Genomic DNA, 72,089 nt, shown 5'->3' on the forward strand with positions numbered 1-72,089 from the left:
TCTAGCCCGGAAAATAATTTTGGGGCTCCTAGATGCGCAAGACACATGAGTGCCTTCTTGCTGCAATACCTGCAACATGACCTTCAGATTGTCAGAATTCGAAGTAATCCTGACTACTGGGTTGCCACACTCTTAGATCCCCCACACTCTTCGATCAACCTTTTCATTTTAATAAAGAACAAACAAATGGTCATTTTTGAAATTATAAGCATTAGCAGGTTATTAGAAACTGAAATCAAACAGTTTTCTACTCAAAACTGTATTCTAGGTGATGTTACATTTGCACATAGGACCCCTTGTTCGAAAGGAGCTTCTGAACTCTCTCGTCCATTGAATTTGTCAGGTTTTGGATGGTTTCTGCTTCAATTGTTTTGCATGAGGACAGAATACCCTCCCAGAGCTGTTGCTTAGATGTGAACTGCCACCCGCCATCATAGACACTCCTTTTGATGATGCTCCAGAGGTTCTGAATGGGGTTGAGGTCAGGGGAGCATGGGGGTAACACCATAAGTTTGTCCCCTTTTATGCCCATATCAGCCAGAGATGCAGATGTGTTATGTGCAGCATGAGACGGTGCATTATCATGCATGAAAATGATCTTGCTGTGGAATACACGGTTCTTCATCTTGAACCATGGCAGGAAGTGCTGCTTGAGAAACTCCACATACATTATGGAGTTCATCTATACCCCTTCAGGGATCCTAAAGGGGCCGACAATCTCTCTCCCCATGATTCCAGCCCAAAACATTACTCCACCTCCTCCTTGTTGGCGCTGTAGCCGTGTTTGCGTGGGGTATCCATCAACCAGCCATCCTCCACTCCATCCATCTGTACCTTCGAGTGTTGCACGGCACTCATCCGTGAACAAAACAGTTTTGAAGTCAGTCTTCATGTATTGTTTGGCCCACTGGGGCCGTTTCTGCTTGTGTGCAGTGGATAGAGGAGGTATACAGGATGGCTTACGCACAGCTGCAAACCTCTGAAGGACCCTGCATCTTGTTGTTTGGGGGACTTTGGAGGCACCAGCATTTTCAAAAACTTGTCTGCTGCTATGACAAGGCTTTTTTGCCGCTGCTCTTTTAACCTGACGTAATTGCCTGTAGGAAAGAGTCCTCAATTTGCCCTTATCAGCACGCACACGTGTGTACTGTGAATCAGCTACATACTTCTTGATTGCCAAGACACTTCATCCTGATCATCGCACAATGTTGATTGTAGTCATGCCTTGACCTAAACACTACACAATTTGTTGCTTCTCAGCAGCCGACACATCCTTTTTCTTTCCCATTTTGGCAGAAAATGTAGGCTGCTTAATAATGTGGGACAGCCTTCTTAAGTAGTCTTGTCTTTCATTGGACACACCTGCCAAACTAATTAGCACAGGTGTCTGCAATTGCTTACAGTGATATAAAGAGCCCTGACACACATCACCATCAATGAGTTTAACTGACAAACAAACAAATTCTTCCCTTATCACTCCTAAACACTTTTTGCATAATAATTTGGAACACAGTGTACATGTGCTTTTCCACAAAACACCAGTGGTTCACGTAGTGTATCTTACAGTTCTAACTTGCCAACCGTGGTCTGTATGGAGTTGTTCAATAAAGGGCCCAAAATTAAGATAACATAGATGGGAGAGGTCTCTATGAATAGGAATTCCTAAGTATTTGATACCCTGTGAGGGCCAGGCAAAGGGAAAGTTGGACTGGATGGAATCCTGTATGGATTTGGGGAGGGAGACATCGAGGGCCTCAGACTTCGCTGCATTGATTTTAAAATTTGACCATGTAACAAAGTGATCTATTTCAGCCATAACAGCAGGGATGGATATATGTGATTGAGTGATATATACTAGGACATCATCAGCAAATGCAGAGCACTTGTACTCGGTGCCTCCCACCTCAATCCACCTAATATTGGGGTTATGGCGAATTGATGAGAGCAGGTGCTCCGTCACTAGGATGTATAAGAGAGGGGACAGAGGACATCCCTGCCTTGTTCCATTGGTGATTATGAAAGGTGATGAAAATGTTCTGACGCACCCCCTGGGCCTTGGGACACCCGGATTTATGTGGTTTTGATGTTTAAATGTACGACTACGCCACCCGTAGATTGCGGTCAGAGTGAACCGCCGCTGCAGGGCAGACCGCTGATGCTGGTGTTGTGGGTGCAGCAGAGCGTAGTATAACTCCCCACGGGTGGAGTATAGCCTCAGGGCAGTCTATGCGGAGGATGGGGGTGATGGTGCACGGCAGCAGCAGTAACGACACGGAGTCAGTGATGCAGTCCAGGGCCTTTACTCACAGTTCTTATTATCCAAACCACTTCTGCAGATAACGGCTGCCCACTTCGTACTGTGCTCACCAGGTGAGGGGCTCAGACAACTCCCAGATAACTTTGGAGCGCTTCACAGGACCCCCTTTGTGTGTCCTTTGTCTGGCCTTTCTTACCAATGCTTCTGTCCAGCTGCCTCGGGCCTCCTCTTTGTAAACTTGGCGCCAGTTTCCCTGACTCTATGTGGTGCCTTCCTAGCGGGTGTAGCGAGGGGCTGCGCCACATAAAATGTCACAGCATCCAGTTTCTAGCTGAGGGTCGTTTCCCGCCTCCACCACTTTCGGGTACCGGTCTCCCCCTTTGGCCTGACCCCTCCACGCAGGTGGATTCGGGCGTGCGGTGGCGACTCGCCCGTCCGCACCACTGGGATCCCTTCGCTCCTCGTTCCTGGAGCCTTCTCCGCTCCTCTTCCTTCCTTCTCCCTCTTCCAGGCCTGGGCCTCTGTTACTAGGCCCGCCTCCGGAGCAGAGCTCATGCAGAGCCCCTGCTCCATGTCACTTCTGCTCAGACTTCTCTGCACTGAACTAAGATGGTGCCCACCTTTTATACTCCCTTCTCAATGCACCCAGGAACTGCTTCCTCCCTGCTCCTGCACTACAGGGTTCCTCTTCCTCGGTGTTCCCTCCCCCCACTCCAGCCAGGGACAGGGACTGTCGTGCCCATCTCAGGGATATATTGGTTGCCCTGCCCCACGGCAATGTGGTGTAATGCATGCATGTGTCGGGGTCCTGATCCACACTCCATCCTTACCTGAGAGTGAGATATCACACCTCTGGGTGAGGTGTAATACCTCTGTAGCAACTGAGCCCTCGGGGTGCTACAGTTCCATTTATCTTCAGCCTAGGTGACGTATTGCGATACAGGGCCGTGATTTTGGCTATAAAAGGGTCCCCTAGACCCCTACCCTAAGCTTTTTAAGAGAATAATATATGGCGTGCCAGGAGACTCTATGGAATGCTTTCTCAGCATTCAACGAGAGTATCTAATTACAAATTTTTAACTGCATCTAGCCCAGGAAATACTTTGTGCCTATTAGCAGTGTCTGCTAGTCAGCGGATTATCCCATATGTTAAGCAAGCTACACCACCTGTAGTTTGGACAGTTAATTTTTTCAAAGGAAATGCTTCGGGACCCCGGGATACTCAGTGAAGAGCATCGCATCAGGAGGCACCCCAAGGCATAGGGGCTGGGACTGGCGGTAGGACGCCTTGCGGTGGACCGCCGAGCTCGATCCTTATAAAAGCTTTTTAACTGCAGCAGCTTTAGTGGACGTTAGTGGAGCTGGAATTACGCGGCTGCTGGTATGAGACTTGCCCTCCAATAGATCCTTGGTAAAGGATTTAAAGTGTATTCATTCAAATTAGAGAGACAATTTAAATTAAAAAGCTTAGAGCTGCTTCCACCACAGGGGGGCTCGCTCGACCCACCAGCGGACAGGCACCAGTATTGGGAGAGGGGGGCTGGCCGTCAGGGTCCACCGCGGCTCTGGCACAAACCCGGCGACACGGAGGTGGCACGGGCAGGAACGGACTGGCCGTGTCGGCTTCTCACTTTCTGGATTTTAGAAGGGCATGACATGCCTATATCTGTGTCTCCCCCTCCTTTTACTCCTCCACCTCTTTTCTTTTCGCATGACTATATGTACTTGTCACTTTTCCATGTGTTAGTCATGTCTTCTGAGCAGTTTGTCAGCTTTTGGACACATTTGAAGGTGTTTTCTATGTGTTTCTATGTGTTTTTGTTTGCCTGCCATTGGTTTTAACGGTGTTCGAAGGTGTTCGACGAACAGTTCGACGAACAGTTCGGCGAACACAAGGGTGTTCGACGTACCGAACCGAACTCGAACACTACGAGGGTGGCTCAACACTATTCAGCAAAATATGATGTGGTACTGAGGTAGGAAAAACATGTAAGTGATGTTATATAATTTTATGTCAAAAAGGCAAAAGTAAGAGAGAAGTAATAGCTTTACTGACTGATCAGAAAAAATACCATTTCAAGCTTTCTGAGGCCGGAGGATCTTTTATCATGCATTATGACAAACCTGCCAGAAGAATGGTCCTCTATCCTCGAAAAGATTGCATATATGATTTTCATAGTAAGCTAATAAAGGTATATCTCCAGTAATACTTTTACCTTTTGGTCAAAAATGCATTAAAGAGGTTTTCCATGCTCAGGACAGAGGTTTATAGTCACTCTAAGTGACTGCAGATTGTCGAACTATGACAGGGTGCGGTGTGGACACCGTCACTATTCCCCAGGGTTGGATTATACTATTCTCTTCCATTTTTCGGATGAGAATTTCCCATTCACATCGTCAACCTTATTATATTCATTTTTTACAGATATTTAATTTTCATACACTTGTCTAAAACTGGTCTTACTGTAAAAAAATAATAGAGATATATAAAGGTGCCAAGATTACATTTTGTGGGTAATCAGTGTCTACTAGGAGTAGGGGTATGTGCACATGAATCTGTAAAGTTTTTTTAAGCAGAAGATGCTTCAGGAAGCACAGTGTTCTGTTTTTTCCAACGGTATTGGCTGCCGTTTGACTTTTTTTATGGTTTTCTTAAGGATTTTGGGACTTTTTTTACTGCTGTTTTAGGTCTTTTTTTTGACGCCATTGAATAAAGAAGAAGCCACGAACGTTTTTATTCAGAAGCAATGGAAAAATGCTTCAATAGATGTTTGGGCGCTTTCTGGGTGTCCTTTGAGCTTTCCAATTAACTTATTGACTCGTATTGTAAAGTAAAGAGCGTCTTCCAAGTGAAAAACGCCCGTAGTATTGTCGGATCACTTCTTATAGCTGCTTGGCGTCTTTGGAAACCTGAACCAGTTAAAATAAGTTCTAAAGCCTGAACATATGAACAGAGAGTCGTTCTTACACAGTAATGCATATGTTCATTATTTTGAGCATTTTCTGATTCACAGTGAATCCACCTGAAAAAGACGTTTTGTGCACATACCCTAATTTAAGTAGGATAAGTAGGAGTGCTATTATACGATACTTATGAGTAGAGTTTTTCATTTCTGTTCTTTTTATTGTTTTATGACTGAAGGTAATATTAAAAAGTCTTTGTTATGTAAATTTCGTATTTTTTTTAACTAAAAAAAATATATAAATAAATAGCAGTTATTATGATTTTTATTCGACTAGGTTTCAGAAAATGTTGTGCCTAGACGTAGAGAAAAGATGTGGGCATTCATAGGATATTTACATAGGGCCTGATTCATCATTGTCTATGCAATTTTTTTCTGGAGTGAATTTGGTTCTATGCACCACTCCAGCTTTTTTTTTATTTCAGTGCTAGAATGGTGCCACTAATCTTAACTTCCCTGACCCTAGTCTTACACTTAGCAGCTGCCATCTTGCATGTACAACAGAGTATGGAAAACAACACCCAATGAATGAATAAAAATATAATTTTCTGTTGCACATCCATCCAGAAGATAGAAAAGTTTAATAAAGAATTGATTATCCATCTGCCTTCCCAGTGCATGTGGAGAAAGAGATAAGTAGTCGCCAGACGCCTCTTATCTCCATGCTGCATAAACGACCAGCAATGATAAACATCCGATAAGTCAATCCTTGATCTAATGTTGACCAGAGCATATTTTTTCATAAAGAAAATAAATTTCACGCATATTTTTAATCCTTTCAGCTACTTCTACGATATCGTATGAGAGCAGAGGTCTGCCTACTGCTATTAAAAGTTTGTTTTGCAACAGCTGAAGAGCTACAGGGTATTAAATAGCACTATAGTCCCCTATCTGCTCTTTTATTAAAGTAAATTGTATTAACGGAGCAAAGAACCCTCACCGGAGTAAAACTGCAAGAAGCAATGGTGCTATACTTATACCGTGCTGTAAATACATCACTGAACTTCCAAGAAACTTAGACAGCCCTGATTAGGTCATGTAAGGCTCTGTGCAGTGAGATCACGTCACTATCTTGCTTCATCTGCAATATTTTATTAATTATTTTGCACTTGGATATTGTACAACGTGAAGACCATGAAAGGAGTGTGATCCAGCCCTTCTCATTCTGATATAAGATTATTGACCAAAGCATCATTTAAATTCCAAGTGGAGTATAAATCACTAGTGATGAGCAAACGTGCTCGCCACCACTCGGTACTCGCCCGAGCATCACGGTGATCGACAACTCGACGCTCGACGAGTATTTCCGGGTTGCTGGGGCGGGAACTTGGGTCTCCTCCCTTCATGTTTGGCACTCTTTAGAGAGCCAATGAACATGCAGGGACTGCTTGCCACACACTGTAATGTCGTAGCCATGTTAGTTGTGGGCATTACAGTGATTGGCAGGCCGCACAGCGTCATCAGGTCTATATAAGACCAGGTGACGCTAGGCTCGTCACAGTCTACCCCAGAAACAGGCAGAGTACGGAGAGCTGCTGCTGAGTCAGGGAGAGATTTGCTTGTTTATAGTTAGTATAGGAATTCCACAACATATATACTGTATGTATCCATCTCAACTAACAGTCCTTCTGAGGACTAATCCAGCAGCATATTTTCAGTGGTGAAGGTAATAGCAGGAGTTAGGCAGGCAAGCAGGGTATGTGACAGACTGCAGTGTATAATACAGCACAAGAGGGTCCATTGCACGTTCAACTTCGGACTGATCCTGCTGTAACAAATACTTGTAGACATAACCCCAGATATCAGGGGCCAGGGTTAATTTTTTTTTTTTATCTTAATCCTGATTATTTGCTTAAAAAGCAATCCAGAGTACACAAATTTTCTGCTCCAGTGCTTGTTAGCAATGCAGAATACAGCCAGATCTGTTCCATATTTCAGCGATATAAATCCAGAAATTTGAACTGAACGTGGAAAATATTGGCTTCCATTTTCATTTTGTTGCAGTGTGTCGGTCAAGCTAGTCACACTAAGTCTCTGAGAAAAATAGAATTAGTAAACTACAGGCCTGCTATTTAAGACCGTGGTTCTCTCTCAGACGTATCACATATAACGGCATTCCAAAATCAGCCATTTCTGGCTTCCATTTTCATTTTGTTGCAGTGTGTTGGTCAAGCTATTTACACTAGGCCTCTGAGAAGAATAGTATTAGTAAACTACAGGCCTGCTTTTTAAAACAGTGATTCTCTGTCAAAGGTATTACATATAACTGCGTTCCAAAATCAGCCTTTTCTAGTGAATGTGGAACATATTATCCTCCATTTAAAATGGGCAAGGTGCGTGGCAAGGGAAGGGGAAGTGGACGTAGTGGTGATGGTGCATGCAGAGGCCGAGGCCGTGGGCAACATGAAATTGTGCCACAACAAACACCCACATCTTGTCGTTCCACCTTCCTGTCCCAATTGCTAGGGGCCCGCAGCACACCACTAATGAACCCAGAGCAATGTCAGAAGGTTGGTGGCTGGATAGCGGATAATGCTTTCAGTCACTCCGCCACCACAACTACCACCCTGTCTTTCACACAGTCACGTCTCAGTAGCCATGAGTCTGGAACGCATATTCCATCAGCCACGGTCACATGAAGGCAATGGTGGAAAATTACAATTACTGTCGCAAGAGGTGGATGATGATGATATACAATTGCCAGAAAGTCAGGAGGAGGACCAGGGTGCAGAAGTGGAAGACGAGGTGGTGGATGATATAGTAACTGCCCAACCTTGCAAGGAGATATGCAGAGCGAGGACAGTAGCACACAGGGGGAGGGAGGCATAGCACCACAACAGGCAGGAAGAAGCAGTGTGGTGGCCGCAGACACAAAGCGGGAAAGCGTTTACCGAAACGCTAGCATGACGGAAGTTCCAGTACAACTGTTAGGTCTTCCCGAGTCTGGTTGTTTTTTAAAGACCCCAAAAAGGCCATTTGCACCACCTGCCAGGCCAGCATCAGCAGGGGTAGCAAACTAGCAGCCTGACCACCACCAGCATGATCAGGCTCATGGCAGCAAAGCACCCAACTAAGTGGGCCAAACCACAGGGCCCAGAAACAGTGTCTGCGGGTGACACCACTGCTTATTCTGATGTGCGTGCATGCCAATACACTGTCCATGGCGCATGCAAAGATGCCTCCCTCCCTGCACCTGACATTGCACACTCTCAACTAGCACCATCAGCAAGCACGTCCGTGTCTTTGTTCCAGTGCAGCATTCAGTTGTCCCTACCCCAGTCCTTAGAATGCAAGTGAAAATGCGCAGCCAATGCCCCACAGGCCACACTACTAAATTCACACATTTTGCGAATGCTTGATCTCAAAATGTTGCCTTTTAGGCTTGTCGAGATGGAAGCTTTCTGCAACCTGATGGCAGCGGCCTTCCCTCGGTACTCGGTCCCCAGCCGCCACTATTTCTCCCGGTGTGCCATACCCACATTACACGAGCGCGTGTCCCACAAAATTAGCCATGACCTCAACAACGCAGTTACTGGGAAAGTCCACCTAACCATTAACATGTGGACAAGTGATTGTGGGCAGGGACGGTACATCTCGCTGACGGCACACTGGGTTAACATAGTGGAAGCCGGGACCCAGTCGGACCTTGGGACGGAACACATCCTCCCAACGCAAAGGTTCGCAGGCCCTAGGTCAATCAGGGTTGCCCCCACAGTCTACAGCTCCTACACCTCATATTCCTCAGCCTCCTCCTCCTCTTCAGCCTCCATCTCTAAAATGACCACCTCAGTCACAAGCTGCAAGCACAACAGGCTGTGCTGAAGCTAATATGCTTAGGTGACAAACTGCACAATGCTGAAGAGTTGTGGACAGCTCTGAAAGAGCAGTAAAATCTGTAGCTGACACTGCTGACCCTAGAGCCAGGCATGGTCATGTGTGACAATGGCCAGAACCTGGTGGCGGCTCTGAAGCGAGGCGAGCTCACACACGAAACATGCCTGGCCCATGTGCTTCACCTCGTTGTTCAGTGGTTTCTCAAAACCTACCCGGATCTGCCAGATCTGCTTGTCAAAGTACGCCATGTGTGTGCCTATTTTAGAGAGTCAGCTACAGCTTGCACTGCCCTTGCTGTGCTTCAGCAGCATTTGCAGCTTCCAGCTCACCGACTGCTGTGTGATGTCCCCATGTGCTGGAACTCTACATTGCAGATGTTGGGAAGGATTTGTGAGCAGAAGAGGGCAGTTGTTGACTACCGGCATCAACAAGACCATCGGTATTCAGGTCAGACTCCACATATAAGACCTCAGGAGTGGACATGGATGTCAGACATCTGTACCATCCTCCAAAACTTTGAGGACACCACCAAGGTGGTGAGCGGCGATGACGCCATAATTAGCATCACCATCCCGCATCTCTGTCTTCTGAAACGCTCTCTGCTCACAATTAAAGATGATGCATTGCAGGCAGAGCACGATGAGATGGAGCAAGGAACCATACAGGGTGATTCCACACAGCCCAGCCTCATCTCATCCCAATGTGGATTGGGAGACAATGAGGAAGAGGAGGAGGAGGAAGAACAGGAGCTGGTTTCCTGCGCTATAGACGGTATTACCTGCACAACTGTCATACCATCTGTTCAGCGTGGATGGCCTGAGGATAGGGAGGAAGAAGAGGAGGAGGTTGAGGAGGAGAGCATGGTCAGTCATCCTCTTGGTGAGGACATGGACGTCTTGCCTCTTAGCAGTCTGGCACACATGGCTAAGTTTATGTTATGCTGCCTTTCCCGTGACCCTTGCGTTGTCCAAATTTGGGTGACAGTCATTACTGCTTGGTGACACTTCTAGACCCACACTACAAGGAGAACTTTCTGTCTACTATTCCTTGCCGGACAGGCCTAATAAAATGGGACAGTACCAGAATGCCCTTGTTGTGGAATTATTAAAAAAATTCCCATCTGAAAACGCAGAGGTCACAGTTCGTTGGACAACCAAGGAATACAGGAGAGAGAGCCACAAATGCAATCCAGCAGAGGCAGGGGAACACTGTCAAAGTTCTGGTACAGTTTTCTTTGACCCTCTTATCGCACAAGCCCTGAGGCGAGGGTTACTCTCACAAGGAGGGAAAAGTTTCAGAAGATGCTGAGGGAGTACCTTGCCAACCGTACCAATGTCCTCCGTGATTCCTCTGTGCCTTATAATTATTGGGTATCCAAGCTGGACACTTGGCATGAACTGGCTCTCTACGCCTTGGAGGTCCTGGCCTGCCCTGCCACTAGCTTTTTGTCAGAGCGGGTTTTTAGTGCCGCTGGTGGAATTATAACCGATAGGCGCATCCGCCTGTCAACTGAAATGCTGACAGGCTGACTCTTATAAAAATTGACAAGGGCTGGATTGGGCCAGACTTCTCAACACCACCGAATGATAGCAGCATAGCATAAACTCAAATACAGTGTCTTTTTTCTATGAGGTCTAACTCTATTCCTATGCACCTCTGTCTTCACACCCAGACATGGGTATACGCTTCCTGATTTTGTCTATTTTCTCTTGTCCTCCTCCTTCTCCTCATCCTCTTCCTCGACCACCATATCACCACCATATCTACCATATTACCATATCTAGGTCTCTTGCAAGGGACATTGGAGTTCCTCCAAATTTTTGGCAGCCGTTGCATTCATTGCATAGGCAAACAGTATGGGAGACCCACTTCCTAATAATGGGAACATTGTTTTCAGGAGGCCCTCCAACCTCTATGTCTCTTGCAAGGAGCATTAGAGTTCCTCCAAATTTTTTGCACCTGTTGCAGTCACTGCATACGCAATAACAGTATAGGAGGCCCACTCTTTAATAATGGGAACAACAAAGCATAGCCAACTGCTGGCCCTTTAAGAATAGTAAGGGCTGCCTGATGGCCTTATAAAAATAGTGTTTGTGACTTTCAGAGTCCCTCCTTCATAAATTAAACAGGGTGTGTCTGATCATGTCTCACACACCTCATGGCCAGATTAGGTAGTAAAATGTTAAAATGACATTTACTGGTAAATGTATTTTTCACTGTTGAAAGCTTTGCAAAAGTGCAAAAACACATCAAAAACGCTACGTGTGAACATAGTCCAAGGTGTAGAGGAGCATTTTTGTTTTTTGTTATTTATTTTGCCTTATATACAAGTCATTACCCTGGAAAGGATGTTCCTTAACATTTTTCCCAGGAAAATCCACTTTGGTTTCGTTTTTGTATGTTTTATTGTGATTCCATAAAAGTGGCGCAATGCTCTGACAATATTGTTGACTGCAGTGACCTGGGAGTCAGAGATGCTTCCAGGGGTCTTCCCCATGCTGTTCCCATGTCATATGAGCACTGGTCCCATCGATTTGGGCAATTTTTAGGTCCTCTGCAGACCACCGGGGGGTGGCTGCCAGAAAAATGCTCGAGTTTCCCATAGACTTACATTGGGCTCATTACACGGACAGAGCACTCGAGCACTCCAATTTGCTCGACCCAAGCAACAAGTACCCGAGTATTTTAGTGCTCGCTCATCACTAAAAATAACCAAGTCATTAGCCAACAAGTTTTACAGCCCCAGCTTAGGAGGAATTGCTCTGTGAAGGGGGTCTTCTATGCTACTGTATATGGTCTGAGGGTGGTGTTTGGAGGTTATATAAGTGGTGTCCCCTAAGCACCAGTCACAGATTTCCTCCACCGGAGAAGTTACCTAAGGTGAGTTACATGCTCTCCGCTTTCTCAATCACTGGGATTCTCTCTTGCTCCAACTTGGAAGAGTAGAAGAATTGCTACCAAAAAAAAAGACTGTTTCCAATCTTGACCTACAAGGATCAGGCTGGAACGAGACTTCCTATGATTTTTTGGACTACAGTTATTGCAAAGGAATAACTTTTTTTTATAGGCCGGCAACATCACTCTGGTTACTTGCAACTCTCCTCGCCACCAACCTGGATTGTTTCCTCGTGTCTTACTCACAGCAAAGCTGGTGTTTTTGGGGAGGGGTTCAATGTATTAGGTCTTTATATAAACGTTGTTTGTTACACTGAAATATTGTTACCTTGTTGCAGAATGCTGATTGTAATACTACTGATACAATGTAATAGGCAATGCCTATCTTCACAAGTGTTGTACTGTACCCATGATTGATATTTGTGCATCTGTTAAACTATTTTATTCCTTATGTTGCAACTGTACCAGCGAAGCTTGAAATGTCTAACTCATCATTTATCTCTTAGCAGATAAGAAGATGGTTTTTGCAGGTATCCTCAGTGACGCTGACATCTCAGCTGCCATCAAGAGCGCTGAAGGTACTGTACTATCTGTTATCAGCACCTTGGTCTATCATCACTCCTCATCTCCCGAGATAATAGAATTAGGACATCAGGGTCAAGTTAGGAGTTAGATGTCACAGTGCCTCCTGTGGAGGACAGGGTAACTGCTATTATATCTTGCAAGTCCTACCTGATTGTTACTGCAGTTTTAGAGAAGTTTTATGTTGGAAATAGGAAACACTGTTACTTTACTCCAAGGTGAATGTCTAATATGCTGAAGATCAAAACTAACAAATATTCATAGGAAAAGTTTATTAGTGTCCATGGTTCTGTAAAAACGTATTTATAAATATTATTGCAACCAACATTTCAGTTAATCTAGTGTGCCTGTCCATCTATATATCTATCTATTGTTCATATATCTTATGTCTATCTCATATTAATCTATTTTATCTATCTATATCTATCTTATGTCTATTTATTTAATATATATATGTATATATATTTATCTATCTATCTATTATCTATCATTAATTTATAGTATGTCTATTTTTCGAATACATATCTTTTTATCTATCTATCTTTCCATCTATCTATCTTATGTCTATTTATTTAATATATACTGTACAGACCAAAAGTTTGGACACACCTTCTCATTTAAAGATTTTTCTGTATTTTCATGACTATGAAAATTGTACATTCACACTGAAGGCATCAAAACTATGAATTAACACATGTGGAATTATATACTTAACAAAAAAGTGTGAAACAACTGAAAATTTGTCTTATATTCTAGGTTCTTCAAAGTAGCCACCTTTTGCTTTGATGACTGCTTTGCACACTCTTGGCATTCTCTTGATGAGCTTCAAGAGGTAGTCACCGGAAATGATCTTCACTTCACAGGTGTGCCCTGTCAGGTTAAATAAGTGGGATTTCTTGCCTTATAAATGGGGTTGGGACCATCAGTTGTGTTGTGCAGAAGTCTGGTGGATACATAGCTGATAGACATATTTTCAGTTGTTTCACACTTTTTTGTTAAGTATATAATTCCACATGTGTTAATTCATAGTTTTGATGCCTTCAGTGTGAATGTACAATTTTCATAGTCCTGAAAATACAGAAAAGTCTTTAAATGAGAAGGTGTGTCCAAACTTTTGGTCTGTACTGTATCTCTTTTTTATCATTCATTTATAGTATGTCTATTTATCTAATATATATATATATATATATATATATATATATATATATTTATATACACATATCTTTTCTATATATATATTCCATCTATCTAATGTCTATTTATCTAATATATATCTTTTTATCTTTCTATCTCTTAATCTCTTATGTCTATTTATTTAATATATATATTTTTTATCAATCTCTCTATCTGTCTATCTTTCTATCTCTCTATCTATCATTCATCTATATTATATCTATTTATCTAATATATATATATATATACATACATATCTTTTCTATCTATGTATTCCTTCTATCTATCTAATGTCTATTTTTTCTAATATCTGTTATCAATCAATCTATTTCCTCTATCTTATGTATATTTATCTAAAATATATGTTTTATCTATCTATGTCTCTATTTAATATCTGTCTATATCCATCAATCTATCTACAGTATGTCTCTATCTATTTTTAATCTATCAATCCAAACTCCCTTATTATTTCCTTTTTAGACAAGGAATCCTTCAACTACAAAACTTTCTTTGCCAAATCTGGTCTGAGAAGCAAGTCCAAGGCTGAAGTCAAGAAAGTCTTTGAAATCCTGGACCAGGACAAGAGTGGATTCATTGAGGAAGATGATGTGAAGTGCGTAATGACCTAACCATTAATGGGACAAATTGGAGGGAGGGAAAGATAAAAGTCTCACCATTCCTGTTTTATAAGTAGGAGATCTGCAGCTATTATTAATTCAATCTCAGCTCTAAGGGGTCTATGTATATGGGTCTCTAGAGTTCCTCTGCTACATTTTGACTAGAGATGAGCGGTGTTCGACTCGAACTGTTCGCCAATCTCAAATTCGAGCTGTTTTGGGCGGTGTTCGAGCCGTTCGGCGAACACGAACGATTTGAAAAAAAATCGGCTGTTCGAGGTTATGTTCGATAACTGTTCGTGCCCCAAAATCATAACTGGATTTTTTCTCAGTAATGCTGAAAATTAATGTTAATACGCAGTTTGAGTGTACAGCGGGGTGGGGGGAGGGGCAGGGGATGGATCTCTGCAGCAATAATGAAGATCTCCATTTTTTTTTCTCTTTCCCGCATTTACAGTGGGGAGGTGCAATCTGTCAGCCTATCAGCAGCGCACACACGGAGCGAAGTGCTTTTTTTCACACAAGCAAGGGCATGTGTCATTGGCAGTGTATGTCACATGTCCTTGCCCTATAAGACCCAGATATTTTCCCCGTCGCCACCATTTTCTCACTGCTGCAGCTGCGTGTTAGACGGCACCGCTGTTGCTGTGTGCTCTATACCTTGTTAATTTCAAGCCAATTTTCGCACAAATCTACAGATAGCTTGGGAGTAGGGAAGAGTTGTGATTGCAGTCCTTTTAAGGACTAGGTTACAGCATTTCCTACGACTTTTATCAGGCAGGTCTGTGCTCTTAAATAGATAGATTGTGGGAGTAAAGACTAATTGTAATTGCAGTCCTTTGCAGGACTAAGTTACATCAGTTCCTATCAGTTTTTGCCAGGCAGGTCTCTGCCAGTGCTGTGCAAGTTTTTTTCACAGCATTTGGCTAAATCTAGCAAAGCTAATCCTTTTTGGCCTATTGCAGAGTGTGTTAGTCAGTGGAGTAGCCTATCTGTGTTGCAAGCTACACCACCTGTGTATAGAATACCAATTTTTTTACTGCACCTAGTGAAGTAAAACCTTTTGGGCATAGCATCATTCTATTAGTCCATCTATACTGACCTCCACCAGGTTGCAAATTCAATATAATTTTTTTCTGCATCTAGCTCTGAAAAAATATTTGGGCTTCTAGCAGTGTGTGGGACTTGTTCTATTAGTCAATCTATACTGACCTCCATCAGGTTGCAAATTGAATATAATTTTTTTCTGCATCTAGCTCTGAAAAAAAATTTGGGCTTCTAGCAGTGTGTGGGACTTGGTCTATTAGTACATCTATACTGACCTCCATCAGGTTGCAAATTAAAAATAATTTTTTTCTGCATCTAGCTCTGAAAAAAAATTTGGGCTTCTAGCAGTGTGTGGGACTTGTTCTATTAGTCCATCTATACTGACCTCCATCAGGTTGCAAATTAATAATATTTTTTTTCTGCATTTAGCTCTGAAAAAATATTTGGGCTTCTAGCAGTGTGTGGGTCTTGTTCTACTAGTCCATCTATACTGACCTCCATCAGGTTGCAAATTGAATATAATTTTTTTCTGCATCTAGCTCTGAAAAAATATTTGGGCTTCTAGCAGTGTGTGGGACTTGTTCTATTAGTCCATCTATACTGACCTCCATCAGGTTGCAAATTGAATATAATTTTTTTCAGCATCTAGCTCTGAAAAAAAATTTGGGCTCCTAGCAGTGTGTGGGACTTGGTCTATTAGTCCATCTATACTGACCTCCATCAGGTTGCAAATTAAAAATATTTTTTTTCTGCATCTAGCTCTGAAAAAAAATTGGGGCTTCTAGCAGTGTGTGGGACTTGGTCTATTAGTCCATCTATACTGACCTCCATCAGGTTGCAAATTAAAAATGATTTTTTTCTCCATTGAGCTCTGAAAAAATATTTGGGCTTCTCGCAGTGTGTGGGACTTGTTCTATTAGTCCATCTATACTGACCTCCATCAGGTTGCAAATTGAATATCATTTTTTTCTGCATCTAGCTCTGAAAAAAAATTTGGGCTTCTAGCAGTGTGTGTGACTTGTTCTATTAGTCCATCTATACTGACCTCCATCAGGTTGCAAATTGAATATAATTTTTTTCTGCATCTAACTCAGAAAAAAATTTTGGGCTTCTAGCAGTGTGTGGGACTTGGTCTATTAGTCCATTTATACTGACCTCCATCAGGTTGCAAATTGAATATAATTTTTTCTTGCATCTAGCTCTGAAAAAAAATGTGGGCTTCTAGCAGTGTGTGGGACTTGGTCTATTAGTCCATCTATACTGACCTCCATCAGGTTGCAAATTAATAATATTTTTTTTCTGCATTTAGCTCTGAAAAAATATTTGGGCTTCTCGCAGTGTGTGGGACTTGTTCTATTAGTCCATCTATACTGACCTCCATCAGGTTGCAAATTGAATATAATTTTTTTCTGCATCTAGCTCTGAAAAAATATTTGGGCTTCTAGCAGTGTGTGGGACTTGTTCTATTAGTCCATCTATACTGACCTCCATCAGGTTGCAAATTGAATATAATTTTTTTTCTGCATCTAGTTCTGAAAAAAATATTTGGGCTTCTAGCAGTGAGTGGGACTTGGTCTATTAGTCCATCTATACTGACCTCCATCAGGTTGCAAATTGAATATAATTTTTTTCTGCATCTAGCTCTGAAGAAAAATTTGGGCTTCTAGCAGTGTGTGGGACTTAGTCTATTAGTCCATCTATACTGACCTCCATCAGGTTGCAAATTAAAAATAATTCTTTCTGCATCTAGCTCTGAAAAAAAATTTGGGCTTCTAGAAGTGTGTGGGACTTGGTCTATTAGTCCATCTATACTGACCTCCATCAGGTTGCAAATTGAATATAATTTTTTTCTGCATTTTGCTCTGAAAAAATATTTGAGCTTCTAGCAGTGTGTGGGTCTTGTTCTACTAGTCCATCTATACTGACCTCCATCAGGTTGCAAATTGAATATAATTTTTTTCTGCATCTAGCTCTGAAAAAATATTTGGGCTTCTAGCAGTGTGTGGGACTTGTTCAATTAGTCCATCTATACTGACCTCCATCAGGTTGCAAATTGAATATAATTTTTTTCAGCATCTAGCTCTGAAAAAAAATTTGGGCTTCTGGCAGTGTGTGGGACTTGGTCTATTAGTCCATCTATACTGACCCCCATCAGGATGCAAATTAAAAATATTTTTTTTCTGCATCTAGCTCTGAAAAAAAAATTGGGCTTCTAGCAGTGTGTGGGACTTGGTCTATTAGTCAATCTATACTGACCTCCATCAGTTTGCAAATTGAATATAATTTTTTTCTGCATCTAGCTCTGAAGAAAAATTTGGGCTTCTAGCAGTGTGTGGGACTTGGTCTATTAGTCCATCTATACTGACCTCCATCAGGTTTCAAATTAAAAATAATTTTTTTCTGCATCTAGCTCTGAAAAAAAATTTGGGCTTCTAGCACTGTGTGGGACTTGGTCTATTAGTCCATCTATACTGACCTCCATCAGGTTGCAAATTGAATATAATTTTTTTCTGCATCTAGCTCTGAATAAAAATTTGGGCTTCTAGCAGTATGTGGGACTTGTTCTATTAGTCTATCTTTACTGACCTCCATCAGGTTGTAAATTGAATATAATTTTTTTTCTACATTCAGCTCTGAAAAAAAATTTGGGCTTCTAGCAGTGTGTGGGACTTGTTCTACTAGTCCATCTATACTGACCTCCATCAGGTTGCAAATTGAATATCATTTTTTTCTGCATCTAGCTCTGAAAAAAAATGTGGGCATCTAGCAGTGTGTGGGACTTGGTCTATTAGTCCATCTATACTGACCTCCATCAGGTTGCAAATTAAAAATATTTTTTTTCTGCATCTAGCTCTGAAAAAATATTTGGGCTTCTAGCAGTGTGTGGGACTTGTTCTATTAGTCAATCTATACTGACCTCCATCAGGTTGCAAATTGAATATAATTTTTTTCTGCATCTAGCTCTGAAAAAAAATTTGGGCTTCTTGCAGTGTGTGGGACTTGGTCTATTAGTACATCTATACTGACCTCCATCAGGTTGCAAATTAAAAATAATTTTTTTCTGCATCTAGCTCTAAAAAAAAATTTGGGCTTCTAGCAGTGTGTGGGACTTGTTCTATTAGTCCATCTATACTGACCTCCATCAGGTTGCAAATTAATAATATTTTTTTTCTGCATTTAGCTCTGAAAAAATATTAGGGCTTCTAGCAGTGTGTGGGTCTTGTTCTACTAGTCCATCTATACTGACCTCCATCAGGTTGCAAATTGAATATAATTTTTTTCTGCATCTAGCTCTGAAAAAATATTTGGGCTTCTAGCAGTGTGTGGGACTTGGTCTATTAGTCCATCTATACTGACCTCCATCAGGTTGCAAATTAATAATATTTTTTTTCTGCATTTAGCTCTGAAAAAATATTTGGGTTTCTCGCAGTGTGTGGGACTTGTTCTATTAGTCCATCTATACTGACCTCCATCAGGTTGCAAATTGAATATAATTTTTTTCTGCATCTAGCTCTGAAAAAAAATTTGGGCTTCTAGCAGTGTGTGGGACTTGGTCTATTAGTCCATCTATACTGACCTCCATCAGGTTGCAAATTGAATATAATTTTTTTCTGCATCTAGCTCTGAAGAAAAATTTGGGCTTCTAGCAGTGTGTGGGACTTAGTCTATTAGTCCATCTATACTGACCTCCATCAGGTTGCAAATAAAAAATAATTCTTTCTGCATCTAGCTCTGAAAAAAAATTTGGGCTTCTAGAAGTGTGTGGGACTTGGTCTATTAGTCCATCTATACTGACCTCCATCAGGTTGCAAATTGAATAAAAAATTTTTCTGCATCTAGCTCTGAAAAAATATTTGGGCTTCTAGCAGTGTGTGGGACTTGTTCAATTAGTCCATCTATACTGACCTCCATCAGGTTGCAAATTGAATATAATTTTTTTCAGCATCTAGCTCTGAAAAAAAATTTGGGCTTCTGGCAGTGTGTGGGACTTGGTCTATTAGTCCATCTATACTGACCCCCATCAGGATGCAAATTAAAAATATTTTTTTTCTGCATCTAGCTCTGAAAAAAAAATTGGGCTTCTAGCAGTGTGTGGGACTTGGTCTATTAGTCAATCTATACTGACCTCCATCAGGTTGCAAATTGAATATAATTTTTTTCTGCATCTAGCTCTGAAGAAAAATTTGGGCTTCTAGCAGTGTGTGGGACTTGGTCTATTAGTCCATCTATACTGACCTCCATCAGGTTGCAAATTGAATATAATTTTTTTCTGCATCTAGCTCTGAAAAAAAATGTGGGCATCTAGCAGTGTGTGGGACTTGGTCTATTAGTCCATCTATACTGACCTCCATCAGGTTGCAAATTAAAAATATTTTTTTCTGCATCTAGCTCTGAAAAAATATTTGGGCTTCTAGCTGTGTGTGGGACTTGTTCTATTAGTCCATCTATACTGACCTCCATCAGGTTGCAAACTGAATATAATTTTTTTCTGCATCTAGCTCTGAAAAAAAATTTGGGCTTCTAGCAGTGTGTGGGACTTGGTCTATTAGTCCATCTATACTGACCTCCATCAGGTTGCAAATTAAAAATATTTTTTTTCTGCATCTAGCTCTGAAAAAAAATTTGGGCTTCTAGCAGTGTGTGGGACTTGGTCTATTAGTCCATCTATACTGACCTCCATCAGGCTGCAAATTGAATATAATTTTTTTCTGCATCTAGCTCTGAAAAAAAATTTGGGCTTCTAGCAGTGTGTGGGACTTGGTCTATTAGTCCATCTATACTGACCTCCATCAGGTTGCAAACTAAAAATATTTTTTTTTCTGCATCTAGCTCTGAAAAAATATTTGGGCTTCTAGCAGTTTGTGGGACTTGTTCTATTAGTCCATCTATACTGACCTCCATCAGGTTGCAAATTCAATATCATTTTTATCTGCATCTAACCCAGCCAATACTTTTGGCCTAATACCACAGTTTGTCCACTCAGCTCTGCTCGGTTCCCATCCATTGTTTTTTTGTGCAAACAACTTCAGAATTGTGAATTAGTTAACCACCAAAATGAGTGGAAAAAGGCCTGCTGCTGGTGGAAAGGGGAATAGGCGTCTTGGGAAGGGGAAAAAAGTTTGTGTCCGTGGGGTAGGTGTTAAAGCAACAGTAACATCTGCAGAAGAAAGACCATCTTCCATCCAAACTAAAATGTCTACTTCTTTTAGCGGACAATGCGATAAGATCCCTTTCTTGCGGCCACGCCAATCACTACAAATTCCAGATGAGGCACAAAAACAGCAGGTGCTTCAACGGATATCAAGTGCTCCTTTAAGTGGGCTCTCCTCCACCTCAACTTCAACATCACAAATACTCCAGTCCTCAGCGGTGTCACCCCAATCGCACTTGCTTACTCACAGCTCCCAAATCTCCAGCTGCCCATCTGAGTATGGGGTAGAACAGATGCTTGAGTCTGCAGAGCTGTTTACTCATACTATAGCCTGGGAATCAGAGGTCGGCTCCAGAGCTTCTGTGAATCTAGACGAGGAAATGATCTGCACTGATGCCCAGAATCTTTATGAGTCGGATCCAGGACCAGATGCAGAAGGTTCTGACCATAATGTAGACCCTCATTCCCAAACTATAACTCCTGTTGGTGGAGACAATGAGGAAGACGATGATGAGACTCAAATACCTGATTGGAGCGACAACTTTAGTTATTTGTCAGGGCAGGAACAGGTTGGCTCTGAGGACGACGGGTGTGATAACACACAGGGTGATGATGATGAGGTTGAAGATCCCACTTACTGTCAACCCACAGTCAGCCAAGAGATGAGGTCAGCAGAGGAGGTGGAGGAGGATGCTAGTGACGACGAGGTCAGGTTGCACCTTCCTGGACAAAGACGTAGTACTGGAAGCAAGTCAACAACTGCATCCTCAAACACAACTCTGCCTCTCACCACAAGTCGTGGTGGCTCTTCAGGTCGCATGGGTGCTAAGCCTTGCATAGCCTCGGCATTTTTTCAGATCGATAAAGATGACCCAACTCGTGTTATCTGTAACATTTGTCAGCAAAAACTAAGTAGAGGCCAAAAAATACATAGTTTGAGTACTTCATGCATGAACCGGCACATGGACATGAAGCTAAGTTGCAGTGGGAAGCTCACTGTGCTACAATGCGGCCTAGCCGGCCGGGCCAACCACTGTCTGCCACATCTTGTGCATCCGCGGCCTCTTCATCCTCTGTGACTGGGGGGACAGCAGTCACACCTGTTTTGGGACGCAGACCTGCCACCTCTTTACCCGCAACAGCCAGCGTGATTGGCAGGTCATCATTTTCTTTGGAGGTGGCAACACCAGCTGGTGTTGAGCGCTGTCCGACATCAATAGCACCACCTTTGGATCAAGGCAACCTAACATGTCCGCCTGCATCTTCCTCACAGACCGGCAGTTTGCCGGGGACACCCTTATCAACCCCGTCTAAGCACAACAGCCAGCCCTCGGTCCCTCAGATGTGGACAAGTAAAAGACCATTTCCTCCTAGCCATGAGAAAGCTAAGAGGTTGAATTTCACCATCTGAAGCTTTTGGCTACAGAAATGCTGCCTTTCCGCCTGGTGGACACAGAGGATTTTCGAGACCTTATGTCTGTCGCAGTGCCCCAGTACCAGATGCCCAGTCGGCACTACTTCTCAAAGAAAGGTGTGCCTGCACTCCACCAGCATGTCGCACACAACATCACCGCTTCTTTGAGAAACTCTGTGTGTGACAGAGTGCATTTCACCACAGACACTTGTACGAGTAGGCATGGACAGGGGCGTTACATGTCGCTGACTGGACACTGGGTAACTATGGTGACAGCAGGACAAGGGGCTGCTGTCCAAGTCTTGCCGTCCCCACGAGTTGTGCGTCAATCCTCTTTATCTCAAAGTTCCTCCACTGCTTCTGCCTCCTCAACCTCCTCTCGGTCCTCCACCTGCACCCAAAGCCTGTCTGGTCATGCCACAAGCTTTCTAACTGCGCAGAAGGGATCCTGCACACCTCCTTACTATGCTTGCAGTAGGGCTCAACGTCATCAGGCGGTTTTTACTTTGAAATGTCTGGGAAATGTGAGTCACACATCTGAGGAGTTGTGGTCAGCTCTGGAGAACCAATTTCATGAATGGTTGTCTCCACTGGACCTGAAACCAGGGAAGGCCGTGTGCGACAATGCTGCACACCTGGGTGCGGCCGTTCGCCGGGACAATGTCACACACGTGCCTTGTATGGCTCACGTGTTGAACCTGGTGTCCAGCAATTTTTAGCCCACTATCCCGGACTAGATGGCCTTTTGCAGAGGGCACGGTCGCTGTGTGCTCACTTTCGCCGTTCGCATCCTGCAGCTCAGCGACTTACATCTCTACAGAAGTCGTTGTGTCTGCCACTTCACCGGCTAAAATGCGATGTGCCTACCCAGTGGAATTCAACTCTGCACATGTTGCAGCGACTGTGGCAGCACCGACAAGCCCAGGTGCAATACATTCTGACGTATAGCCTGGGTCAACGAGATCCAGAGGTGGGGCAAATCACGCTGGAGGAGTGGTCTCAGATCAGGGACCTATGCACCCTTCTGCACAGTTTTGAAATGGCGACGAAGATGTTTAGTGCTGACGATGCCATTATCAGCATGACTATTCCGGTGATTTACATGCTGGAGCACATGTTAAACAGAATTCGGAGTAAAGTTGTGGCACAAGAGGAGGTGGAGGAAGTAGAGGAGGAGGAGTTGTATGCGGAAGGGCTAACATCTGCATGGTCCAGACGGTCGGCAGCACCAAGGCGGCAGGCATGTGAGGGTGGGGGAGATGGTTTTACCAGGGCACATGGTAGCAGCCAAACTAGTGAGGAAGGTGCAGGAGCCCAGGAAGAAGTGGAGTACGAACTGATGGAAGACTCATCAGATGAGGGAGACCTTGATCACATTTCTGTTGTGTGAGGTTGGGGGGAGAGGAGAGAGGAAGGAAGCATGATTGTTACCTCGCCACCAACACAACAGGGACTTGGTGCTCCTGGATGCGCAAGACACATGAGTGCCTTCTTGCTGCACTACCTGCAACATGACCCTCGAACTGTGAGAATTAAAAATAATCCTGACTACTGGGTTGCCACACTGTTAGATTCCCGGTACAAAAGTAAATTTGCAGAAATTATTCCTGCCATAGAAAGGGATGCACGCATGCAGGAGTATCAGCAGAGACTGTTGCAGTATCTTACAAGTGCTTTTCCACAAAACACCAGTGGTGCATGTAGTGAATCTCAGAGTTCCAACTTGCCAACCGTGGGACCGTCGAGTGTTCAGCACTCAAACCATAACAGAAACAGAGTATCTGCTGGTAACATCAATTTTGCGGAATCATTTCACCGCTTTTTTAGCCCATCCTTTGCAAGGCCACAGGAGACAAGAAGTCTGACACATAGTCAACGCCTAGAGACGATGGTACAGGAGTATCTCCAAGTAAACATTGAAGCCATGACTGTGTCACTGGACCCTTGCTCTTTTTGGGCTTCCAATCTGGATAAATGGCCGGAGCTCGCCACTTACTCCTTGGAGATCTTGTCATGCCCCGCAGCCAGCGTTCTGTCTGAACGTGTGTTCAGCGCTGCTGGTGGTGTGCTGACAGATAAGCACATGCGGCTTTCCACTGATAATGTAGACAGACTCACGTTCATAAAGATGAACAAATCATGGATCCGAAACGACTTTTCTACCCCTGTGTCATCCTGGGGAGAGTAAAAGCTTGATGATTGGTTAAAATCACCTCACTAACCGTTTTAAGCTTTCAAATTACTAATCATGTTTATCTGTATCTTGGCTGGAAAATTATTTGGGCTTTGTAGCAGTGTGCAGTACTGATTCTATTAGGCCATCTATACTAAGCTCCACCAGATTTAAAATTACTAATCATGTTTATCTGTATCTTGGCTGGAAAATAATTTGGGCTTTGTAGCAGTGTGCAGTAATGATTCTATTAGGCTATCTATACTAAGCTCCACCAGATTTAAAATTACTAATCATGTTTATCTGTATCTTGGCTGGAAAAATATTTGGACTTTGTAGCAGTGTGCAGTACTGATTCTATTAGGCCATCTATACTAAGCTCCACCAGATTTAAAATTAATAATAATTTTTAGCTGCATCTAGCCCGGAAAATAATTTTGGGGCTCCTAGATGCGCAAGACACATGAGTGCCTTCTTGCTGCACTACCTGCAACATGACCCTCAGATTGTCAGAATTCGAAGTAATCCTGACTAGTGTTGAGCCACCCCCATAGTGTTCGGGTTCGGTTCGGTTCGTCGAACACCGGGATGTTCGAGGAACTGTTCGTCGAACTGTTCGTCGAACACCTTAGAACACCGTCGAACACCGTTAAAACCAATGGCAGGCAAACAAAAACACATAGAAACACATAGAAAACACCTGCAAAGGTGTCCAAAAGCTGACAAACTGCTCAGAAGACACTCTCTTTTAAAAAGCCGGCCGGCAAATTCAGCAGCGGCATACACCGGTACCCGACAATTTAGACAAGAAGGAATAGAGCATCACACATAGATTAGATAGATAGAAACATGTCAGTCACACATATAAGAAGCACAGTGACAGTGTTGGTTACTGCACTTGTCATTTAGTGTAAAGGATTTATTAAAAAAAATATTAGTGTTTTCATGCACCGTCTCTTTAAAAAAGCCGGCCGGCAATTCAGCATCTGTACCCGACAATTTAGAACAGAAAGAATAGAGCTTCACACATAGATTAGATAGATAGAAACATGTCAGTCACATATATAATAAGTACAGTGATAGTGTTGCTTACTGTACTTGTCATTTAGTGTAAAGGATTTATTTAAAAAAATAATAGTGTTTTCATGCACTGTCTCTTTAAAAAAGCCGGCCGGCAATTCAGCAGCGGTACCCGACAATTTAGAACAGAAAGATAGAGCATCACACATAGATTAGATAGATAGAAACATGTCAGTCACATATATATGAAGTACAGTGATAGTGTTGGTTACTGTACTTGTCATTTAGTATTAAAATAAAGGATTTATTATTAAAACAATTGGCGTGGGGTTCCCCTTAACGTGCAGGAGGTGAGCTGAGTTCATTGGACATGAGCTCACCTCATGCACATCACTGACAGCGTGGGAGAATTCTCCTGCACTCAGCACTTCAGCGTGAGAATTTTCCCACGCTGTCAGTGACATGCATGAGGTGAGCCGAGTTCATTGGACATGACCTCGGCTCATCTGGATGCCGTCACAGCGAGACACTGAGGAGCGCAAGCATGCCTGCGCTTCTCAGTGTCTGTGGGATGACAGACTGGATGGCAGCGTTCTGCTGCGGTCCAGCCAGTCATCTCGATGTAGCAGAGCTGAATCTGTCGTGGGAACCATGGAAAGGTAAGGATGAGGTTGGTTTATTATTTTTCTTTTATTGCAGGAGATCGTTGGCTTCAGCTGGAATGGGTGTGATGGTAAGCATGGTTTAATTTAGAACAATAAAGAATTGTGTCTTTATTTCAATTAAAGGACTTTATTCTGGGTGTTGTGTTTTTTTTAAATACTTTACTAGAAATTCATGGCGGTCATGTCTAATACTGCCGTGACCCCATGAATTTTGGGCTTGGGGCCAGCTGATAATACCAAGCTGGCCCTAACCCCTTTATTACCCAGTGAGCCACCGCACCAGGGCCCTGGATGAGTTGGGTACAGCGCCAGAAGATGGCGCTTCTATGAACGCGCCATTTTCCGGGGTGGCTGCGGACTGCAATTTGTAGCGGGGGGGGCCCAGAAAGCTTGGGCCTCCCTGCGCTGCAGATTCCAGCCCCCAGCTGCCTAGTTGCACCTGGCTGGACACAAAAATAGGGCGAAGCCCCACGTATTTTTTTTTTTTAATTATTTCATGATATTCATGAAATAATTAAGAAAAAAAGGCCTTCCCTATATTGTTGTGTCCGGCCAGGTACAAATAGGCAGCTGGTGGTAGGGGGCAGCCCGTTCCTGCCTGCTGTACCTGGCTGGACACAAATATAGTGCGAAGCCCCACTTCAATTTTTTTTAATTATTTCATGAAATTCATGAAATAATTAAGAAAAAAAGGGCTTCCCTATATTGTTGTGTCCGGCCAGGTACAAATAGGCAGCTGGTGGTTGGGGGCAGCCCGTTCCTGCCTGCTGTACCTGGCTGGACACAAATATAGTGCGAAGCCCCACTTCAATTTTTTAAAATTATTTCAGGAAATTCATGAAATAATTAAAAAAAAATTGACGTGGGGCTTCGCACTATATTTGTGTCCAGCCAGGTACAGCAGGCAGGAATGGGCTGCCCCCAACCACCAGCTGCCTATTTGTACCTGGCCGGACACAACAATATAGGGAAGCCCTTTTTTTCTTAATTATTTCATGAAATAATTTAAAGAAAATTGACGTGGGGCTTCGCCCTGTTTTTGTGTCCAGCCAGGTACAACTAGGCAGCTGGGGGCTGGAATCCGCAGCGCAGGGAGGCCCAAGCTTTCTGGGCCACCCCCGCTGCAAATTGCAGTCCGCAGCCACCCCGGAAAATGGCGCGCTCATAGAAGCGCCATCTTCTGGCGCTGTACCCAACTCATCCAGGGCCCTGATGCGGTGGCTCACTGGGTAATAAAGGGGTTAGGGCCAGCTTGGCATTATCAGCTGGCCCTAAGCCCGAAATTCATGGGGTCACGCCAATATTAGACATGACCACCATGAATTTCTAGTAAAGTATTTAAAAAAAAACACAACACCCAGAAAAAAGTCCTTTAATTGAAATAAACACACAATTCTTTATTGTTCTAAATTAAACCATACTTACCATCACGCCCATTCCAGCTGAAGCCAACGATCTCCTGAAATAAAAGAAAAATAATAAAGCAACATCATCCTTTCCTTTCCATGGTTCCCATGACAGCTTCAGCTCTGCTACATCGAGATGACAGGCTGGACCGCAGCAGAACGCTGCCATCCAGCCTGTCATCCCGCAGACACTGAGAAGCGCAGGCTTGCTTGCACTCCACAGTGTTTCTCTGTGAGGGCATCCAGATGAGCCGAGTTAATGTCCAATGAACTCGGCTCACCTCATGCACGTCACTGACAGCGTGGGAAAATTCTCCTGCACTCAGCGCTTCAGCGTGGGAGAATTCTCACACTGAAGCGCTGAGTGTAGGAGAATTCTCCCACGCTGTCAGTGACGTGCAGGAGGTGAGCTGAGTTCATTGGACATGAGCTCACCTTATGCACGTCACTGACAGCGTGGGAAAATTCTCCTGCACTCAGCGCTTCAGCGTGGGAGAATTCTCACGCTGAAGCGCTGAGTGCAGGAGAATTCTCCCACGCTGTCAGTGACGTGCAGGAGGTGAGCTGAGTTCATTGGACATGAGCTCACCTTATGCACGTCACTGACAGCGTGGGAGAATTCTCCTGCACTCACCGCTTCAGCGTGAGAATTTTCCCACGCTGTCAGTGACGTGCATGAGGTGAGCCGAGTTCATTGGACATGAACTCGGCTCATCTGGATGTCGTCACAGAGAGACGCTGAGCAGCGCAAGCAAGCCTGCGCTTCTCAGTGTCTGCGGGATGACAGGCTGGATGGCAGCGTTCTGCTGCGGTCCAGCCTGTCATCTCGATGTAGCAGAGCTAAAGCTGTCGTGGGAACCATGGAAAGGTAAGGATGAGGTTGCTTTATTATTTTTCTTTTATTGCAGGAGATCGTTGGCTTCAGCTGGAATGGGCGTGACGGTAAGTATGGTTTAATTTAGAACAATAAAGGATTGTGTCTTTATTTCAATTAAAGGACTTTATTCTGGGTGTTTGTGTTTTTTTTAACTTTGACTATGGGGTTAGTAATGGGGGTGTCTTATAGACGCCTCTCCATTACTAACCTGGGCTTGATGTCAGCTGGCATTATAAGCTGACATCAACCCCAACCCTATTACCCCCTGCCACCGCACCAGGGCAGCGTGGAAGAGCGAGGCTAAGTGCCAGAATTGGCGCATCCTATGAATGCGCCATTTCTGGGGCGGCTGACGGCTGGTGTTTCTAGCCTGGGAGGGGGCCAATATTCATGGCTCCCTTCCTGGGCTATTAATATCAGCCCCCAGCTGTCTGCCTAGCCTTTGCTAGCTATTAAATTAGGGGGGACCCCACGTCATTTTTTTGGGGGGGTCCCCCATTTTAATAGCTAGTAAAGGCTATGTATTCAGCTGGGGGCTGATATTAGTAGCCTGGGAAGCTCCGTGGGTATTACCCCCTTCCCAGGCATCAAACATCTGCCCCAGCCGTCTGCTTAACCTCCGCTAGAGCCTAAAATTAAGGGGAACCCCACGCCAATTTTTTTAATAATAAATCCTTTATTTTAATACTAAATGACAAGTACAGTAACCAACACTATCACTGTACTTCATATATATGTGACTGACATGTTTCTATCTATCTAATCTATGTGTGAAGCTCTATTCTGTCTGTTATAAATTGTCGGGTACCGCTGCTGAATTGCCGGCCGGCTTTTTTAAAGAGACGGTGCATGGAAACACTATTATTTTTTTTGATAAATCCTTTACACTAAATGACAAGTACAGTAAGCAGCACTTTCACTGTACTTCGTATATATGTGGCTGACATGTTTATATCTATCTAATCTATGTGTGAAGCTCTATTCTTTCGGTTCTAAATTGTCGGGTACAGGTGTATGCCGCTGCTGAATTGCCGGCTTTTCATGTTTCACTGTTGGCACTGTTCCCATCGATTTGGGCAATCACTGTAATGCCACAACCACCATGGCTGTGGCATTACAGTGAGTGGCAGACAATCCCTGCATGATTGGTGCTCTAAATAGCGCCAGACATGCAGGACACGCTTTTGGTGCACGAACAGTTATCGAACATAACCTCGAACAGCCGAATTTTTTGCAAATCGTTCGGGTTCGTCGAACAACTCGAACACCGCCCAAAACAGCTCGAATTTGAGATTGGCGAACAGTTCTAGTCGAACACCGCTCATCTCTAATCCTGACTACTGGGTTGCCACACTCTTAGATCCCCCACACTCTTCGATCAACCTTTTCATTTTAATAAAGAACAAACAAATGGTCATTTTTGAAATTATAAGCATTAGCAGGTTATTACAAACTGAAATCAAACAGTTTTCAACTCAAAACTTTATTCTAGGTGATGTTACATTTGCACATAGGACCCCTTGTTCGAAAGAAGCTTCTGAACTCTCTCGTCCATTGAATTTGTCAGGTTTTGGATGGTTTCTGCTTCAATTGTTTTGCATGAGGACAGAATACCCTCCCAGAGCTGTTGCTTAGATGTGAACTGCCTCCCGCCATCATAGACACTCCTTTTGATGATGCTCCAGAGGTTCTGAATGGGGTTGAGGTCAGGGGAGCATGGGGGTCACACCATAAGTTTGTCCCCTTTTATACCCATATCAGCCAGAGATGCAGATGTGTTATGTGCAGCATGAGACGGTGCATTATCATGCATGAAAATGATCTTGCTGTGGAATACACGGTTCTTCTTCTTGAACCATGGCAGGAAGTGCTGTTTGAGAAACTCCACATACATTATGGAGTTCATCTTTACCCCTTCAGGGATCCTAAAGGGGCCGACAATCTCTCTCCCCATGATTCCAGCCCAAAACATTACTCCACCTCCTCCTTGTTGGCGCTGTAGCCGTGTTTGCGTGGGGTGTCCATCAACCAGCCATCCTCCACTCCATCCATCTGGACCATCGAGTGTTGCACAGCACTCATCCATGAAACAGTTTTGAAGTCAGTCTTCATGTATTGTTAGGCCCACTGGAGCCTTTTCTGCTTGTGTGCAGTGGATAGAGGAGGTAGACAGAATGGCTTACGCACAGCTGCAAACCTGTGAAGGACCCTGCATCTTGTTGTTTGGGGGACGTTGGAGGCACCAGCAGCTTTAAAAACTTGTCTGCTGCTATGACAAGGCTTTTTTGCCGCTGCTCTTTTAACCTGACGTAATTGCCTGTAGGAAAGAGTCCTCAATTTGCCCTTATCAGCACACACACGTGTGTACTGTGAATCAGCTACATACTTCTTGATTGCCAAGACACTTCATCCTGATCATCGCACAATGTTGATTGTAGTCATGCCTTGACCTAAACACTCCACAATTTGTTGCTTCTCAGCAGCCGACACATCCTTTTTCTTTCCCATTCTGGCAGAAAAAGTAGGCTGCTTAATAATGTGGGACAGCCTTCTTAAGTAGTCTTGTCTTTCATTGGACACACCTCCCAAACTAATTAGCACAGGTGTCTGCAATTGCTTACAGTGATATAAAGAGCCATGACACACATCACCATCAATGAGTTTAACTGACAAACAAACAAATTCTTCCCTTATCACTCCTAAACACTTTTTGCATAATAATTTGGAACACAGTTGTAGCACCCTGAGGATTCGGCTGCTACAGGGGTATTACACCTCAAGCCAGAGGTGTGATATTCCACTCCCGGGTAAGGATGGAGTGTGGAACTGAGCTCAGTAGGCTGCATGCACTACACACATCCCATTTCCGGGGGACAGACCAATGGTACTCCCACTAGAGAAATGTGCAGGTACGACAGTGTCTGTTCCTGGCTGGAGTGGGAGGGGGGTGGAACATCCCAGTAGTGTAGGGGCAGATAGGGGGAGCAGTCTGGGTAGTGCTAGGAGCTCATTGGGTGCTGGTCACCTGAGCTCACACATAGAGGGAGTATATAAGGTGGGAACCATCTTAGATCAGGGTCAGTCTGTCAGAGTTGAGTCAGAGAAGCAGAGCAGCTCAGCCAGCTCCAAGGCCAAGAGAGAGAGAGAGAGGAGAAAGAAGGACCCAGAGGGGGAGAAGAGGGAACTCCAAGAACCCAAAATTAGACCAGAGGGTGAAGAGTTGGCACAGGGGTACCGGATCCCAAGCTGGTGGAGGGCCCTAATCCTTAGCCAGAGACCGGAGGTCGTGGGCAGGATCTGCCACGACCACCCACTAAATCCACCCGGAAGGCAAACCGTGAATAGGGTCAGGGAACCCAGAGACAAGGGTTTTACCAACAAGAGGCCCGAGGGAGCCGGACATAGGTGGATCCCTGGTGGGGAAGGCCAGAGAGAAGGACAAGTCAGAAAGGGAGCTCAGGACCACGCTCCAGAATCACCTGGGGGTTGGCCGAGTCCAGGACCTGGTGGACGCAGCACGGCTCGGGCGGACACTCAAGGCCGGAGTGACCAACACAAAAGCAGTAAGTAAAAACCCTGAACTGCACAGCCCGACTCTGAGTTTCATTACCATCCTCACTGCACCTCCACAACCACCATCCTCTGCAACTGACCCCCTGAGGCTATACCCCTCCCGTTGGGGGTTATACTACCTGAGCTGCACACACACCACCAGCCTCAGCGGACCCTGCTGCAGCAGCGGCCGTATTGACCGCAATTCAACGGGTGGCGTAGTCGACATAAAAGAACATCTAGTAACATCTGTAGGACTGCCACACACTGAGCTTGACACCCTGGGCACGGACCGGGTCACTGCCACTCGGAGACTACAACCCCCATCTGATCCGGCTCCGGGTATCCCCCAAACAACACTGGCCCAGGAGGCGCGTCAACTTTGGCGTAGTCGGCAGGATAACGTGCCCGCAACAACCGGGTACTGCGTGCCTGAAGAGAAGTTCACCGTTACCTTAAAAAGAAGTCTCCCGCCGGTTCCGGAGGGTCCCCGCCAACGGACCCCATCACAGGTCGTTTCCCGCCGGTTGTCCGCCATTTGCAGCTTTTTCCCGCCATCCATGGAGTTTCCCGCCACTGGGAGACGATTCCCGCCATTTCCAAAGATTTCCCGCCTTGGAAGAGCGGACGCCATTATGGGCGTGCCAGAGGGTGGCAAGAGGCCACCTCCCATCGTGGGCCAGGTCGAAGAATGGCGCCAAAAGCGGAAACCGCGCCCACCAACAGAGACTGTGATGCTGGAAGTGTCCATCAGCGTGAGAGAACTGCCCCTGGAACTGAAGTTGCCCCGGGACCACCCTCAATGTGGGCGGAGACAGAACAAAAGAGCAAAGATGGGTGTCGCCTGGAGCAGTCTGGAGAGAGCGCACCCGGAGACAAGAAGTCTGGAGAGGAGTCCAGAGAAAGCCTACCCGGAGATGGAGGGAGAGTCAGGCAGCACCGACCCAGTGGTCAGGAGCCTGCTGCAAGCAACGACCCCACTAGGCTTAGTGGAGGTCCTGGCACAGCTCCCCCGAGACCGGGAGTGTGCACAGACTGCGCTGGAGAGCCTCGCACGGAGGATGGCCCGGGTGCAGCGAGAGACGTTGGCGGAGTGGAGCCGAGAGATGGCCCAGCAGACCGAAACCCGTCAGCGGAGCACGCCACCCGAGACGAGGAGACAGACCGCCTCTGAGGATGGTGCAGGAGGACTGAAGGCCGGAGACGGCGCCGAGAAGGGAGCCGAACGGACGGAGGCAGGTAAAGGGGACGTCTCTACCCCGAGCCGGGAAACCGCGTACCTGCCCCAGCTCCCCGTCGCAGAGCCCGAAATTCCCCCTGCCGTGCCCGTCGCTGCATCGTCACCGCCGCCGACTAGGCCTCAACCGAAACCGCGGCCGCGACCCCTGTGACGTCACGCGCTTCGACCCTGAGCGCGGCAAAGCAGGAAATACCATCAGCCTGGTCGCAAGGCCTAGTACACCCGGGCGCCGCCATTCCAACAGCGCCCCCTACCTCCGCGGAGCCACCGGCCTGGTCGCAGGGCCGAGTAACCCAGGGCGCCGCCGTTCTTACGGTGCCCTTTGCCTTTAGGGTGCCCCAAGCCTGGTCGCAAGTCCTGGTCAACCTGGGCGCCGCTACCATCAACGCGCCCTCAACATCTAGAGTGCCGCACCTGGGTGAAAATCTATTTGCCCAGCATACGTGCCCGGATGGGCAGCCCTTTGTATGGCCCCAGGAGTACATTCAGCTGGAACTCCAGAGAGCAAGGCCCATGTGCGAGCCCCTGATTCCGGCTCCGAAGCCTGTAAAGAGGACCTCACCCCCGCTGGAGGAGGCACAGTTTGAGTGGGACCCCACCGGAGAAGATCTCATGGGGTTCACTCAAGAAACGCGGGCAGCCGCAGCAGAGCGAGTGGAGTGCTGCCGCCAGCAGTTGGCAGACTTCGAGCGAGAACGGAGAGAGAGGCGGGTCCGAGAGCAGCGGCTGCAAGAACAGAGCGCAGGGCAGAAGAGCCGGACCAGGAGGAACCCCCGTGCAGCTCATGGTCCCCGTACCACCGGGACTGTGATTATATTCAACCTGCAGCATGGGTGGGGCTTCATTAGAGACCATCAAACCCCCGGCGACGTCTTTGTGACCCGCAGAGACGTAGAAAGCCATCTGCCGGAGGGACACAGAGGTCGTGACCTTTATGTTGGGGACGAGGTCACCTTCACCCGGCACAAGTGTGCCAAAGGACCCTACGCCCTCCATGTACATCGCCTGACGGAGGAGGAGCTGCGGTGTGAGGAGGAGCAAGAGGACCCGGACGGGTCTGAAACTGAAACCAACCAACAAGAAAGAGCAGGAGGACGCCGTCGTTGAAGTACGGTAGAGAGAGACTGTAAATAGTTACCCATCGGGGTACAGTGAACTGTTGCTGCTTTAAATATGTCCCCGTTGGGACAAGAGTGAACTGATGCCCGTGTGTCCCTAGTTCCTAATACCTGGCCGAGGACTGAGAGCGGCCATATCCCCTTTGTATATAGTTGCGCTTCCTAAAGCGCCCCCTACTGGTTTTATGGGAAAACCATTTTTCTTCAAGAGACTGTCGCACTTTACCCGGTCACAAGTTGCACCGTGACCGGAGGAACCAGAGACAGGAATGTTTACAAGAATGTTATTTATATGAAAAGTTTATTGCTGATAATATATGTGATGTTTTATATGTTTTATATGTTTATGAAAAAGAAAAAAAATTGTATGTTTTGGATGTTTTTATCTTTAACAGCCCGAGGACGTGCTGTGATTTACCAGGGGGGAATGTAGCACCCTGAGGATTCGGCTGCTACAGGGGTATTACACCTCAAGCCAGAGGTGTGATATTCCACTCCCGGGTAAGGATGGAGTGTGGAACTGAGCTCAGTAGGCTGCATGCACTACACACATCCCATTTCCGGGGGACAGACCAATGGTACTCCCACAAGAGAAATGTGCAGGTACGACAGTGTCTGTCCCTGGCTGGAGTGGGAGGGGGGTGGAACATCCCAGTAGTGTAGGGGCAGATAGGGGGAGCAGTCTGGGTAGTGCTAGGAGCTCATTGGGTGCTGGTCACCTGAGCTCACACATAGAGGGAGTATATAAGGTGGGAACCATCTTAGATCAGGGTCAGTCTGTCAGAGTTGAGTCAGAGAAGCAGAGCAGCTCAGCCAGCTCCAAGGCCAAGAGAGAGAGAGGAGAAAGAAGGACCCAGAGGGGGAGAAGAGGGAACTCCAAGAACCCAAAATTAGACCAGAGGGTGAAGAGTTGGCACAGGGGTACCGGATCCCAAGCTGGTGGAGGGCCCTAATCCTCTAGCCAGAGACCGGAGGTCGTGGGCAGGATCTGCCACGACCACCCACTAAATCCACCCGGAAGGCAAACCGTGAATAGGGTCAGGGAACCCAGAGACAAGGGTTTTACCAACAAGAGGCCCGAGGGAGCCGGACATAGGTGGATCCCTGGTGGGGAAGGCCAGAGAGAAGGACAAGTCAGAAAGGGAGCTCAGGACCACGCTCCAGAATCACCTGGGGGTTGGCCGAGTCCAGGACCTGCACGGCTCGGGCGGTCACTCAAGGCCGGAGTGACCAACACAAAAGCAGTAAGTAAAAACCCTGAACTGCACAGCCCGACTCTGAGTTTCATTACCATCCTCACTGCACCTCCACAACCACCATCCTCTGCAACTGACCCCCTGAGGCTATACCCCTCCCGTTGGGGGTTATACTACCTGAGCTGCACACACACCACCAGCCTCATCGGACCCTGCTGCAGCGGCGGCCGTATTGACCGCAATTCAACAGGTGGCGTAGTCGACATAAAAGAACATCTAGTAACATCTGTAGGACTGCCACACACTGAGCTTGACACCCTGGGTACGGACCGGGTCACCGCCACTCGGAGACTACAACCCCCATCTGATCCGGCTCCGGGTATCCCCCAAACAACACTGGCCCAGGGGGCGCGTCACAGTGTATATGTGCTTTTCCACAAAACACCAGTGGTTCACGTAGTGAATCTTACAGTTCTAACTTGCCAACCGTGGTCTGTATGGAGTTGTTCCATAAAGGGCTCAATATTAAGATAACATAGACGGGAGAGGTCTCTATGAATAGGAATTCCTAAGTATTTGATACCCTGTGAGGGCCAGGCAAAGGGAAAGTTGGACTGGATGGAATCCTGTATGGATTTGGGGAGGGAGACATCGAGGGCCTCAGACTTCGCTGCATTGATTTTAAAATTTGACCATGTAACAAAGTGATCTATTTCAGCCATAACAGCAGGGATGCATATATGTGATTGAGTGATATATACTAGGACATCATCAGCAAATGCAGAGCACTTGTACTCGGTGCCTCCCACGTCAATCCACCTAATATTGGGGTTATGGCGAATTGATGAGAGCAGGTGCTCCGTCACTAGGATGTATAAGAGAGGGGACAGAGGACATCCCTGCCTTGTCCCATTGGTGATTATGAAAGGTGATGAAAATGTTCTGATGCACCCCCTGGGCCTTGGGACACCCGGAGTCAGACCCTTTTTGGTGGATGCTGGTGGTTGTAGTCTCCATGGCGGCGACCCGGTTCCGTGGCTCAGGGCGGTCAAACCAGTGGCGGAACTATTTATGTGGTTTTGATGTTTAAATGTCCAACTACGCCACCCGTAGATTGAGGTCAGAGTGAACCGCCGCTGCAGGGCACACCGCTGAGGCTGGTGTTGTGGGTGCAGCAGAGCGTAGTATAACTCCCCACGGGAGGAGTATAGCCTCAGGGCAGTGTATGCGGAGGATGGGGGTGATGGTGCAGGGCAGCAGCAGTAATGACACGGAGTCAGTGATGCAGTCCAGGGCCTTTACTCACAGTTCTTATTATCCAGACCACTTCTGCAGGTAACAGCTGCCCACGTCGTACTGTGTTCACCAGGTGAGGGGCTCAGACAACTCCCAGATAACTTTGGAGCGCTTCACAGGACCCCCTTTGTGTGTCCTTTGTCTGGCCTTTCTTACCAACGCTTCTGTCCGGCTGCCTCGGGCCTCCTCTTGGTAAACTTGGCGCCAGTTTCCCTGACCCTATGTGGTGCCTTCCTAGCGGGTGTAGCGAGGGGCTGCGCCACATAAAATGTCACAGCCTCCGGTTTCTAACTGAGGGTCGTTTCCCGCCTCCACTAGTTTCGGGGACTGGTCTCCCCCTTTGGCCTGGACCCTCCACGTAGGTGGATTCGGGCATGCGGTGGCGACTCGCCCGTTCGCACCCCTGGGATCCCTTCGTTCCTCATTCCTGGAGCCTTCTCCGCTCCTCTTCCTTCCTTCTCCCTCTTCCAGGCCTGGGCCTCTGTTACTAGGCCCGCCTCCGGAGCAGAGCTCATGCAGAGCCCCTGCTCCATGTCACTTCGGCTCAGACTTCTCTGCACTGAACTAAGATGGTGCCCACCTTTTATACTCCCTTCTCAATGCACCCAGGAACTGCTTCCTCCCTGCTCCTGCACTACAGGGTTCCCCTTCCTCGGTGTTCCCTCCCCCCACTCCAGCCAGGGACAGGGATTGTCGTGCCCATCTCAGGGGCATATTGGTCGCCCTGCCCCACGGCAATGTGGTGTAATGCATGCAGGTGTCGCAGTCCTGATCCACACTCCATCCTTACCTGAGAGTGAGATATCACACCTCTGGGTGAGGTGCAATACCTCTGTAGCAACCGAGCCCTCGGGGTGCTACAGTTCCATTTATCTTCAGCCTAGGTGACGTATTGCGATACAGGGCCGTGATTTTGGCTATAAAAGGGTCCCCTAGACCCCTACCCCAAACTTTTTAAGAGAATAATATATGGTGTGCCAGGAGACTCTATGGAATGCTTTCTCGGCATCCAACGAGAGTATCTAATTACAAATTTTTAACTGCATCTAGCCCAAAAATACTTTGTGCCTAGTAGCAGTGTCTGCTATTCAGCGGATTATCCCAGGTGTTAAGCAAGCTACACCACCTGTAGTTTGGACACTTAATTTTTTCAAAGGAAATGCTTCGGGACCACGGGATACTCAGTGAAGAGCATCAGGAGGCACCCCAAGGCATAGGGGCTGAGACTGGCGGTAGGACGCCTTGCGGTGGACCGCCGAGCTCGATCCTTATAAAAGCTTTTTAACTGCAGCAGCTTTAGTGGACGCTACTGGAGCTGGAATTACGCGGCTGCTGGCATGAGACTTGCCCTCCAATAGATCCTTTTAAAAGGATTTAAAGTGTATTCATTCAAATTAGAGAGACAATTTAAATTAAAAAGCTTAGAGCTGCCTCCACCACAGGGGGGCTCGCTCGACCCACCAGCGAACAGGCACCAGTATTGGGAGAGGGGGGCTGGCCGTCAGGGTCCACCGCGGCTCTGGCACAAACCCGGCGACACGGAGGTGGCACGGGCAGGAACGGACTGGCCGTGTTGGCTTCTCACTTTTTGGATTTTAGAAGGGCATGACATGCCTATATCTGTGTCTCCCCCTCCTTTTACTCCTCCACCTCTTTTCTTTTCGCATGACTATATGTACTTGTCACCTTTCCATGTGTTAGTTATGTCTTATGAGCAGTTTGTCAGCTTTTGGACACGTTTGAACGTGTTTTCTATGTGTTTCTATGTGTTTTTGTTTGCCTGCCATTGGTTTTAACGGTGTTCGAAGGTGTTCGACGAACAGTTCGACGAACAGTTCGGCGAACACAAGGGTGTTCGACGAACCGAACCGAACTCGAACACTACGGGGGTGGCTCAACACTAATTTTGACTCTCCCTTTCTCATATCTAGAATGTTCTTGAAGAACTTCAGTGCTGGCGCCAGAGAACTGACCGACTCTGAAACAAAGAAATTCCTGTCCGCTGGTGACTCAGATGGTGACGGCAAAATTGGAGTGGACGGTAAACATGGAAAAGTCTATTTTATATGTCAAATCTGGATTTTTTCCAGATTTATAATGGGGTCTTTGATAGTATAGCATTAAATAGTTGATGACTCTAGTTCTTCACAAGGCATCAATAAATAAAGCTGTCAATCTCTAGTTGCAGCGTTGTGATATTTCACTACTCGAATAGACATACACTTTAACTTATAAGGTAACAACCTAAAGGGGTTTGTCATTTATGGAAATCCATACTTACAAAAGTTATTTAAGGAAACAGCTGCATACCTTTCCATTCAGTAGAGCAATGTTGAATAAGCAGGAGCTTCTAATGATTCCAATGTCACATTTTAGAAATTATTATTTCTTTAATACTTTTTTTTCTCACTTTTTCAGATTTCCAAGCTTTAGTCAAGGCTTAAAGTGAAGTGTTGATAGAACCCGGATAACAAAATCAAAGATTTCCTCATTGCAGAGGAGAAAGGAATCTGCTCCAAGATCTACAAGAAAAAGTCATCTCCTTGATAAGTGCCTTGTTAAAGTAACAAGAACGATGAAAACACAAATGCTATCAATAAAAATCCTGTTTTGGAATCAGTTTGGATTTGATTTCATTTCAAGGCGCAATTGTCGAAGCTTGAAAATGTCAATAATGTGTGCAATAGCATTGCTAAATTATCAAATCCAAGGGATATTACAATGGTGGAGCCATTCCTGTAGGAGCAGTAAAATAATAATAGCGATCGTACTCTGGCCCTGGTGTATGGTCAAGGTCCAAAAGCTTCTCCATCTCACAAAGCCCCCCCAAACATAACAGATAGCTGTCAGCCAAACAATCATTCAGTAAAGGCCCCCAAACATAATAGATAGCTGTCAGCCAAACAATCATTCAGTAAAGCCCCCCCAAACATAATAGATAGCTGTCAGCCAAACAGTCATTCGGTAAAGCCCCCCAAAGATAATAGATAACTGTTGGCCAAATAATCATTCAGTAAAGCCCCCCAAACATAACAGATAGCTGTCAGCCAAACAATCATCCGGTAAAGCTCCCCCAAACATAATAGATAGCTGTCGGCCAAACAATCATTCAGTAAAGCCCCCCCAAACATAACAGATAGCTGTCAGCCAAACAATCTTTCAGGGAACAGCTATCTCTCACAAGTCCTCCATATACAGGAAAGCTGGGCCAAGCGCCCTTTGAGATTTCTCTGGCGGGGACTTCTCTCTGGGGGAACAAAAGGGTAGGAAATTCAACGTGCCGGATCCTTCTCTTCCCTGACATCATCTGTCAAGTTAAAGTCTCCAGGGCCCCATACACATTGGACTGTGAGCCAATCCTGTCCAAATCAGTGGGTTCGGCTGACATCGGGTGCCCTAAGAATACACCAATTTCATAAATAACACTTAAGCCGATTTCACACGTCCATTTTTTTCCGGTTCCGGAAAAATTGGTACTGGAGCTATCCGTGTCCATGTGTCCATGTGTTGTATCCGTGTGCTATCTGTGTGCTTTCCGTGTGTCCATTTTTTACATCCATGTGCCATCCGTGTGCTTTCTGTGTGAAAACGTACTGTAAGGTTGAATTTGGTTTGGCCAAAAAAGGGTTATTTCTTTACACTGTGTGCAGAATTATTAGGCAAGTTGTATTTTAGAGGATTGTTTTTATTATTGATCAACAAATATGTTCTCAATCAACCCAAAAGACTCATAAATATCCAAGCTTAATATTTTTGGAAGTTGGAGTGTTTTTTTTTTAGATTTGGCTATCTTAGGAGCATATCTGTTTGTGCAGGTAACTATTACTGTGCAGAATTATTAAGCAACTTAATAAAAACCAAATATAATCCCATCTCACTTGTTTATTGTCACCAGGTAAACCAATATCAGTGCACAAAATTAAGAAATAAACATTTCTGACATGCAAAAACAAAAAACAAAAAAATTAGTGATCAATATAGCCACCTTTCTTTATGATGACACTCAACAGCCTTCCATCCATAGAATCTGTCAGTTGCTTGATCTGTTTTCGATCAACATTGCGTGCAGCAGCCACCACAGCCTCCCAGACACTGTTCCGAGAGGTGTACTGTTTTCCCTCCCTGTAGATCTCACATTTTATGATGGACCACAGGTTCTCTATGGGGTTCAGATGAGGTAAACAAGGGGGCCATGTCATTATTTTTTCTTCTTTTAGACCTTTACTGGCCAGCCACGCTGTGGAGTAGCTGGATGCATGTGATGAAGCATTGTCCTGCATGAAAATCATGTTTTTCTTGAACGATACTGACTTCTTCCTGTACCACTGCTTGAAGAAGTTGTCTTCCAGAAACTGGCAGTAGGTCTGGGAGTTGAGCTTCACTCCACCCTCAACCCGAAAAGGTCCCACAAGTTCATCTTTGATGATACCAGCCCATACCAGTACCCCACCTCCACCTTGCTGGCATCTGAGTCAGAGTGGAGCTCTCTGCCCTTTACTGATCCAGCCTCTGGCCCATCCATCTGGCCCATCAAGAGTCACTCTCATTTCATCAGTCCATAAAACCTTTGAAAAATCAGTCTTAAGATATTTCTTGGCCCATTCTTGATGTTTTATCTTATGTTTCCTGTTCAAAGGTGGTCGTTTTTCAGCCTTCCTTACCTTGGCCATGTCCCTGCGTATCGCACACCTTGTGCTTTTTGATACTCCAGTAATGTTGCAGCTCTGAAATATGGCAAAAGTGGTGGCGAATGACATGTTGGCAGCTTCACGCTTGATTTTCCTCAAATCATGGGCAGTTATTTTCCGCCTTTTTTGGCCAACACTCTTCTTGCGACCCTGTTGGCTATTTGCCATGAAACGCTTGATTGTTCGGTGATCACACTTCGAAAGTTTGGAAATTTCAAGACTGCTGCATCCCTCTGCAAGACATCTCACAATTTTGGCTTTTCAGAGCCCGTCATATCTCTCTTCTTACCCATTTTGCCAAAGGAAAGGAAGTTGCCTAATAATTAAGCACACCTTATATAGGGTGTTGATGTCATTAGTCAACACCCCTCCTCATTACAGAGATGCACATCACCAGATTTACTTAATTGGTAGTTGGCTCTCAAGCCTATGCAGCTTGGAGTAGGACAACCTGTATAAAAAGTATCATGTGATCAAAATACTCTTTTGCCTAATAATTCTGCACACAGTGTAATTACCTACATTTATCTAGAAATGGTGCACAAATTCATTAATTAGCTTTTCCAAGGCTTAAAAAAACGCATTTATGCTTTGGCATTTAGTAGTTCTGTGGTTTGCAAATATGTCTGTTTCCAATGAGGCATTGCTGTAGTTGGCCTGGCTCGTGTCCCGTCGTTTTGGGGTTTGCCGCCATATGCTTGGTGAAGAACCCCGACGTCCCAAAAGACTATGGGTTCACCCTCTCCTCTTGCAACGTGGGACATTTTCATACATTATATAATGAACTTTGCAAGTATCTGAAAAGTTTGTTGATTTCTGTCGCCTGTCCATGTCTTGTTTTGACAAAGTTCTGGAGGATTTGCATCCTTTCCTACTTAAACAAGACACCTGCATGAGACTAAGCATTTGAAATGATAGCAAAGCTAAGACCTGTCCCCTTACCCACATGTTATATCCATCATTTGCCAGCTCTCCAGTATATATAACACCTGTGTGCTTCTGTCATAGTTGGGGTTTATCTTTCACCCCACACATTTGCCATGTGTTGAATATGGTTAGATGTGAAATGTTGTTGTTGTAATTTTGGCCTATAATGTGTGTGCACTCTATTCCACATTTTAACCAACAATATGTATACATTGCATATTTGTGATCTGAATTATTTTTGTCATTATTTCTGTTTTTTTGTTTTAACATTTTTTTAATTGGTAATTTTAGATTCCTGGCTACTGGCAATTCTTTTTCACTCCATTTTCAGTTCTTTCTTGGCACGTCAACAATTTCCCAGATTGTGCGGACAACCTGTGATATTATTTGGGACAAACTGAAGAGCCGGTTCAGTCAACCAAACATGACTGGTGAGGATTAGAGATGAGCGTTGTTCTACTCGAACTGTTCGCCAATCTCAAATTCGAGCTGTTTTGGGCGGTGTTCGAGCCGTTCGGCGAACACGAACAATTTGAGAAAAATTCGGCTGTTCGAGGTTATGTTCGATAACTGTTCGTGCCCCAAAATCATAACTGGATTTTTTCTCAGTAATGATGAAAATTAGTGTTAATACGCAGTTTGAGTGTACAGCGGGGTGGGGGGAGGGGCAGGGGATGGATCTCTGCAGGAACAATGAAGATCTCCATTTTTTTTTCTCTTTCCCGCATTTACAGTGGGGAGGTGCAATCTGTCAGCCTATCAGCAGCGCACACACGGAGCGAAGTGCTTTTTTTCACACAAGCAAGGGCATGTGTCATTGGCAGTGTATGTCACATGTCCTTGCCCTATAAGACCAAGCCATTTTCCCCGTCGCCACCATTTTCTCACTGCTGCAGCTGCGTGTTAGACGGCACCGCTGTTGCTGTGTGCGCTATACCTTGTTAATTTCAAGACAATTTTCGCACAAATCTACAGATAGCTTGGGAGTAGGGAATAGTTGTGATTGCAGTCCTTTTGAGGACTAGGTTACAGCATTTCCTACGACTTTTATCAGGCAGGTCTGTGCTCTTAAATAGATAGATTGTGGGAGTAAAGACTAATTGTAATTGGAGTCCTTTTCAGGACTAGGTTACATCAGTTCCTATCAGTTTTTGCCAGGCAGGTCTGTGCCAGTGCTGTGCAAGTTTTTTTCACAGCATTTGGCTGAATCTAGCAAAGCTAATCCTTTTTGGCCTATTGCAGAGTGTGTTAGTCAATGGAGTAGCCTATCTGTGTTGCAAGATATACCACCTGTGTATAGAATACCAATTTTTTTACTGCACCTAGTGAAGTAAAATCTTTTGGGCATAGCATCATTCTATTAGTCCATCTATACTGACCTCCATCAGGTTGCAAACTGAATATATTTTTTTCTGCATCTACCTCTGAAAAAATATTGGGCTTCTAGCTGTGTGTGGGACTTGTTCTATTAATCCATCTATACAGACCTCTATCAGGTTGCAAACTGAATATATTTTTTTCTGCATCTACCTCTGAAAAAATATTGGGCTTCTAGCTGTGTGTGGGACTTGTTGTATTAGTCCATCTATACTGACCTCCATCAGGTTGCAAACTGAATATATTTTTTTCTGCATCTACCTCTGAAAAAATATTGGGCTTCTAGCTGTGTGTGGGACTTGTTGTATTAGTCCATCTATACAGACCTCCATCAGGTTGCAAACTGAATATATTTTTTTCTGCATCTACCTCTGAAAAAATATTGGGCTTCTAGCTGTGTGTGGGACTTGTTGTATTAGTCCATCTATACTGACCTCCATCAGGTTGCAAACTGAATATATTTTTTTCTGCATCTACCTCTGAAAAAATATTGGGCTTCTAGCTGTGTGTGGGACGTGTTCTATTAATCCATCTATACAGACCTCCATCAGGTTGCAAACTGAATATATTTTTTTCTGCATCTACCTCTGAAAAAATATTGGGCTTCTAGCTGTGTGTGGGACTTGTTGTATTAGTGACGCGCCCCTGGGCCTGCTGTGTCGCGCAGCGTCTCGCGCACGGGGGCTTACCCGGAACCGGATCAGATGAGGGTTGTAGTCTCCGAGTGGCGGGGACCCGGTCCGTGCCCAGGGAGTCAAACTCAGTGTGTGGCAGTCTTGATAGATGTTATTTGAGTGTCGACTACGCCACCCGTTGATTTGCAGCTATGGAGCTGCCGCTGCAGGGCAGACCGCTGAGGCCGGTGTAGAATTGTGCAGCGTGATAGTATAACCCCCAACGGGAGGGGTATGGCCTCAGGGCAGCCGACGTGGAAGATGGGGGTAGCAGGAACCACTCAGAGACGGTGCAGTGTAATTCAGGGTCTTTACTGGTAACAACGATAGACCCTCCCGGAGTACTTGCTAGCGAACGGGGCCTGGTCAGTCCTTGAGCAGATGGGATCTCCCCTGGCCAGGCGGAGTTGCAGGCCTCCCAAACTGACTGTACTCTTCTGGCTACCTTGCTAGAAGCGGATATAAGTAGCCCACGTCCCTGAGTGTACCGTGTGGTGCTCACCCGTATGGCCGGTGACTCGGGGCCTTCTAATGGCTTCCGCTCCACGATGGCGGTGCTGGTCCCACGCGTGTGACCGTGCCTTCGGGTTTCTGGGCCTGAGGACCTGAAATCCCCTGCCGGTCGGCTTCTGCTGCTGGGTAAGAGTTAGTCCCCACAGCCTCGGACGCCGGGTCCGGTAAGAAAGCTTCTCAGTCAGGGCGACCTCTGCAGCTGCCAGCCCCTGACTCGTAGTAGTATCGCTCCCACTGAGCTTCTGCTGTTTCTTCCTATGACTGTTTCTCGTCTCTACTTCTTCTCTACTCACTAACCCTGCCTCAGCCCTAGGTTTATATAGGGGAAGTTCTTCCCCTCCCAAGACTGGGCAGGAGGTGTGGCATGCACAGGATCCCTGACCAAAGGACCTCCCACCTGCTCTCAGACATAACATTACATTACTGTGCAAACCAGACCCCTGGGGTGCCACATTCCCCCCTAGTGAAATTTAGTACTCCGGGACTAAACATATTTTAGAAAAACATAACAAGGTAAAAACAATAATAATACAATAAGAAAAACATATAAAGATGGTTACGGCATGTCCGTAACCGGGTGCAGTCTTTGAAGAAAAGCAAGGTGTCCATTTCACCAAAACAGGGAGACGTAACCAGGTAGGGGTTTGTCCTGCCCCGAGTCCTTAACAGTCTTTAGTCCGTCCTGGGTTACGCTCCAACTATGTACAAGGATTCCCGGTAAATCCACCAAGGACTCCTACAAATAACTAGAAACACAAAATTATACACAAGCAACAATACACAGGTAAACATAAATAAAACAATTTATACACTTCAAATCCTCCAACGTGCGGGTAACTGGCCCCTAGTGGCCCTAGTGGACCTACGGAACTGACTGCCTAGCCCTGAACTACAGGGTGTAGGAGCTGTCAAGGGTAAACTGGGCAGCTGTCTACCGGCTCTTTGGCTCACTAGGGATATGGCAGGCTCACTGCAAGCAGAGGGTTGATCCTCCTGGTCTGCGGGTGTGGGGTCTTCTGCCTCCTGGACCGGCTGTTCTTCCAGCTCTACCTGTTGCTCCGTAGGTGCTTGGGATGCTGGTTGGAGGAAGGTGAGTACGGGTACCACAACTGCACCATTGACTTGAGTCCAAGACCGAGGGAAGTCCCCGAGCACAGTACTAACCATATCTTCCCTTTCCTCTACGGGTCGATGGTCTTCTTGTTCCTCTTCAGGGTTCCTCAGTTGTTCAGGACACTTCTTCAGGTGGTCCCGGGATACAATGGCTGTGGTTTCCCCTCCGTCTTTACTGATGGTACAAACCTTCGGGTTCTCGTGGCTTGAGGGCAATACGGTGTACGGGTCCTTCTCCCACTGGTCGTCCAACTTGTGGAGCCGTCTCTTCCTCTTCAAGACCTGCTCTCCGGGTACCAGGGGAACAGCGGGAGCATACTGGTTGTAAGTTTTCTCTTGTCTTTCCCTAGCCTGACAGAGACTTCGCTCCACGCTCTCCTGTACTCTCCGGTACTGCTGCTGCCTCTCTGTGTCCCAGTCTGCTTCTGGTGAAGTGTCCTCGGGTGTCAGGACTCCCATTTCCAGGTCAACAGGTAACTTACCAGGTCTTGCCCTCATTAGGTAAGCCGGGGTACAGTTGGTGGAACCTACCGGGATGTGGTTGTATAGGTCCACCAGATCGGGCAACTTCTCAGGCCACAGACTGCGTTCTTCCAGGGGCAACGTTTTTAGAAGATCCATTACCACCTGGTTCATTTTCTCACAAAGTCCATTAGTTTGCGGATGGTAGGGTGTCGTCCTTATCTTCCGGCAGCCATACAGATTGCAGAATTCCTGGAAGACCTCCGCTTCAAAGGCAGGTCCCTGGTCCGTCAGCACTTGGTCCGGGTACCCGTGTGGACGGCAGAAGTGCTGCTGGAAGGCTCTAGCTGCTGTTTGAGCCGTTAAGTCCTTGACGGGGACGACAACCAAGAACCGGGAGTAATGATCCACGATGGTTAACACGTAGACGTAGCCACTTCTGCTTGGGGTCAGTTTTACATGATCCAAGGCTACCAGTTCCAACGGTTGCCGGGTGACGATGGACTGCAGGGGAGTCTTCTGGCTGGCACGGTCCTTCCTTCTCAGGTTGCACGGGCCACAGTCTCTGCACCACTTCTCAATGGTTCCCCTCATGCCTACCCAGTGGAATCGCTCGCGCAGCAGGAACTCCAGCTTCTTCCACCCGAAGTGTCCAGCTCCGTCGTGGTATGCCTCCATCACCATGGCTGCGTCTCTTCGTGGCACCACTACTTGCCAGAGTAGTTCATGCGTCCGGGAGTTAACCATTCTGCGGCACAACTTCCCCTTGTAAAGGAACAGTCGACTCTTCTCTGCCCATAGTTGTTTGGCTTCCTCCGGAGCGTCTGGTTCAAGGCAAGCCTCCGGGCGAGTCAGCATCTCCTTCACCAGTCGGACGGCAGGGTCGCTGTCTTGCGTTTCCGCCCAGTTGTAGTGAGGTAAGGGGTTCAACGTAGCAGCCTGCTTACTCCTTACCCGGTGGGAATACTGGATAGTCCCATGACGGTGGAACGCAGGGAGTTCAACTTCTTCCAGTCCCTCCGGATCTTCTCCTTCGTCCGGCAGGTTGGGCATCCTGGACAGGGCGTCCGCGTTGGTATTGGAGCGTCCGGCCCGGTATTTGATTGTGAACTCGTAGTTGGACAGACGGGCCATCCACCTCTGCTCCAGTTCACCGAGTCTTGCCGTGTCCAGGTGTGTCAACGGGTTGTTATCCGTGTACACGGTGAACCGGGAAGAAGCGAGGTAATGCTTAAAGCGCTCGGTGACTGCCCATACTATGGCCAGGAACTCTAGCTTAAATGAGCTGTAATTCTCGGGGTTCCTTTCGGTGGGTCGCAGTTTTCGGCTGGCGTAGGCGATTACTCGTTCCTTCCCCTGCTGGATCTGGGACAGTACGGCTCCTAGCCCGATGTTACTGGCGTCGGTGTAGAGGATAAAGGGCTGGCTATAATCCGGGTACGCCAGGATTTCGTCCCCCGTGAGGGCCATCTTCAGCTGGCGGAAGGACTCTTCTTCCAGCTCCTCCCATTTGAAGGGCGGCTTCTGGTTCTTGGCCTTCCGGGACTGGCCTATCAGGAGGTCCTGCATAGGTGCTGCCTTTTTGGTGAAACCGGGAATAAACCTTCGGTAGTAGCCTACCAACCCGAGGAACTGCCGCACTTCTTTTACGCTGGAGGGGCTTGGCCATTCCTTAATTGCGGTGATCTTATCAGGGTCGGGAGCCACTCCGTCAGCGCTCACCACGTGTCCCAGGTACTGCACCTTTGGTTTCAGGAGGTGACACTTGGAGGGTTTCACCTTTAGGCCGTAACTCGCCAGAGCTTCGAACACTTCCGCCAGGTGTTTCAGGTGGTCCTCATACGTCTTGGAATATACGATGACATCGTCCAGGTACAACAGGACCGTCTCGAAGTTTCTGTGGCCCAGACAACACTCCATTAGTCGTTGGAAGGTTCCTGGTGCGTTGCAGAGTCCGAACGGCATGCAGGTGAACTCGCTAAGTCCCATCGGGGTGGTAAATGCGGTCTTCTCCCGGTCCGCCTCTGCTACAGGAACCTGCCAGTACCCGCTAGTGAGATCCAAGGTAGAGAAGAAGTTAGCAGATCTTAAAGCAGCCAATGACTCCTCTATCCTTGGTAAGGGGTACGCATCCTTGTGTGTGATACGGTTGATTTTCCGGTAATCTACACACATCCTCATGGTGTTGTCTTTTTTTCTGACTAAGACTAGTGGAGCTGCCCAGGGGCTACAGCTATCCCTGATCACCCCAGCCTCCTTCATGTCTCTAAGCATCCCCTTGGCGTGTTGGTAGTGGGCAGGGGGTACGGGTCGATACCTCTCTTTTATAGGAGGATGGTCTCCCGTGGGGATGTGGTGTTCTACCCCCTTGACTCGCCCGAAGTCTAACGGGTGTTTACTGAACACTCTCTCATACTCCTGAACCACCCGATAGACTCCTTGTTTCTGGTGTGAGGGAGTGGAGTCAGTACCCAGATGTAGTTGCTGACACCAGTCCTCCATGTTTTTCTTAGAGCCGTTACCTTCCTCCGGGTGAGATGGAGGCAAGGGTTCCACAGATTGTATAGAATTTTGGTTAATGGTATATAATTTGGCTAGCGTAGCATACCGGGGCAGGTACACTTCCCTCTCCCCGATATTTATTATGCGAACGGGCACCCTCCCATGGCGTACATCAACCACCCCCCGTGCTGTCAAAATGGTGGGCCTACTGTCCGAGTAAACTGGTTCTACCATCGCCTGGTAATCCCTACCTCTCAGACCAATAGCTGCCCGGCACCAAATCATCATTTCACTTTTTGGGGGCATGGCAATAGGAAAAGGGTCACACATTCTTACGCTACCAATCTCACCGCCGGAGAGTTCCACCTGTTGCCGTCGCATCAGTGCCCGGATCTCTTTCTGGAGCACCCGCTGCTTGCCGGAGCTGGCGTTCTTGGCAACCTGCTGTAAAAGGAAAATCACCTCTGCAAGACAATTTTCAATTACATTAGTTCCTAGAGTTATTTTTGGGTGACTCTCACGTTTGTCAATATCTACAATGATCAGTCCCTGTGCTGCCAGTTCGACTCTACCGATTTTGATGGTCACCTCTTTAAATCCGATCTGTGGCACGGGCTGGCCATTGCTGGCGATGATACTCAAGCCGTCGTCAGGGTAGCGGGTAATATCCGAGTCATTCCAGTACTGCTTAAAGAGCACGTACGGGATGGTTGTGACCTGTGACCCAGTGTCCAGTAGGGCACTCATGGGAATGCCATCCAGTACCACAGGCAAGACTGGACGTCCTCCCACATATCTGTCGCGCCAGTTCGATGGGCCTGGTGATCTTTTTCCTGGGGGTTGGCCCTCTACCCCAGGTTGTGCCCGTTTAAAGAACAGTACCTTGCCATATGTCCGGGTTGATTGCAGCGGCGGCAGATGGGTCGTCCGTCCTCGCTGTATCGGTCACTGGGTCTTCCTCTGGCCGGTGGGGTCCTCCTTGGTCGACGCCACGGGATGTCCTCCGGTCCGGATGCCAGCTGGATCTTCCCTGGGGTGGAAACCTGTAAAGACTGCACAGTTCGGGTTAGCGCAGCAACGCTCTTAGCTAGCTCTTGGACCTGATGGTGTAGGTCTGGAGCCGGGTCATTGTCCAAAGCCTGCGCATCAGCTCCCACAGGCCCTGCCGACAAGGGCGCCGCCTCCTGGTGGTAAGTGATAGCTGGGCGCCTGTGGGTCACAACGCCACCCGGTGCCGGTTCTCGGAGCACCCGGATGGCTCTGTCCTTGAACTGTGCAAAGCCCAGATGGGGATCCTGTAAGGCCATCGCCCGCAACTGGGTTCGGTGGGCATTACAATATAGTCCCTCTATAAATTGTTCGGTCAACAGCCTGTCCTCGTTTCCCACTCCATCAGGGTCGGTCTGCTTAATGGCCCTCAGGGCCTCTTGTAGGTTTAGTGCATAGTCCCTTATACTCTCATGCGCTCGCTGCTTGCACCCGTAGAATCTAAGCTTAATCTCGGCTGAGGTGCGGGTATCAAAGGTATCCTTCAGCCGGGTTAGTATCCCTGCGACAGTCTTCCTCCCAAGTGGCCAGGATTTTACTTCCCTTTTGGCTGCCCCGGTTAGTTGGGCCACCAGGATGCTCACTTTTTGCTCTTCTGTGAGGGGGTACACCTGGAAGAGGCTATCCAGCTTTTCTCTAAAGTCATGCAGGGTATGTGACTCCCCTGAGTACTGGGGTAGCCAAGCTGCTCCCGGGATATAGGGCATGGTGAAGGGCATAACTGCAGCAGCGGTGGCGCTGGCGGGGGTTGAGGCAGTGAAGCTCTCCTCCGTATCCGACATCTTCCTCCCCCCTAGTGGACCGTGGCCTACCTTGCGATGATCCTGCTCCGTAGGCCGCGGCTCCGCAGTAGATCGTCAGGGTTGAGGACCTTCCGTCGTGCTCCGGTGACGTCGGCGTCTGCTGGGCTCCTTCCAGGACCTTACGCAACGTCCGGACGTGAGGCGGGGCTTCAGTTCTCGCGCGCTTTCGGAGTCCACGCCCCTCTTCTTCCCGCGCGGCGTCCTCAAGATGGCGTCCAATGGCGGGAAAACTCCACGGATGGCGGGAAGAAGGCCGAAGATGGCGCCGGATGGCGGGAAAACTTCGCGGATGGCGGGAAGAAGGCAGAAGATGGCGCCGGATGGCGGGAAACCTCACCACTGGTAAGTTTGAACAGTCTTTGCTTTTCAGGCACGCAGTACCCGGTGGTTGCGGGCACGAAATCCTGCCGACTACGCCAAAGTTGACGCGCCCCTGGGCCTGCTGTGTCGCGCAGCGTCTCGCGCACGGGGGCTTACCCGGAACCGGATCAGATGAGGGTTGTAGTCTCCGAGTGGCGGGGACCCGGTCCGTGCCCAGGGAGTCAAACTCAGTGTGTGGCAGTCTTGATAGATGTTATTTGAGTGTCGACTACGCCACCCGTTGATTTGCAGCTATGGAGCGGCCGCTGCAGGGCAGACCGCTGAGGCCGGTGTAGAATTGTGCAGCGTGATGGTATAACCCCCAACGGGAGGGGTATGGCCTCAGGGCAGCCGACGTGGAAGATGGGGGTAGCAGGAACCACTCAGAGACGGTGCAGTGTAATTCAGGGTCTTTACTGGTAACAACGATAGACCCTCCCGGAGTACTTGCTAGCAAACGGGGCCTGGTCAGTCCTTGAGCAGATGGGATCTCCCTGGCCAGGCGGAGTTGTAGGCCTCCCAAACTGACTGTACTCTTCTGGCTACCTTGCTAGAAGCGGATATAAGTAGCCCACGTCCCTGAGTGTACCGTGTGGTGCTCACCCGTATGGCCGGTGACTCGGGGCCTTCTAATGGCTTCCGCTCCACGATGGCGGTGCTGGTCCCACGCGTGTGACCGTGCCTTCGGGTTTCTGGGCCTGAGGACCTGAAATCCCCTGCCGGTCGGCTTCTGCTGCTGGGTAAGAGTTAGTCCCCACAGCCTCGGACGCCGGGTCCGGTAAGAAAGCTTCTCAGTCAGGGCGACCTCTGCAGCTGCCAGCCCCTGACTCGTAGTAGTATCGCTCCCACTGAGCTTCTGCTGTTTCTTCCTATGACTGTTTCTCGTCTCTACTTCTTCTCTACTCACTAACCCTGCCTCAGCCCTAGGTTTATATAGGGGAAGTTCTTCCCCTCCCAAGACTGGGCAGGAGGTGTGGCATGCACAGGATCCCTGACCAAAGGACCACCCACCTGCTCTCAGACATAACATTACATTACTGTGGAAACCAGACCCCTGGGGTGCCACATTAGTCCATCTATACTGACCTCCATCAGGTTGCAAACTGAATATATTTTTTTCTGCATCTACCTCTGAAAAAATATTGGGCTTCTAGCTGTGTGTGGGACTTGTTCTATTATTCCATCTATACAGACCTCCATCAGGTTGCAAACTGAATATATTTTTTTCTGCATCTACCTCTGAAAAAATATTGGGCTTCTAGCTGTGTGTGGGACTTGTTGTATTAGTCCATCTATGCAGACCTCCATCAGGTTGCAAACTGAATATATTTTTTCTGCATCTACCTCTGAAAAAATATTGGGCTTCTAGCTGTGTGTGGGACTTGTTGTATTAGTCCATCTATACTGACCTCCATCAGGTTGCAAACTGAATATATTTTTTTCTGCATCTACCTCTGAAAAAATATTGGGCTTCTAGCTGTGTGTGGGACTTGTTCTATTAATCCATCTATACAGACCTCCATCAGGTTGCAAACTGAATATATTTTTTTCTGCATCTACCTCTGAAAAAATATTGGGCTTCTAGCTGTGTGTGGGACTTGTTGTATTAGTCCATCTATACTGACCTCCATCAGGTTGCAAACTGAATATATTTTTTTCTGCATCTACCTCTGAAAAAATATTGGGCTTCTAGCTGTGTGTGGGACTTGTTGTATTAGTCCATCTATACTGACCTCCATCAGGTTGCAAACTGAATATATTTTTTTCTGCATCTACCTCTGAAAAAATATTGGGCTTCTAGCTGTGTGTGGGACTTGTTCTATTAATCCATCTATACAGACCTCCATCAGGTTGCAAACTGAATATATTTTTTTCTGCATCTACCTCTGAAAAAATATTGGGCTTCTAGCTGTGTGTGGGACTTGTTGTATTAGTCCATCTATACTGACCTCCATCAGGTTGCAAACTGAATATATTTTTTTCTGCATCTACCTCTGAAAAAATATTGGGCTTCTAGCTGTGTGTGGGACTTGTTCTATTAATCCATCTATACAGACCTCCATCAGGTTGCAACCTGAATATATTTCTTTCTGCATCTACCTCTGAAAAAATATTTGGCCTTCTAGCAGTGTGTGGGACTTTCTCTATTAGTCCATCTATACTGACCTCCATCAGGTTGCAAATTAAAAATAATTTTTATCTGCATCTAGCTCTGAAAAAATATTTGGCCTTCTAGCAGTGTGTGGGACTTTCTCTATTAGTCCATCTATACTGACCTCCATCAGGTTGCAAATTAAAAATAATTTTTAGCTGCATCTAGCCCGGAAAATAATTTTGGGGCTCCGAGATGCGCAAGACACATAAGTGCCTTCTTGCTGCACTACCTGCAGCATGACCCTCATATTGTCAGAATTCGAAGTAATCATGAATACTGGGTTGCCACACTCTTAGATCCCCCAAACTTTTCGATCAAGCTTTTCATTTTAATAAAGACCAAAAAAATGGTCATTTTTGAAATTATAAGCATTAGCAGGTTGTTAGAAACTGAAATCAAACAGTTTTCAACTCAAAACTTTATTCTAGGTGATGTTACATTTTCACATAGGACCCCTTGTTCGAAAGGAGCTTCTGAACTCTCTCGTCCATTGAATTTGTCAGGTTTTGGATGGTTTCTGCTTCAATTGTTTTGCATGAGGACAGAATACCCTCCCAGAGCTGTTGCTTAGATGTGAACTGCCTCCCGCCATCATAGACACTCCTTTTAATGATGCTCCAAAGGTTCTGAATGGGGTAGAGGTCAGGGGAGCATGGGGGTCACACCATAAGTTTGTCCCCTTTTATGCCCATATCAGCCAGAGATGCAGATGTGTTATGTGCAGCATGAGACGGTGCATTATCATGCAGAAAAATGATCTTGCTGTGAAATACACGGTTCTTCTTCTTGAACCATGGCAGGAAGTGCTGTTTGAGAAAATCCACATACATTATGGAGTTCATCTTTAGCGCCTTCAGGGATCCTAAAGGGGCCGACAATCTCTCTCCCCATGATTCCAGCGCAAAACATTACTCCACCTCCTCCTTGTTGGCGCTGTAGCCGTGTTTGCGTGGGGTGTCCATCAACCAGCCATCCTCCACTCCATCCATCTGGACCATCGAGCGCTGCACGGCACTCATCCGTGAACAAAACAGTTTTGAAATCAGTCTTCATGTAATGTTTGGCCCACTGGAGCCGTTTCTGCTTGTGTGAAGTGGATAGAGGAGGTCGACAGGATGGCGTATGCACAGCTGCAAACCTCTGAAGGACCCTGCATCTTATTGTTCGGGGGACGTTGGAGGCACAAGCAGCTTCAAAAACTTGTCTGCTGCTATGACAAGGCTTTTTTGCCGCTGCTCTTTCAACCTGACGTAATTGCCTGTAGGAAAGAGTCCTCAATTTGCCCTTATCAGCACGCACACGTGTGTACTGTGAATCAGCTACATACTTCTTGATTGCCAAGACACTTCATCCTGATCATCGCACAATGTTGATTGTAGTCATGCCTTGACCTAAACACTCCACAATTTGTTGCTTCTCAGCAGCCGACACATCCTTTTTCTTTCCCATTTTGGCAGAAAATGTAGGCTGCTTAATAATGTGAGACAGCCTTCTTAAGTAGTCTTGCCTTTCATTGGACACACCTGCCAAACTAATTAGCACAGGTGTCTGCAATTGCTTACAGTGATATAAAGAGCCCTGACACACATCATCATCAATGAGTTTAACTGACAAACAAACAAATTTTTCCCTTATCACTCCTAAACACTTTATGCATAATAATTTGGAACACAGTGTGCATGTGCTTTTCCACAAAACAACAGTGGTTCACGTAGTGAATCTTACAGTTCTAACTTGCCAACCGTGGTCTGTATGGAGTTGTTCAATAAAGGGCCCAAAATTAAGATAACATAGATGGGAGAGGTCTCTATGAATAGGAATTCCTAAGTATTTGATACCCTGTGAGGGCTAGGCAAAGAGAAAGTTGGATTGGATGGAATCCTATATGGATTTGGGGAGGGAGACATCGAGGGCCTCAGACTTCGCTGCATTGATTTTAAAATTTGACCATGTAACAAAGTGATCTATTTCAGCCATAACAGCATGGATGGATATATGTGATTGAGTGATATATACTAGGACATCATCAGCAAATAGAGAGCACTTGTACTCGGTGCCTCCCACCTCAATCCACCTAATATTGGGGTTATGGCGAATTGATGAGAGCAGGTGCTCCGTCACTAGGATGTATAAGAGAGGGGACAGAGAACATCCCTGCCTTGTCCCATTGGTGATTGTGAAAGGTGATGAAAATGTTCTGACGTGCCCCCTGGGCCTTGGGACACCCGGAGCCGGACCCTTTTTGGTGGATGCTGGTGGTTGTAGTCTCCGTGGCGGCAACCCGGTTCCGTGGCTCAGGGCAGTCAAACCAGTGGCGGAACTATTTATGTGGTTTTGATGTTTAAATGTCCGACTACGCCACCCGTGGATTGCGGTCAGAGTGAACCGCCGCTCCAGGGCAGACCGCTGAGGCTGGTGTTGTGGGTGCAGCAGAGCGTAGCATAACTCCCCACGGGAGGAGTATAGCCTCAGGGCAGTGTATGCGGAGGATGGGGGTGATGGTGCAGGGCAGCAGCAGTAATGACACGGAGTCAGTGATGCAGTCCAGAGCCTTTACTCACAGTTCTTATTATCCAGACCACGTCTGCAGGTAACGGCTGCCCACGTCGTACTGTGCTCACCAGGTGAGGGGCTCAGACAACTCCCAGATAACTTTGGAGTGCTTCACAGGACCCCCTTTGTGTGTCCTTTGTCTGGCCTTTCTTACCAACCCTTCTGTCCGGCTGCCTCGGGCCTCCTCTTGGTAAACTTGGCGCCAGTTTCCCTGACCCTATGTGGTGCCTTCCTAGCGGGTGTAGCGAGGGGCTGTGCCACATAAAATGTCACAGCCTCCTGTTTCTAGCTGAGGGTCGTTTCCTGCCTCCACTAGTTTCGGGGACCGGTCTCCCCCTTTGGCCTGACCCCTCCACGCAGGTGGATTCGGGCGTGCGGTGGCGACTCGCCCGTCCGCACCCCTGAGATCCCTTCGTTCCTCATTCCTGGAGCCTTCTCCGCTCCTCTTCCTTCCTTCTCCCTCTTCCAGGCCTGGGCCTCTGTTACTAGGCCCGCCTCCGGAGCAGAGCTCATGCAGAGCCCCTGCTCCCTGCCACTTCTGCTCAGACTTCTCTGCACTGAACTAAGATGGTGCCCACCTTTTATACTCCCTTCTCAATGCACCCAGGAACTGCTTCCTCCCTGCTCCTGCACTACAGGGTTCCCCTTCCTCAGTGTTCCCTCCCCCCACTCCAGCCAGGGACAGGGACTGTCGTGCCCATCTCAGGGGCATATTGGTCGCCCTGCCCCACGGCAATGTGGTGTAATGCATGCAGGTGTCGGGTCCTGATCCACACTACATCCTTACCTGAGAGTGAGATATCACACCTCTGGGTGAGGTGCAATACCTCTGTAGCAACCGAGCCCTCAGGGTGCTACAGTTCCATTTATCTTCAGCCTAGGTGACGTATTGCGATACAGGGCCGTGATTTTGGCTATAAAAGGGTCCCCTAGACCCCTACCCCAAGCTTTTTAAGAGAATCATATATGGCGTGCCAGGAGACTCTATGGAATGCTTTCTCAGCATCCAACGAGAGTATCTAATTACAAATTTTTAACTGCATCTAGCCCAGGAAATACTTTGTGCCTAGTAGCAGGGTCTGCTAGTCAGCGGATTTTCCCGGCTGTTAAGCAAGCTACACCACCTGTAGTTTGGACACTTAATTTTTTCAAAGGAAATGCTTCGGGACCACGGGATACTCAGTGAAGAGCATCAGGAGGCACCCCAAGGCATAGGGGCTCGGACTTGCAGTAGGATGCCTTGCGGTGGACAGCCGAGCTCGATCCTTATAAAAGCTTTTTAACTGCAGCAGCTTTAGTGGACGCTACTGGAGCTGGAATTACGCGGCTGCTGGCATGAGACTTGCCCTCCAATAGATCCTTGTAAATGGATTTAAAGTGTATTTATTCAAATTAGAGAGACAATTTAAATTAAAAAGCTTAGAGCTGCCTCCACCACAGGGGGGCTCGCTCGAACCACCAGCGGATAGGCACCAGTATTGGGAGAGGGGGGCTGGCCGTCAGGGTTCACCGCGGCTCTGGCACAAACCCGGCGACACGGAGGTGGCACGGGCAGGAGCGGACTGAACGTGTCGGCTTCTCACTTTTTGGATTTTAGAAGGGCATGACATGCCTATATCTGTGTCTCCCCCTCCTTTTACTCCTCCACCTCTTTTCTTTTCGCATGACTATATGTACTTGTCACTTTTCCATGTGTTAGTTGTGTCTTCTGAGCAGTTTGTCAGCTTTTGGACACCTTTGAAGGTGTTTTCTATGTGTTTCTATGTGTTTTTGTTTGCCTGCCATTGGTTTTAACGGTGTTCGAAGGTGTTCGACGAATAGTTCGACGAACAGTTCGGCGAACACACGGGTGTTCGACGAACCGAACCGAACTCGAACACTACGGGGGTGGCTCAACACTAGTGAGGATTGCCCAGGGGTTCATTGAAGCAGCATAGTTTCCAAATTGTATCGGTTCTCTAGATGGGTAGCACATTCGTGTCAAGGTTACAATTCTTTAATTACAAAAAAATGTTCTCAGTAGTGCTGCTGGCTGTTTTGTAATTGCTGACATTGGTGCCTATGGTAGTGTGTCGGATGCTCGCATCTTTCGTTCTTCCAGATTTGCAAGGCGACTTGCTGAAACGAATGTCAACCTTCCCCAGCCATGTGCACTTCCAGGAGCTTCTGGTCCAGCTGCACCATTTATTATGGTTGCTAATAAGGGTTTTGCGCTCTCAAGCCATGTTTTGAGTCCATTTTCGCAGAGAGGTTTGGACACACGAAGGCGCATTTTTAACATGCGACTGACGAAAGCCCGTTGTTTTGTTGAGTGTGCTTTTGGATTGTTAACCTCTAAGTGGCGTATATTTGACAGGCTATACAAATGCATCCAGCCAATGTCAAGGTAGCCATGAAGGCAAGCATACTCTTGCATAATTTTGAAAGAACACATGAAGCATTCTTGGATTATGTTGAGGATGTGACAATGTTAGGCGTGCCAATACCACAGAACATTCCGTGTGGTCCACAATCTGGTACTTCTGGCCTTCGAGTCAAGAATATTTTTTGTGATTATTTTATGTCACCAGAGGGTAGTGTCCCATGGCAAATGGAGTGAATCAAAGCATGTCATCATTAGATAGAATTGTCGGTTTAAATTTTTTTATTTGTTTTTTTTTTCAGTGTGGAGATGTGTTACTTAGAGAGTCGCAAGACAATGAGTATCCTTGACGTGTGTTGCAAGCTTATTTTTGTTTGTGGAAAATGTTAACCAGCCTTCGCAAAGGCTTCCTCTTTCCCAGACAAAATAACAAATACCTAATTTTTCTAATTTTCACCAGTTTACTGTTTTTTTTATAAAACTCATTTTGTTTAGTTGTTTATGTGTTTACATCCTGTTCTAGACATCAAACCAAATACACATTTTCATGTTGTACTTGTAATGTTGTTTTTAGTCCATATCTTTAAGGAAATATTCCCATGTCTGCTTACTGGACCACTGTTACCACACAATTATTATGATTGCTGCATATGTTGTCAGTGATCACACAAACTTTATTTTCACACTCTCTATACAACATCACACACATTGTGTTGTGTGGCTAGTGTAACAGTACATGCTTAAAAAAGGCCAGAGTGCTAACACACTCTGGGCCCATGCTTGTTAGGCGTCGGTCTGGTGCTGGATTTGAAATGGGTCCAGGACCTTCTGTGATCTCCCATTTCAATCCAGCTGGGGCTGATGCAGCTCAGCATCACCGTCAGCGCCAACGCCTAGCGGGTCCGCGAGCACTGTTTGTCTCCCAGGTAGTTGTGTCTAGCAATGTTAAGCCTGGGTTGCAGAGGCAGACAGGGCTTGTGGAATCTAAGTCCGAGATGCGCCGCACTGAGCATGTCCGTGAGATGGCGGACCGTGATTGGTGGTTCAGGAACCAGCTGATCCGATGACCTGGCACCGCCTGATTGGTCACGGGTGTCGTCACCAATGGTGCGACAGTGGGGCAGGGCTTAATCTTTAAAAGGCCCGCCAACAAACATGGCGGCGCGCTCAGATCATTTGAGCTAGCTGTTTGTGATGTGCACGCTCTCTCTGGGCTTCTCTAAGAGCCTTAGCTTTAGTTAGACAGGTCAGATTAAGTAGGCAGGTAGCTTCACCTTGCAGACTGGTTCTGACCAGGGGGTTCACCTTACACCCCGAGCCGCCTGTGAGCTATATAGAGCGGGTTGGCTCAGTCCGGTAGCTCGCCGGCTGAGTGCTCGAATACCCGGCGGGAATCACACCCGAACGCTAGCGACTCCTCCTATAGCGTAGCACCTGTGTCGAAGACAGGGCTACTGCTCCTAGTCCGGTCACACGTCTCCCTGTGGTTCTTGGAGATTGTGTGAATCGCTTTAGCGCCAATCCCCATAGCGTAGCGCCTGTATCAAAGACAGGGCTACTGCTGTTCCCACGGTCGCACGTCTCCCTGCGGTTCTTGGAGATTGTGTGAACCGTCTTACCCTTCCGTGTGCCTTAACACGAAGGGTTAAGATATTTGTTAGGTGCGTCACCGGTCGCTCTCTCCCTCTGTGCAGTTAACGGAGATAGAGTGTACCGCTTTACCCGTTCCTGTGTGAATGAACACGGAAGGGTTTAACATTTAAGTTGTCGTTTGCCTTTCCACCCGGAAAGTGTTCGGCAGCAGTCTTTCAGGCTGCATCGCGGACCCCGGGGTCAGTTGCGTTCCATTAAAATAAAGTTGTCTGCAACCGCCCTCCTAACAGTATCTGAGCTCTAGGGTCTTGCCGAACATGGCCAACAAACAGCAACTGCAGCGTTACGTACAGCAACTGGAGACCAGACTTAGAACTCTGGAACAAACTGCTCCAGTTGCTGATATCACTGCAGTAGCTTCCCAGGCGGCTACTCTAGCAGCCAATATTATCAACTCGGCTGCGGTGAATACTGCAACCACTGCAAGTGCCCCATTACCCCGGTTTGCTCTCCCGGAAAAATTTTCTGGGGATAGTAAACTCAGCAGGGGTTTTATTAATGTATGCTCCATTCATTTGGAGATGATGGAAGCACGGTTCCCCTCCGAAAGAGCCAAAGTGGGATATATCATCTCATTGCTTTCTCACAGGGCTCTGGAGTGGGCTACTCCTCTATGGGAGCGGAACGACCCGGTGGTAGTAAATGCGGGTCTCTTCCTTAAGACCATAAAAAGTGTTTTCCTGGGTCCTCAGGCCACGCATGATACGGCTCTTAAGCTCCTTGCGTTGGTCGAGGGTTCGGCCACCGCCAGTCACTATGCCGTCCAGTTCAGAACCTTAGTGGCTGAACTGGATTGGTCTGAGCGGTCGCTTATCCCGGTGTTCTGGAAAGGTCTGGCTGGGCATATTAAAGATGCTTTATCTACCAGAGAGATTCCAACCTCCCTGGAGGAGTTAATATCTCTCGCTGACCGTATAGACTTACGTCATGCAGAACACAGGTTAGAGGTAGAGGTTGGCAGTCCCCAGTACCTGTTGGCACCAGGCGTCTTTAGACCCAAATCCAAGACCTCCAACCCGGAGCCTGAGGCTATGGATGTATCCCGGACTGAGTCTAGTCCCTCTCGTTCCCGTCCTGCACATCTCTTGGAGCACCCCGTAAATAAGGGTTCCAAGCAGCCGGTAAAACGAGTAGGTCTTACCACCGTTGGTGGGGATACACTAAATTCTGGGCCCTCTTCCTCCAAGCTATCATATAAGGTGATCTTGTCCTTCGGTAAATCTGCAGTTATTGCCAAGGCGTGGGTGGACTCTGGTGCTGAGGGCAAATTTTTATCAGCTACATTTGCCCAGAGACATGCCATCTCTACTGAGCCACTCTCTAGTCCAATAAACATTAGTGTTGCCAATAGTTCACTCCTGGATGTGCAAATCACCCACCGGTCGATCCCTCTCACCATGTCATTTCCTCAGGGCCACCGGGAGGTTATCTCTTTTCTTATTATTCCCGGTGGATTAGACAAGGTGTTGTTGGGTCTCCCCTGGTTACGTTGTCATTCTCCACACATTGACTGGAAGTCGGGGAGAATTTCTTCCTGGAGTGGGAATTGTGCATCTCAGTGTTTGGGCAAAGTCACCCGGAGGGTGGTCTCTGATCCTTCTATCATTGCGACATCCGGTACGGATTCCTTGTCTGTTTCGAGGACCCGGTCCTTGTCTGATTATGTCGCAAACAAAGAGAGGGTGGCTGCAGTGTCCTTCAACCCGGTTCCATCGGGGAGGACGTTTGTTTCCCCTAATCTACGGAGTATGGTGCTCTCCTGGGCTCATGCCCCTAAGGCCGGAGCTCACCTGGGGGTCAAACGTACCACTAAGTCCCTTCTACGGTCCTATTGGTGATCCCGGTGGTGCCAGGACGTCAAGGACTTTGTTCTCGAGTGTCCCGTCTGTGCGAGAGATAAATCTTTTCGCCAGAGACCGGCGGGTCCTCCCTCCCTGTCACCCGTGAGGGATCCTATGCATAGAGAACCAGTTGTCCCTGCTTCCTGTCCTAAAAGAGGGCACCCTGTACACCGGAGGGGTCACTGTTTTGTAAATCCTCTCTGTGACACGTTGGACCACATCCTTGCCCCCCGGCTCATGGAGGAAAATGAGCGTCAAGTGGAGGGGGATAATGTTAGGCGTCAGTCTGGTGCTGGATTCGAAATGGGTCCAGGACCTTCTGTGGTCTCCCATTTCAGTCCAGCTGGGGCTGATGCAGCTCAGCGTTGCCGTCAGCCCCAACGCCTAGCTGGTCCGCGAGCACTGTTTGTCTCCCAGGTAGTTGTGTCTAGCAATGTTAAGCCTGGGTTGCAGAGGCAGACAGGGCTTGTGGAATCTAAGTCCGAGATGCGCCGCACTGAGCATGTCAGTGACATGGCGGACCGTGATTGGTGGTTCAGGAACCAGCTGATCCGGTGACCTGGCACCGCCTGATTGGTCACGGGTGTCGTCACCAATGGTGCGACAGTGGGGCAGGGCATAATCTTTAAAAGGCCCGCCCACAAACATGGCGGCGCGCTCAGATCATTTGAGCTAGCTGTTTGTGGTGTGCACACTCTCTCTGGGCTCCTCTAAGAGCCTTAGCTTTAGTTAGGCAGGTCAGATTAAGTAGGCAGGTAGCTTCACCTTGCAGACTGGTTCTGACCAGGGGGTTCGCCTTACACCCAGTGCCGCCTGTGAGCTATATAGAGGAGGTTGGCTCAGTCCGGTAGCTCTCCGACTGATGGCTCAAATACCCGGCGGGAATCATACCCGCACGCCAGCGCCTCCTCCTATAGCGTAGCGCCTGTGTTGAAGACAGGGCTACTGCTCCTAGTCCGGTCACACGTCTCCCTGCGGTTCTTGGAGATTGTGTGAACCGCTTTAGCGCCAATCCCCATAGCGTAGCGCCTGTATCAAAGACAGGGCTACTTCTGTTCCCACGGTCGCACGTCTCCCTGCGGTTCTTGGAGATTGTGCGAACCGTCTTACCCTTCCGTGTGCCTTAACACGAAGGGTTAAGATATTTGTTAGGTGCGTCGCCGGTCGCTCTCTCCCTCTGTGCAGTTAACGGAGATAGAGCATACCGCTTTACCCGTTCCTGTGTGAATTAACATGGAAGGGTTTAACATTTAAGTTGTCGTTTGCCTTTCCACCCGGAAAGTGTTTGGCATCAGTCGTTCAGGCTGCATCGCGGACCCCGAGGTCAGTTGCGTTCCATTAAAATAAAGTTGTCTGCAACCGCCCTCCTAACAATATTTGCTAACATTAGGTGTAATGTCATGTAAGTTTTTAAGCATGTGAGTTTTTTGGACACCCATTGTACGTTAATGAAACCTTATATTTGTTATTGATTTTTTTATGGGTGTCATTATGTTACACATCCACACAACTCAAACAAACACACTGACACCAATGATAGTTGATGTTTTAAATTATTTGTTCGTTTAATTTATAATGTATGTATGAAAATAAAAACCAACCATCTGAACAAATAAACAAGGTCTTTTATTGTGCAGACAGCACATGTTATTATGTTATTGTTGCAAGAACATCAATAAATATATTTATTTAAAAAAAACAGCAAATTTCGGATCATTAGTTATAAATCCACATAATCACTCTGACTCGACAATGATTCTTCTGTTAGGTTTTGTGTGCTTCAGGGCTAGATGAGTGCGTGTCAATTTGGCTGGTAGATGTTTGGGGATTGAGAGAGAGTTTTTGCCCATGTGTGTGTATGGCTGCATGTGTCACAGATGTATCTGTCGGATAATGTTCTTGTGACAAAGAGGCTGAAAAACTTGTTTGTTCTGTGATTTGTGTGTGATGTCTGTAATTTTGAGGGGCTTGTATTGGTGAGCTGGCACACTAGGTTGTGGATAATTTTGTGTTGTTGTAATGTGGCTGACATAGCTTGTTGGGATCTTGCCAGAGGGTTGTGATGTCCAAATTGTTGTGTCACAGGTGTCTGATGCCTTGCAGGCAGAGTGTAGGGCTGAGGCTCAGAAAATGTTGGCCCACCAGTATCCACCACAGGCATGAGGGTAGTCATATGCGGATATTGATGGTTGGATAGTGGTGTTGGGCGGACAGAAGAAGGGCCAGGCATGTGCTGGTACTGATGGGTGTAGGCGGTGTTTGGCGGGACAGAAGAGGGAGCAGCCATGTGCTGATAATGATGGCTGTATCCGGGGTTTTGTGGGACAGCAGAGGGTGCAGGCATGTGCTGATAGGGTTGGGTTGCAGTTAGATTTACCGGCACAGAAGAAAGCATAGCAACAATTTGAACATGTGTACTGGACATAGCAGATGTCAGCTGAGTTCCATGGTGGCCAGCTCGCCAGTTGGTGCAAGAACCTGGTTTGGCTCCTGCGGTCCCTGGCTTGCATTAATGAGGGTCAGTGTTGCGGCCCGTACTCGTTTCTGTCATTCCTCTGGAACTTTTGCAAGACATGGAGACAGTGACCTACAAAAGCGATCAACTGTTGTTTCTGGTGTGAGGGTATTGATGATCGCAAGTACCCAAGCATCAATCACCTCTGGCAGCATACGCCGGTCTTCCTGATGCCTGGTTCTTCTTCCTCGGACATTGGTGGCAATGATCCTTGGAGGAATCGGTGTGGATGATGCCTGTGGTTGTTTTGCATTTTGTGTTTGGGCTGATGGTTGAGAACTTTCTTGTGTGCTTACTGGAGCAGGATCAGTGGAGGCTTCAGCAGCATCAGACACATCTTCAGCCAGGGCTTGTGGATTCTGGTCAGCTGAGGGGTCTGTCTTGGATGCTAATGTACATGCTGCGGATGGTTCTGCTCTTGTAGATTCATCTGAGTACTCCAGGTTGTCATCAGTTCTATGAGAAATTACATTGAAAAGAAATTATTGTAGGCATAATAACTAGTGTTGAGTGAGCACTAAAATGCTCGGGTGCTCGAAGCTCGGGCCGAGCTCACCGTGATACTTGGGTGCTCGACCCGAGCAACGAGCCCAATGTTAGTCTATGGGAGACCCAAGCATTTTTGCAGCTGCACCCCCAACCTAAAAAGTGCCCAAAACGATAGTGACAGTGCTCAAATGACATGGGGACAGCACGGGAATTGCCCCAGGAAGCATTTTTGACCTCCAGGTCACTGCTGTCAACAACGTGGTCAGAGGTATTAAGCCACTTTTACGGGCTCACAATAAAACATACAAAAACGAAACTGAAACGGTTTTCCTGTGAAATATGTTAAGGAACATCTTTTCCAGGGTTAAGACTTGTGTATAAGGTAAAATAAATAACCAAAAACAAAAATACTCCTCCAAACCTTGGGGTATGTTCACAAGTAGCATTTTTTATGCGTTTTTGCACTTTTGTATTGCTTTCAACCGTGACAAATGCATTCACCGGGAAATGTCATTTTAACATTTTACAACCTTATCTGGCCATGTGCTGTGTGACACATGCATACAGTGCTGAAAAGACATGGGAATAGCATGGGGAAGACCCCTGGAAGCATCTCTGACACCCAGGTCACTGCCTAAAAGTGTGCCCATCAGAAGTGATCCTTGCCGCATCAGAAGATGCAGACTTCCAACTATCCCCGTGCAAGTCCTTGTCCCAGGGCAGTGTTCAATTGTACCTCCCCCATTCCTTGCAATGCAAGCGCAAATATGCAGCCAACCACCCACCCACCCGCAGGCTGCAATACTATGCTGCTAGCTTGCACTTGAAATGGGGCCTTTTAGTTTGGAGGAGGCCGAAGCTGGCCACTACCTCATGGCTGCTTCTGCAACGAGGTCTCCATACTCAGTCCCCAGCCGCCACTATTTGTCCTGGTAACCTTCCCCACACTTTTCTTAGCCTGGCCTGCTTTAGGGCAGCATTGGATGAGCCCACCAGACAAACAGACTCCTCCGGTGGGCCCTGGCTTCTCCATCAGGGGAGTTGAGATTGCCAAGGTGAGGAGCATGATGATGATGATAGAAGTTAGCATCTGCTTTGTTTTCTTGGAATGCAAGCGTTAGTGTGCAGCCTGCCACCCACCCCCAGGCTGCAATACCATACTGCTAGCTGGCTTGCACTTGAAATGAGGCCTTTCAGGTTTGTGGAGGCAGACGCTGGCCACCACGTCATGGCTGCGTCGGCAGCCGGATGTCCATACTCGGTCCCCAGCCGCCCCGCGGCTGTGTGCCCACACACGGTCCCCAACCGCCTGGGGGCGGCCGGGTGTCCATAAACAGTCCCCAGCCGCCCTTATTTGTCCCAGTGTGCCTTATACACAAGCGCGCAAACCAAAACATTACCTGTGCCCTCCCCAGTGCATTTAGTGGGAAGAACAGCCTAACCATAAACACGTGGACAAGTGAATGTGGACAGGGATGGTCCATCTCACTGACGCCTTCACACTGGGTTAATATTGTGGAATCCGGGACACAGTTGGACACTGGGATGTAACACGTCCTCCAGACGTAGAGGATTGTGGGTTCTGGGTCAATCAGGCTTCAACACAAAATTCAGAAGGTAGACAGCAGCAGTGGTAGGCCTCCTACACAACGAGTAAATTATTCATGATCATGAGGCCAACATTCTCATTAGCTTTCTGTTCCTTGGAATGCAAGCGCATGTATGTAGTAGCTTCTAGGCCTGAGGTGGTCAGCGTTTTGGCGCATATCCTACCTCCTCCGAGGATTGCTGAATGTTTTCCTGCTACTATCCCAGTTCTATGACTCCCGTTAAAACAAAGCTTCAGGTGATGAATGATGGATGAGGTGGTGGCAAAGGAGAAAGAGCAGGAGGAACAGGGACCATTCACATCAATATCAGGCCAGTCAACCACACATGTCTTGTAGGATATGTTTCTGTACCAAAAGGAGCGGTTCGGCTACACAGTTATAGGGCATACAGTGAGTGCAATGCCTACCAAAAATTTCTAGGCACTCCAATGCCCCTTGGAAATGACATGGAGGTCAGAGGGCCTTAACTAAACCGTTTTTTCCATTTATAGCAACTGGGCCTCCTGTACACTGTTGGCCTAAGCAGTGAATGGAAGGCTTTCCAAAAATTATGAGGAACTGCAATGCCCCTTTTAACAGACGTGGATTACAGTGTACTAAAATCCTTCTACCTATTACTGGGGAGTGGGTCTCCCTTACTGTTCGCCTATGCATTGAAAAGCAAAAGCTGGCTAAAATTAGGAGGAAATGCAATGCCAGTTGGAAGAGTGGTGGAGGGTAGAGATAATTAAAAACAACACTCCAATGCCCCTTGGAAGAGGTGTGGAGTTCAGAGTGGTTTAACAAGATGGTTTTAATGCCCCTTGGAAGAGATGTGGAGTTCAGAGTGGTTTAACAAGACGGTTTTAATGCACCTTGGAAGAGACGTGGAGGTTACAGTACCTTAACAAGACGGTTTTAATGCCCCTTGGAAGAGACGTGGGGTTCAGAGTGGTTTAACAAGACGGTTTTAATGCCCCTTGGAAGAGTGGTGGAGGTCCCAGTGGAATAAAAAGACAATATCAATGCACCTTGGAAGAGTGGTGGAGGTTACAGTGGAATAAAAAGACAATATCAATGCCCCTTGGAAGAGTGATGGAGGTTACAGTGGAATAAAAAGACTATATCAATGCCCCGTGGAAGATACGTGGAAGTCACAGTAGCTTAACAAGACGGTTTTAATGCCCCTTGGAAGAGTGGTGGAGGTCGCAGTGGAAAAAAAAGACAATATCAGTGCCGCTTGGAAGCGTGGTGGAGGTTACAGTGGAATAAAAAGACAATATCAATGACCCTTGGAAGAGCGGTGGAGGTCGCAGTGGAATAAAAAGACAATATCAATGTCCCTTGGAAGAGACATGGAGGTCCCAGCGGAATAAAAAGACAATATCAATGACCCTTGGAAGAGACGTGGAGGTCACAGTAGCTAAACAAGACTATTTTTATGCCCCTTACAAGAGCCATGCAGTACAGCATATTAAAAACATTATTCCCATTATTGGGGAGTGGGTCTCCCATAGTCTTTGCCTATGCCTTCCAAGCAAAAGCTGCCAAAAATTAGGACAGAGGAACTTGCAATGCTGGCAACACGGACCACGGTCACCGTGGTGGTATAGTGCTGGTGGAGGCTGAGGATAAGGAGAAGAGCAAAAAACAGCCAAAATGAGGAAGCGTATACCCATGTGTGGGTGTGAAGCGGTGCATGGGAATACACCTCCCGAATTAACACAGTGGATTTGACTTTATGTTACTCTGCTGTCATTTGGTGGTGATGAGAAGTCTGGCCCAATCCAGCCCTTGTTCATTTTGATAAGGGTCAGCTTGTCAGCATTGTCAGTTGACAGGCGAGTGCGCTTATCAGTTATAATTCCCCCAGCGGCACTAAAAACACGCTCCGATAACACGCTAGCTGTAGGGCAGGCCAGGACCTCCAAGGCGTACAGAGCGAGTACAGGTACTACCATCTACAGCGCATGATACTAGCTCCTGTTCTTCCTCCTCCTCCTCCTCTCCGTCATTGTCCCCCAATGCACGTTGGGATGAGATGAGGCTGGGCTGTGTGTAATCGACCGCTACGGCTTCTTGATCCATCTCATCATACTCTGGCTACAATGCCTCCTCTTTAATTCTCTGCAGAGAGCATTGCAAAAGACAGACAAGTGGGATGCTGACACTAATGATGGCGTCATCGCCACTCACCATCTTGGTGGCCTCCTCAAAGTTTGTCAGGATGGTACATATGTCAGACATCCAGGTCCATTCCTGAGGTCTTATGTGTGGAGTCTGATCTGAATATCGACGGCCTTGTTGCAGCTGGTACTCCACAACTGCTCTCTTCTGCTCACAAATCCTTTGCAATATGTGGAGGGTAGAGTTCCAACGTGTGGGGACATCACACACCAATCAGTGTGCCGGAAGCTGCAAACGCTGCTGCAACAAAGCAATGGCGGCGGGAGCTGTAGCCGACTTCAGAAAATGAGCTGACAGGCGGTGTACTTTGACGAGCAGATTTGGCAACTTGGGGTACGATTTAAGAAACCGTTGAACCACGAGGTTAAGCACATGAGCCAGGCATGGTACGTGCGTGATCTCGCCTCGCCTCAGAGCCGAAAACAGGTTACTGCCATTATCACACACGACCATGCCTGGATGTAGGTTCAGCGGTCTCAGCCACAGATCTGCCTGCTCTATCACAGCTGTCCACAACTCACAAGCAGTGTGAGGTTTATCACCTAAGCTTATGAGTTTCAGTACAGCCTGTTGCCGCTTGGCTGAGGCAGTACTGCAGTGCTTCCAGCTTGTAAGTGATGTGGTGATAGGAGGAGGAGGATGATGCGCAGGAGCTGTATACTGTGGGGGCAACTCTGATTGACTTAGGGCCCGCAATCCTCGGTGTGGGGAGGATGTGTTCCGTCCCAAGGTCCGACTGGGTCCCGGCTTCCACTATGTTTACCCAATTGTGCCGTCAGGGAGATGTACCATCCCTGGCCCAAGCACTTGTCCATGTGTCTGTTGTCAGGTGGACTTTCCCAGTAATTGCATTGTTGAGGGCACGACAGATGTTTTGGGACACATGCTTGTGTAGTGCGGGGATGGCACACCGGGCAAAATAGTGTCGACTGGGGACCGAGTACCGAGGGACAGACACCGCCATAAGGTTGCGGAAGGATTCCGTCTCCACCAGCCTAAAAGCAGCATTTCCAATGCAAGCAGTCGTGAAATGTGGGAACTTAGGACTGTGGCCTGTAGGGAGTTGGCTGGGAATTTGCACTTTCGTTCAAAGGTCTGGGATATGGACAATTGAACGCTGCGGTGGGACGTGGACGTGGACGTTGATGCTGTTTCTTGAGAAACTGCCATAACAAATGAAGACTGAGAGGAGGGGGCATCTTTGCATGCAGTATGGACAAGGAGATTGCCTTGCACGCACAACAGGGGGTTATCTTACACGCACAACAGCGGAAGAAGCAGTGGTGACACCCGCTGACACTGGTCGTGGACCCTGGGGTTCGCCCCACAAAGTCGGGTGCTTTGCTGACATGTGCCTGATCATGCTGGTGGTGGTCAGGCTGGTAGTTTTGTCACCCCTGCTGATGCTGGCCTGGCAGGTGGTACAAATGGCCTTTTTGGGGTTATCAGCAGAGTCTTTAAAAAAATTCCAGACTCTGGAAGACCTACCGGTTGTACTGGCAACGTCCCTCGTGTTGGTGTTATGGGGAACGGTTGCCCGCCTTCTGTCTGCGGCCACCACACTGCTTCTTCCTGCCTGTTGGGGTACACTGCCTCCCTCCCCCTGTGTGCTGCTGGCCTCGCTCTGCGTGTCCTCCTGCCACGTTGGGTCAGTTACTAGATCATCCACCACCTCCTCCTCTTCCACTTCCGCACCACAGTCCTCCTCCTCACTTCGTGGCAATTGTGCCTCATCATCATTCACCTCTTGTGACAAATTGCCAGCGTCGCCTTCCTGTGGCCGTGGCTGTTCAAATATTTGGCCATCGCTACATGGGATCTCCTCTTCCACCACTTCAAGCGGAGCAGGCGAGGGGCCCAAATATGGAAATCGACCAGTGAACAGCTCTTCAGAGTGTCCAACTGTGGGATTAGTTGCTGTCTGACCACACTCGGCATGGTGGGAGGAACGAGCATCAGGGTGAGGAGGAGTATGCAGTCGAGACTCACGGCTACTAACACTTGACCGTGTGGAAGACACACCGGAGGTGGTGGTGCCCAGGTGACTGGAAGTATTATCTGCTACCCAATTAATAACCTGTTCACACTGATCAGTACGCAATAGTGGTGTTGTTGTGTGCTTCCCCAGTAATTCGGTTTTGAACTGGGAGCGAGAAGATGTGGCTGTTGGTTGTGGCACATTTTCACCTTGGCCACGCACCATAACCAGAACGTCCAGTTCCACGACCCTTGCCATGCACCTTGCCCATTGTAAATGAAGTAAAAAAGCTTACACTCGTACTATCAATGGCAAAAGGGTCATGAAAAGGAGATTGGAACAGTGAAAGAGGAAAACCACAGTTCTGTTTCTCTGGCCTACACCAGAATCTTTTAAACAGATATATTTGTGTCTGAACAGTTAGCGTGACACTCAAACTTTTTTTTTTATGGAAAAAAGGCAAAAAGGTGGATAACACCCAGATTTGAACTGTGGAAGAGGATAATCACAGTTCTATTTCTCTGGCCTCCACCAAAATCTTTTAAACATATATATATATATATATATATATATATATATATGTGTCTGAACAGTCAGCGAGACACCCAAACTGTTTTTTTTATGTAAAAAAGGCAAAAAGGTGGATTACACCAAGATTTGAACTGTGGAAGAGGAAAACTACAGTTCTATTTCTCCGGCCTACACCAGAATCTTTTAAACAGATATATTTGTGTCTGAACAGTCAGTGAGAACACTCAAACTGTTTTTTTTATGTAAAAAAGGGAAAAAGGTGGATTACACCCAGATTTGAACCGTGAAAGAGGAAAAGTACAGTTCTAGTTCTCTGGTCTACACCAGAATCTTTTAAACAGATATATTTGTGTGAACAGTCAGCGAGACACTCAAACTGTTTTTTTTATAGAAAAAATGCAAAAAGGTGGATAACACCCAGATTTGAACCGTGAACAGTCAGCGAGACACTCAAACTGTTTTTTTTATGGAAAAAAGGCTAAAAGATGGATTACACCCAGATTTGAACCTTGGGAGAGGAAAACCACAGTTATATTTCTCTGGCCTACACCAGAATCTTTTAAACAGATATATTTGTGTCTGAACAGTCAGCGAGACACTGAAACTGTTTAATTTATGTAAAAAAGGCAAAAAGGTGGATTACACCCAGATTTGAACCGTGGAAGAGGAAAACCACAGTTCTATTTCTCTGGCCTACACCATAATCTTTTAAACAGATATATTTGTGTCTGAACAGTCAGCGAGACACTCAAACTGTTTTTTTTTTGGAAAAAATACCAAAAGGTTAATAAGATGGGTATTTATACAGTCTGACTGAGAAAAAAAAAAGATTTAGATGAAAAAAAAGGATTTTTCCTGGCCCCTGAGACCTGGGGCTAAGTCTAGCATTTTGAGTAGCAGCAGCACACAGGACTCTAATGCAGCCTGCCTGCCTGATATCTGGGATGGATATTAGTCCTCAGAAGGACTGTTTGTTTGATTTTGCAGGCTTTAGAGACCCTACACTACCTATTTTGCAGTTTAAATCTCTCCTTAGCTCAGCAGCACTCTCCCTACACTGTCTGATCCGGAACGACTGTGTCCAAGATGGCGTCGCCCAGTTTTAAATACTCGAGGTGATGCTGTGCGGCCAGCCAATCACTGAAATGCCCACAACCAACATACAGTGACTGGCTGGCAATCCCTGCATGTTCATTGGCTCTGTAAAGAGCACCAAACATGCAGGGCGGAGACCCGAGCTCCTGCCCGAGTAACCCAAAAATGCTCTGTGTTCGCCGAACATCCCGAGTAGTG

General features: G+C 47.1%; 1 protein-coding gene and 1 pseudogene across 2 annotated transcripts; both read left to right on the top strand.

Moving 5' to 3' along the window:
- The first annotated feature begins 11,890 nt into the window (after window positions 1-11,890).
- LOC141160981 (parvalbumin beta 2-like) lies at window positions 11,891-38,995 on the top strand. Of its 2 annotated transcripts, none has more exons than XM_073645774.1 (5): window positions 11,891-11,934; window positions 12,456-12,527; window positions 14,185-14,317; window positions 38,409-38,518; window positions 38,896-38,995. In XM_073645774.1, the coding sequence occupies exons 2-5, from the start codon at window positions 12,467-12,469 to the stop codon at window positions 38,919-38,921; spliced, it is 330 nt and encodes a 109-aa protein (XP_073501875.1). In that variant the 5' UTR covers window positions 11,891-11,934; window positions 12,456-12,466; the 3' UTR covers window positions 38,922-38,995. The 2 variants fall into 2 exon arrangements, with proteins under 2 accessions (XP_073501875.1, XP_073501876.1); XM_073645775.1 differs by having other exon boundaries at window positions 12,459-12,527.
- A 2,805-nt stretch (window positions 38,996-41,800) lies between these two features.
- On the top strand, window positions 41,801-58,363 carry LOC141161347 (uncharacterized; annotated as a pseudogene).
- Window positions 58,364-72,089: the final 13,726 nt, after the last annotated feature.

Source organism: Phyllobates terribilis, unplaced genomic scaffold (genome assembly GCF_046119375.1).
Source record: "Phyllobates terribilis strain yellow unplaced genomic scaffold, ASM4611937v1 Scaffold_9__5_contigs__length_417890890, whole genome shotgun sequence".
NCBI classification, from domain to species: Eukaryota; Metazoa; Chordata; class Amphibia; order Anura; family Dendrobatidae; genus Phyllobates; species Phyllobates terribilis.

Coding starts and splice junctions, on each gene's coding strand:
- LOC141160981 (XM_073645774.1), top strand. CDS start 12,467: ATGGTTTTTGCAGGTATCCTCAGTGACGCTGACATCTCAGCTGCCATC. Junction 12,528..14,184: donor TGCCATCAAGAGCGCTGAAG/GTACTGTACTAT, acceptor TTTCCTTTTTAG/ACAAGGAATCCTTCAACTAC. Junction 14,318..38,408: donor ATTGAGGAAGATGATGTGAA/GTGCGTAATGAC, acceptor TCTCATATCTAG/AATGTTCTTGAAGAACTTCA.